The sequence below is a fragment of the Prionailurus viverrinus genome, chromosome A2 (assembly GCF_022837055.1).
Source record: "Prionailurus viverrinus isolate Anna chromosome A2, UM_Priviv_1.0, whole genome shotgun sequence".
NCBI classification, from domain to species: Eukaryota; Metazoa; Chordata; class Mammalia; order Carnivora; family Felidae; genus Prionailurus; species Prionailurus viverrinus.
The window spans coordinates 1164202-1215226 of record NC_062562.1 but is presented as its reverse complement, the minus strand read 5'-3'; the positions used below and the strand labels follow the sequence as shown (position 1 = coordinate 1215226).

Sequence of the window (51025 nt, the reverse complement as noted above, 5' to 3'; positions counted from 1 at the left end):
CTGCGCGGTGGATGCACCCGAGGGGCGTGCGCGTGCGCGCTGGACACGGTCGTCTGTGGGTGTGCGCGCGCGCGGTGGACGCATTGTGTTTCCGCGTTCGCTATTTCACGTACACTTAAGTTGTTCACATTAGCATTTCGTTGCCTTTTTCATCCTGTTCTTCCTCCCCTTACAATATATTCTTAACAAGCAGCCGGAAAATGGTTCAAACATTGAGTGGACTCCTGTCCCTCCCCTGCTCAAACTTTTCCCCCCCCCCGGCCCTCCCGCCGATGCAAAGCCAAAGTCTTCGGGTGGCTTCCGAAAGTGCTGCAGGGCCTTTACCGGATTACAATCCCTTCTGATTAATCCCCGACTGAGTCCCTTTACTCAGCCCCACAGACCTTCCTGCCATTCCTCACAGACGACCACAGGACTTTTGCACCGGCTGTCTGCCCACCTGGAACAGTCTTCTCCGTGACCGTGTTGTGACTCATTCCCTCTAGTACTTCCGGGTCTTAGCTCCAGGTCACCTCTTCGGAGAGGCCTTCCCTGACCCCCACCTACATGAAACCGCACCCTACCTCCGCCCAAGGCGCTTCCCAGTCCTCTTACCGTGTTTTCTTTTGTTTCACACCGCTTTTCGCCGCTGGACAGCCGTATATTAGTTTGGAAACCAGGAGGCGAGGATCATTGGAAACCATTCCAGAAGCCCTTACGATGGATGCTTCTTGCCTGGAGCAGCCTCTGCCAGGATCCATCACCTTGTACCCCGAGCACTCCCCGCATTTGCCAGTGGGCTCTTAGTATTCTACCATAAGCCAGAGCCTTCCTTTTCCCCTGTGAATCTGTTTATTTCAGAGCCCCATTTTTAAAATGGCTTATCTATTCATTATTCTCTGTAATTATTTCGATGGTCCCATGGTCTGAGATTTGGCCAGACTTCAAGCTGGTTTCTGTACTTTGGTGACATGCCCCATCTTTGTTCTGAGTGCCTCCTGGCTTTCAGGTATAACTAGATGGCCCAGGCTCCTGCCCCTCTCCTGCCCCAGCACTGGGATCATCCTTGCAAACAGGCAGATTTCTGAGCCCAAGCACAGAGGGAGAGGGAGTGGAAATTAGGGGCTCCTAGGAGACTGGGCCTCTTTTTAAAAAGCTTCCTGCTAGGGGCGCCTGGGTGGCTCAGTTGGTTGAGCGTCTGACTTCGGTTCTGGTCATCATCTCACGGTCGGTGAGTTCGAGCCCCGCGTTGGGCTCTGTGCTGACAGCTCAGAGCCTGGAGCCTGCTTCCGATTCTGTGTCTCCCTCTCTCTCTGACCCCCCCCCCCCATTCATGCTCTGTCTCTGTCTCAAAAATAAATAAACATTAAAACAATAAAAATAAATTTAAAAAGCTTCCTGCTGGAATAGGGTGGCCTGAGAGTGAGGTGGGTATGCGTATAAAAAGGACACAGGAGGGGCGCCTGGGTGGCGCAGTCGGTTAAGCGTCCGACTTCAGCCAGGTCACAATCTCTCGGTCCGTGAGTTCGAGCCCCGCGTCGGGCTCTGGGCTGATGGATCAGAGCCTGGAGCCTGTTTCCGATTCTGTGTCTCCCTCTCTCTCTGCCCCTCCCCCGTTCATGCTCTGTCTCTCTCTGTCCCAAAAATAAATAAACGTTGAAAAAAAAAATTAAAAAAAAAAAAGGACACAGGATATCCTTGTGCTGTTACAAATGTTCTGTATCTTGGCTGTGGCTACATGAACCTACCCACGTGATACACACACGCATGCGCGCGCGCGCGCACACACACGTGAAAGGGAATGTCTGCCTGAGATGAACGGACTGTATCAATGTCAATATCCATTGCACTCCAGTTTTGCAAAATGTTGCCACTAGACAAAGGCGAAGGAAATGTAAACTGGGGTCTCTCTGTATATTTCTTTTTTTTTTTTAATTTTTTTTTCAACGTTTTTATTTATTTTTGGGACAGAGAGAGACAGAGCATGAACAGGGGAGGGGCAGAGAGAGAGGGAGACACAGAATCGGAAGCAGGCTCCAGGCTCCGAGCCATCAGCCCAGAGCCCGACGCGGGGCTTGAACTCACGGACCGCGAGATCGTGACCTGAGCTGAAGTCGGACGCTCAACCGACTGCGCCACCCAGGCGCCCCTACTCTCCGTATATTTCTTACAACTGCCAGTGAATCCGCCATTCTTTCAATAAAAATTTCCATTAAAAAAGAGACCTACTGCTAGGAACATAAGAGAATAGCATCACAATGGGAATGCCAGGAACATGAGAGGCCATGGAAAGAAAATGGAAGGATCTCGTATCGCTCAATGAAGGAGCTCCTGTGCTGTCGTCCAATGTCCAATCAGTTTTACGGAAAAGATGTGAGGATAAAATTGGGAATGAAAAACAAAAATTGGACACCTTCTGGATGACTCAGGGAAATGGCGTTGTGTAGGACCCACTGTTTTCAACTGCACGTAAGCTATTCTACAATTCTGGAAGGAGTAATAAGACCAGTTATATTCTCGGCAAATGCAGCAATGAAACCAGAGCTGTAGCCGAAAGAACGAAAGGAAATGGTTGCAAACAATTAAAATCGCTCGCTCTTTACTCCCTGATCATTAGCTGGCTTTCTATATACAGGATAGTCCAGAACAGGGAACTACTTTTGGGTAAATTTCCATTTTGATGTCATTTCAAACTTACGGAAAAGTTGCAAGAATAGTACCAAGATTTCGTGTATATGTGTGTGTACGTGTGTGCATGTGTGTGCACATGTATGTGTGTGTTGTGTACGTGTGTGTACATGTATGTATGTGCATACACATATACAGATTATGTATATTTCTCCTCTTTTTTTTTTTTTTACAATTTTATTTTTTTTTGGGACAGAGAGAGACAGAGCATGAACGGGGGAGGGGCAGAGAGAGAGAGGGAGACACAGAATCGGAAACAGGCTCCAGGCTCTGAGCCATCAGCCCAGAGCCCGACGCGGGGCTCGAACTCACGGACCGCGAGATCGTGACCTGGCTGAAGTCGGACGCTTAACCGACTGCGCCACCCAGGCGCCCCATGTATATTTCTCCTCTTAACTCTGAGAGTGAATTGTGGTCTGTGCCCCTTTGCTCCCAAAATACTTCAGTGAATGAGGAGGTTTTGAGGGTGAAAGAGGCACTCTTGTGGTCACACTCCACTCCACTGGAAGAATTCCATATATATTCTAGAAATAACCACTTTGTCAGTATGTTTTGCAAATATTTTCTCTTGTCACTTGCCTCCTGGTTTGCTTTAAAGTGGCTTTCAGGGGCGCCCGGGTGGCTTAGTCAGTTAAGCACCTGACTTCGGCTCAGGTCATGATCTCGTGGTCCAGAAGGTCAAGCCCCGCATCTGGCTCTGTGCTGACAGCTCAGAGCCTGGCGCCTGCTTCGGATTCTGTGTCTCCCTCTCTCGCTGCCCCTGCCCCGCTCATGCTCTCTCTCTCTCTCTCTCTCTCTCTCTCTCTCTCTCTCTCACAAAAATGAATAAACGTTAAAAATTTTTAAAAAGTCTCTCAAAGAGCAAGTATTTAAACTTTTCACAACTCACTTAACCTTTTCTTTGTGTTTCTCACATTTTGCATCCTAAGAAATCTTTGCCTGACCCAAGGTCATGAAGATTGTTCTCCTGTGTTCTTCCAGATGTTGAGAGTTGCAGCTCCTGCACTTAGGTCCACCACTGACTCACAACTGATTTGTGTACACTATGTTATGATGAACTTATTGATTCTGAATAGACAGGTATGTCCTTAAAAGGAATGCCTGAGGGGCGCCTGGGTGGCTCAATGGGTTGAGCAGCCGACTTGGGCTCAAGTCATGATCTCGCAGTTGGTGAGTTCCAGCTCCACATCAGGCTCACTACTGTCAGCACAGAGCCTAATTTAGATCCCCTGTCTCCCCTCTCTCTGCCTCTCCCCCGCTTGTGCTCGTTAGAAAAGGAAAACCTGCAAGAATTTTCAGTTTGCCTTAAATTGAGCCTGTTCATTTAACGAAATTGTAGCCAGCTGTCCCAGCACATCTGGGCTTCTCCGGGTCCCTGAGATAGCAGCTCACAGCCAGCAGCTGCTCACAGAGTCCCCAGGCCTGCCCCAGCCCTTTCTCAGGCACCCTGGGCCAGCTCCCCACCCCCCAGAAGCGCCCTGCCTAGAACGTGGAAAGTCTGGGGCTGGTTTCCAGAAGGGGGAGTGGGGAATTTGGGGAGCGTGGGGGCAGGGTAGGGGCTTCCTTGGGAATGATGGGTCTCAAACAGCTGTGCAGGGCCTGGAGGACGCAGCAGAAAGGACGGGTGCTCGCCATCACTCCCCATCTACACTGGGCTATATTATATTTATTATATATATATCATTTATTAACATGGTTAATTTTTTTGCCCCTCCCAGCTGCAATCTAAGAAGGATGAGGGCAAGAATTTTTGTGTCCGTTTACTGCCGTATACCCCAGTGCAGAGAACAGACTCCGGGATATAAAAGTTGCCCAGTGAGTATGTACGGAAGGAATCCACACGCACTTTTCCTGAGCCCACCCAGTGCAACAAACAGAAGAGTCACAAATGTGAAAATGTGAACTAGGTCGCCATCGAGTGGCCAAGACAGGATACTACACCCATCAGGAAGGGGGAAAAAAAAAAAAACAAAACACATGTCGAGAAATGCCCAAAATAGGACCCCATTTCTGGAAGAAATAAGAGACATTCCAGGGAGAATCATTCCAATATGGGACTATCTTTTCACAGGAGTGTTTGGCAGGTGGAAAGTGTTGTGGAAATGCTAACGTAACGGGGCGCAGGGAGAGAGCTCGGCAGCCACGCCCCCAGCCGCACCCCGGGCCTCTTCCTGCCCCTAGCCACGCCCCAGGGCGGATCCAGTCTCAACTACGCCCACACTACCATGTGACTTCAGATCCGCCCCAGGGCGGATCCGGAGACTGGGCCCAATCGCGTTCCAAAGGGCGGGGAGACTAGTGCCTCTCTGCTCACCGATTGGAGGACGCGGCTAGCCCCTCCCGCCGTCGAGACTCCACCAATCCCGAGCCCCAGGCTTGCCTCCTTTTCCGCTCCAGGCAGCCCCGGAAGCGGAAGCGATGATTCGGCCGTGGGCGGCAGCGGCGGTACCTGTCCCGGGATGCTAGTCTTTTCTGGGCGTGGTTTTTTGTGTGTCCACTGCAGGACACTGCGTGTGCTCCCCGCCGGGGCAGAGGCGGGGGGGCGGTGTCGGGGCTGGGGCTGGGGCAGGGGGCGGGGCCCAGCACGGGCGGAGGCCGCGGGGACGGGGCTGGGCTTCCGAGGTCTGGACTGGGTGGGGTCTTCCGACCCTTTGGACCTTGGGGTCCGGGCCGAACCCACGCAAGGTGGGTGGGAGTGGTTGCAACATAAATGCAGCCTGGTTCCCACGGGGTCAGAACAAAGCAGGGCCGCGTGCAAGTGGTCAGCGCCGCGTCTGGAACGCGAAGTGGACCCCGGTCCTGTTTCCTTGGGAACCGCAAAGATGGGAGAAGCGGGAGGTGGTTGTGTCCGGAAGCCCCTTATCCGAGCCTCCGCACCGGTGCTGGACATGGAGCCTGATTCTCGAGTGTCAGATGTTCCAGGCAAGACAGGAATGTTTTCTTCTTCACCGAATGGACAGAGCTTGCAGCGAGTTAGAAAATGGGAATGGCTCAAAAGGGGTTTGTTTTGACCCTTGACGCTGCAGGGAGGAAATGCTTCCTGTTAGTTTTGCTGCTGGCTTTGCTGCCCCTGTCCTCCCGGCCTGATGAATGTCAGGGCAAGTACTTACTTCCTCAGCTGATTTTTAGTATCTCTCACGTCCAGTGCACCGAGACTTTCTGCCCAGCAGGGCGCCGGCCTTGGGCTGCAATCCTGGCCCCATGGCCTTAATCAATTCTCTGGGGATATTACACAATTGGCGGAGCCTTTCAGAGCCTCAGTTTCCACATCTGTAAAATGAGAGTATGTAACCGGACCTGCATTTTGGGGAAGTAATGACTGCCGTGTAAAGTGTGGATTGTTAACGCGCGCTCATCGTTTTGGTCCTCATTCTCAATATTAAAGCATTGGGTGGGGGGGGGGGCGGTGATGCTGCTCGCCCCACGTGTTTAATAGTGCCGCCTTGAAATGCTCTGCTTATGGGAGAAGAGTGCCTGGCATAGAGTAGACGTTTACCAGGCGTGTATCGTTGTTAACGTTAACGTTATTTTGTGACTGATGAATTTTCATGGAGAGATGGTTTATCCAGATCCAGGTTATTCCCTTAATCGCAACGAAGCAGGTAGACCATTTGTATGTTTGCCCTTTCACGAAGTAATTTAAACAGAAGCACAAAAGTAATATGTAATTTTAACAGGTACCCGTATCTGCTGCAAATATTTGTACAGAAAAACAGTACACAAAAAATAAAAACAGTACAGCTATCCTCTCTCCCCAGAGGGAGCCGTTTCTAATTTGACATGTAACCTTGTCGTCCAGGTTTATATGGGGTTTTGTTTTGTTTTTCAACGTGTGTGTCTGTGCCCTTAGACAATACACGGAAATATTTTGTGTGTGATTTTAAAAGCTGCCATAATGGAGTCCTGCGCACGTTCATTGTCAGCCTTGCGTCTAGAACTTCAACGCGAGTTTTCAGATTTAGTGTGGATTATACATCAAGGTTTCTCAAACTCAGGACCTCCCTGGCCCCCACCCACCAGATGCCAGTAATAGACCTGCTTTTGACACCCACATTGCCTCCAGGCATCGCCAGTGTCGCCCTGGAGGGCAAAAATCGCACTTGGTCGAGCACCAGCTGTATGCGAAGCTGAAATTAGTTCCTTAGACCTGCCTGGTGTATACAGGACTTACTGAACTGTTTTGTTGGTGGCGTTTTAGTCTGTTTTTTTTTTTTTTTCTTTTTACTTTTATACACACTGCCCTTCCTTGCTCCTGAATCCTGCGGGCAGCTGCGGGAGCCGTCCAGGAGAAGAACTGCCCAGTGTGGCGACTCCACTTTCGGGGAGCTCCATGTTTGCAAATTTCAGTTCCTGTGGGACACCTCTATGACTTGTGCAGCTGTGTGAGCGTATTCTCCTTGAGAAAATTGGGCAAAGTATGGCCCCCCAAAATTATACCCTGAAAAGTGGGTCTCCTTTCACACCAATCTCCTAACCACTTGGTTGAGCCCCTTGAAAGCCCCCCGAAACCTCCAATCGCTTGTATGGATCGTCCTGTCTCTGCCCGTACAAATGTGTTTTCTTTAAGCCCCAGGAGACAATTAGTGTGTACCTTTCAAATTGTGATAAAAACTGCCCGATTGTCCTTGGAGCGGCCTGCAGGGCCTGAGAAGAGCCGTTTTTACCCAGTTTGGCCAATACTTGAAAGCACCATCACTCTCAAGTTCATGGTCACCTGGAAGGGTTGAGTCAGCCATCACCTGTATGGCTGTTCAAATTATTCACCAGGCTTCTGTCTTTTTTTTTTTTTTAATGTTTATTTATTTTAAAAAGTTTTTTTTTTTAATGTTTATTTTCGAGAGAGAGAGAGAGAGAGAGCATGAACAGGGGAGCAGAGAGACAGGGAGACACAGAATCGGCAGCAAGCCCCAGGCTGTCAGCACAGAGCCCGACGCAGGGCTTGAACCCACGAACTGTGAGATGATGACCTGAGCCGAAGTCCGATGCCCAACTAGCTGAGCCCCCACGGCGCCCCGGCTTCTGTCTTTTTAGAAGCTGCCTTCCGTGACAAGACTCTCCGGCCAGGTTTCACAGACCTCCCTTTTGTCAAGAAGATTTGATTCTTCGGTCACTTTTATGCAGGTTTCCCCCCTGTCACTTCTCAGAATTAATTCTTGCAATTCCATGTTCCCTACGAGCTGTGATTTCTGTGCTGGTTTTCCTTTCAGCGTGTGCTGTCCCATGTGGTAGCTACATGTGGCCGTTCCCAAAACTTGTATTTTTATTTAAAGAGTTTAGTGTGCATTTTTTTTTTTTTTGGCATCACTTTACTGAAAGAGAAAGTGTAAAAGGCAATGGCCTTTAGTACCCACCGAGCTGCACGACCGTTGCCACAATTTTAGAATATTTTCATCACCTCCAAACGGAATAAAAGTCCATACCCTTCTTTTTACCATGTCTCCCTAATCTCCCACCCCAGCCCTAAGCAACCGCTGATGTATTTTCTGTCTATACATGTCTCTCTTTGGGTATTTTGTATGAAGAGAATCATACGATTTGTGGCCTTTTTTAATGTTCGTTTATTTTTGAGAGGGGGAAAGGGCAGAGAGAGAGGGAGGCACAGACTCTGAAGCAGGCGCCAGGCTCCGAGCTGTCAGCACAGAGCCGGACACGGGGCTCGAACTCACGGACCGCGGGATCATGACCTGAGCCGAAGTCGCTGCTTAACCGACTGAGCCACCCAGGCGCCCCAAGCCAATAAGATCTTTAAAGTGTACTCAGACGGGCACCCGGGTGGCTCAGTCGGTTAGTTGTCTGATTCTTGATTTTGGCTTGGGTCATGATCTTATGGTTCGTGAGTTCGAGCTCCACATCGGGCTCTGTGCCGACAGCGTGGCGTCTGCTTGGGATTCTGTCTCCCTCTCTCTGCCCCTCCCCTGCTTACTCTCTGTCTCAAAATAAATAAAAGTAAACGTTAAAAAAATTTACTCAGATAAAGTGTGTGTGTGTGTGTGTGTGTGTGTGTGTGTGTGTTTTAACAATACCTAGGAGTAGAATTGCTGGGTCATACGGAAACTCTGTTTAATCATTTGAGTGACTACCAGACTTTTCCACAGCAGCTATACTGTTTCACACTCCCACGAACAGTGAATGAAGATTCTGAATTCTCCACATCATCGCCGATACTGTTCCTGCCTGTCTTTTTGATTCTAACCATCCTAGTGGCTGTGAAGTGATATCTCGTGGTGTTTTTTTAGATTAAAAAAAAAATTTTTTTTTTAAGTGTATTTGTTTTTGAGAGACAGAAAGACCCAGGGGCCCCCAGACATGGAGGGATCTTGAATGCATCTCCCTCAGTGAAAGAAGCCAGCCCAAAACGCAAGTGCTACATAATTCCAACTCTACGACGTTCTGGAAAAGGCAAAGCTGTGGACAGTACACAGATGGGTGGTTGTGGGGGTTCGTGGGAAGGAGGGGATGCACAAACGGGGAGACAGGGATGGGGGGGCAGTGAAACTACTCTGACACAAGGACGGACACATGTGATTATTCATCTGTCCAGACCCATGGAGTACATACAGCACTAATATCAACCCTAATGCCAACTGTGGACTCTAATTAATAATCTACCAATATTGGCTCATCCCCTGTAACAAACGTTCCAAGAATGCAAGATGTTAATAAATAGAAGAAAGGCCGGTAGGGCATATGGGAAAACTACTTTCTGCTCAAATTTTCTATAAATCTAGAACCACTTCTAAAAAAATAAAATCTACCCGGGGTGGGGGGTGGGGGCGGGGGCTGGGTGGCTCAGGCAGTTCAGCATTCGATTCTTGATCGCGGCTCAGGTCATGATCCCAGGATGGTGGGATCGAACCCTGCCTCAGGCTCTGCACCGGTAGCGTGCAGCCTGCGTGGGCTTCTCTCTCTCAAAATAAATAAACATTAAAAACATAAAACAAGGGCCGCCTGGGGGGCTCAGTCCGTTAAGCATTCGACTTTGGCTCAGGTCATGATCTCACCTTCCCCGGTTGGAGCCCTGCCTCTGGCTCTGGGCCGACAGCTCAGAACCTGGGGGCCTGCTTGGGACTCTGTGTCTCTCTCTCTCTCTGCCCCTCCCCTGCTCACGCTCTGTGTCTCTTTCTCAAAAATAAACATTTTTAAAAATTAAAAAAAAAAAAAAAAAGACTCCTCTATGTCTTTCCCCGCGCGATACTTTCTTGCCCTTTGGTGCCGGATAACGTCCCCTTGTCTGATTGCCCCACGCTCCGCGAATCCATTTCTCCAGAAAGACATCTTGATTGTTCCCGGTTTGGGCAATTAGGGACAAAGCTGCCACACGCATCCACGCGCAGGTCCTTGTGTTCTGGAAGCTCCCTGAGCCTACGGTCGGTTCTGTGAGAAGCCGCTCCGGGACTCGAGCGAGTGTGGCTGTGGCCCGTTTTGCGACGGCGCCAGGGGTGAGTGCGCGCTCCTGCTGGGTCCCCGACACCTGCTGCTGGGTCCCCGGGTGGGGGCGTTCCAACAGGCGTGTGCGGCTTTAGCTCGCGTCCCCGACCGCACGCGAAAGGGGGCATCCGTCCGCGTGCTTCTTTGCCATCTCTGCACCTTTGGCGAGGAGTCTCCTCGGATCCGTGGCCCGTTTTTAATTGGGCTCTTATTTTATTGTTGAGCTTTAAAGATTCTTTGTGCATTTTCAGGGCACGTTCTTTATGAGCGTACAGGTTTCGCAGGCGCGTTCTCCAGCCTTTGGGCCGCCTGGTTCCCCCGGCCACCCAGACCCGAAGGCTTCATTAACGTGAGCGAAGTCAGCGCTCCCTCGCGTGGACCCGGGGGAGCCGCTGGGTGGGGGGGTGGGCTCGCACCAGGGGGCGCTCCGAAGTGGTCAGGGCCGCTCGTGGTCTGTGTGTGCCAGGAGGAGGGGTCGGCACAGCTGGAGGGGAAACGGAGGCAGCCGAGGGTTTGGGTTTGAGACCCACCGGGGGTGAGCACGGGTGAAGGCCGAGGGCAAGGGCCACCGGCTCGCACGGTGCCGAGCCAGAGGGACAGAGCCCGTCCCGGATCTGGGTCTGAGATCAGGGTGTGGCAGGGCCGTGCTCCCTCTGCAGGCTCTAGGGGTCCTCCCTGCCCCCCTGCTGCCGGCCGCGGCTGCCTCAGGCCTTGGCCTTTCTCTCCGTGCGTCCCCTTCTAGTTTTCCCCATCTGTGAGGACTCCAGCCGCTTACTCTCCAGTATGATCTCATCCTAACTGGTCAAGTGTGCAGAGACCCTGTTTCCAAGTAAGGTCACAGGCTCAGGTACTGGAGGGTTAGGAGTCAAACAGATCTTTTTGGGGGGGACACATTTCACACAGTGCAGCAGAAACCCCTGCGGGTGACGCCAGGGTGGCGCAGGGCCTCGGGGAGTTGGGGACAAGGTCGGGCAGTGAGGACGTGCCTGGAGGACAGAACGCTGGGTCCTCCCTGTCCGGGACTTTGGGACCCTGGATGTTGCAGGTTTGAGGGTGGGAGTCGGGGGGGGGGGGGGTGAGGCAGAGGAGAGCATGTGACAAAGACCAGGGAGGAAGTAGGTGATGGCCGCTGGGTGGGTGGGGGGCACCCGAGGAGAGCAGCACAAACGGGGAGGGCGAGCCTTTGGGGAAGGAGGGGGACAAAGCCTCCTGCTCGTGGAGGGACTGGGCAGCAGCCACCGTCCTCACTGCAAACAGGCCCGAGCGAGACCTGAGATAGGAGAAGTTCTCGGGGAACAGAGGCTGCAGGGCAGGGGCGGCTGTGGGAGGGCGGCTGGGGGGGGCCTCCCGGTCTTGCTGGAGTTCTCCCCCTTCTTCCCTTTGTTCTCCCGTCTGGCCACATTTCCACATTCATTGAGGGTTCCTGGGCCCAGTGCCCACGTGTGTGCGGGGGACTGGCCCCCACCCGTAAGCCCAAACAATCCTCAGACACCAGCTGGGGCCACGGCCTCTTCCTTACGTTCCGTTAATTTACACAGAACTCAGAGAAACTCACTTCCCTATTTATGTATGTATGTACGTATATTTACTTTTTTTTATTAAAAATTTTTTTTTTCAACGTTTATTTATTTTTGGGACAGAGAGAGACAGAGCATGAACAGGGGAGGGGCAGGGAGAGAGGGAGACACAGAATCGGAAACAGGCTCCAGGCTCTGAGCCATCAGCCCAGAGCCCGACGCGGGGCTCGAACTCCCGGACCGCGAGATCGTGACCTGGCTGAAGTCGGACGCTTAACCGACTGCGCCACCCAGGCGCCCCATATATTTACTTTTGAGAGAGAGAGAGAGAGCACGCATGCAGGGGAGGGGCAGAGAGAGGGGGAGACACAGAATCGGAAGCAGGCTCCAGGCTCTGAGCTGTCAGCACAGAGCCCCATGCAGGACTCGAACCCGCGATGAGATTTATTCTACTCTCTGGTCCTTTAGTGCAGTGTTTGCACAACTTTAAACTCCATCGTTTTTCCCCATTGCCTTCTCTTTTCTCCTCAAATTAAAAAAGAAAAAAATGAACTCTATCGCTTTGATTCTTTTAAATCCACGCTTAGTATCTGCTGGGGTCTGAAAGTCTGTGTCTCCCCACACCCTTATGTTGAAACTTAACCCCCCGTGTGATGGCGTCAGGAGCTGGCGCCCCCAGGAGTGGGATTACCACTTGAGGAGAGACCCTGGGAGGCTCCCTCCCACCTCCTGCCACAATGTGATGGGCACCGAGGAACTGGGCCCTCACCAGACACCGAATCCACCAGGGCCTTGATCTTGGACTTCCAGCACCCAGAACCATGGGATAGGCCTGTTGTTTACAAGCCTGGAGTCTGTTGTTTGTTCTCTTACAGCTGCCAATAAGGACTGAGACTGTACCCATTTCTCAGATGGGGAAAATCTACCTGCCAATTTCCCACCCAGCAGCACCTGAGGCCCCGGGAGGCACAGCCTGGATTCACACGTCCCTGCTGGGCTGTGCCAGCCGCTCCTACCAGCACCACCCCCGCCCCCCATCTTGAGTCAAAATCATAGTTTCCCCCTTTGCAGGACTTACTGGCTGAACTGTGACCCCCGGGACCTCAGAAAGCGGCCTTACTTGGAGAAAGGGTCTTTGAGGAGGTGATTAAGGTTAAGGCGAGGCTGTTGGTGTGGGCTGTAATCCAGTCTGGCCAGTGTCCTCATAAGAAAAAGAGATCAGGGTACGCCGTGGCTCTCGGGCACGCGTGCACAGACGGGGACCACGTGAAGAGACGCCAAGAGGCGTGACTGCAAGCCCCAGGGGAAGCCTCCGGAAAACCAGGCCTGCCCGCACCTTGACCTCAGATTCCCGGCCTCCAGAGCCGTGACGGGACGTGTCTGTTGTTTCAGCTGCTCTGCCCCTGGTATTTTGTTTTGGTGGTGGAAACGGACTAATTGCATCGGCTTATTATGAAAATGTACTGAGCCCTCCCGCGCCCGTGGCCTCGTCACCGCTGCTCCGCCGTGGTGTCTAATCATTACCAAGGCTGTGCCCTGTTTCCGAGGGGGAGTGGCTTTCACATTAAACCTACTTCCCTGGGATGGGGAAGGAGCCGAGGCCGGTGTCCGGCTGATGGCCGCTGATCGGTGTTAGTGGTTCAGACAGGACTCCAGAAACCACGCTTCCCAGAGGGGCCATGGGCCGATCAGCCCAGCAGTGAGCCGGCTGTGACCTCGCCAGGTGGCAGCTGCTGATTGGAACCTTGGTGAGCCCCCGGTCCCGGTGATGCCGGCTGGTGGGCACCATCTCATCACATGATGGGGCATGCCGCGTGGTCAAGACAGAGGCCGGCCGGACGAAGGCCCGGGCACCAGCCGGCTGGTGTCTGAGATGGGGAGGGAGTTTTCTGGGGAGGCGGTTCCGGAACCCCATTCTTGAGTTCATTTGCCACCCTGGCCCGGCCAACAGCCAGATCTCTCTGAGCTGGTTTCTAATATTCAAAATGGGGATGTTGCTGGCCTTCCTGTGGGGCGTGCAGGCTCTGAGAGGATTCGTGTCCATGAGGGAGGGAGCTGTGTGAAATCCGTTCGTGCTAAGCAGGCTTCCCTGGGTTGGACCTGGACGGTGGCGGGGGGGGGGGGGAACCAGGGAGCAGTTCCCCACTAGTATTTGTTATTGAACATATCGTGTTGTTTTGGGCCAGTGGTTTATTGCATGTTCAATGGTGAGTAGTGGATATTGTTGCATGTCTGGTAGGGCCATATTGGTTTTTGGTCCAAACCAGAGTTCTTCTCCCACCTTTTTTTTTTTATTTTTAAGTTTATTTATTTATTTTGAGAGGCAGAGCATGAGGAAGGGAGGATCAGGGAGAGGGGGAGAGAGAATCCCAAGCAGACTCCATACTGTCAGCGCAGAGCCCGACGTGGGGCTCGAACTCACGAACCGTGAGATCAGTGACCTGAAGAGTCAGACGCTTAACCAACTGAGCCCCCTGCCCCCCGCCAGGTGCCCCAAGTTCTCCCTCTTCATTGCAGTCACAGTGATTAGATTTCCAATAATGTTTTCGCATTTCTGGGGCCCATTTGGGGGGCACCGCTGGTCAATTTCTCCATGTTACTATTTGGGAGAACATCCCTTTGAACTATGACGGAAGTTTGCCTCTTGGTTTCCTTGAGCTGCGTTTCATTTTTGTGTGTGCGTTTTAGAAATGTCAGTGAGGTGGTTTCTGTTGGCTTCCGGGGAGTCAAATCTGGAACCAGGACCCTTCATGATGCCGGAGCAGTCAGTTCAAGCACGGCATCTAATCAATTTGGGACAGGGGAGCCATTTTATCTATCTATCTGTCTATCTATCTATTGCTTGCTTGCAAGTGAGTGAGTGGGGGGCAGAGAAAGAGGGAGAGAGGGAGAAGCAGGGCTTGAGCTCACCCAAGGCGGGGCTCGAACTCATGAACTGGGAGATCCTGAGCTGAGCTGAACTCAGATGCTTAACCAACTGAGCCACCCAGGTGCCCCTACCATTTTCAACTTTTTTTTTTTTAAATTTATTTTTGGGACAGAGAGAGACAGAGCATGAACGGGGGAGGGGCAGAGAGAGAGGGAGACACAGAATCGGAAACAGGTTCCAGGCTCCGAGCCGTCAGCCCAGAGCCTGACGTGGGGCTCGAACTCACGGACCGCGAGATCGTGACCTGGCTGAAGTCGGACGCTTAACCGACTGCGCCATCCAGGCGCCCCAACCCCCTACCATTTTCAATGCGTAAATAGGAACCATCAGTAAACCATGGAAGCTCAGTGAGAGGCACTTCCTGTCCCTTCGCACGGGGAGTCGGAAGGTGCTGTGTCCGTGCTCAGCAGTCACGAGGGGCTTCACGTGGGTCCACGTGTCATGCTCATTCCCGGATCAGACGCCCTACCTATCGATCATTTTGTCCTTTCAAGGCCAAAAGGCGTAACAGGTGGATTCGGGCTTCCTGGGAAGAGGTCTGAGAAGGGGAGCAGAGACCGAAACCATCTACATGTCATCAGAGAGCAGAGCCTTCAGCAATTTTCCATCATCCAGACCAGCTTTGGAGATTCAAGCAAAGCAAGAAAGCCTGTGCCTTCCTGGGCGTGAGTGCCCTGGCGTGTTTCTGTTCCTTTCAAATGCAAGCAGAGTTAACTGCGTTCATCCTCACAAACTGCGATACGAAAAATGCACTGTGCAGTTTCATTTCCTTGAAAATTTGCTCTCAGTGGGAAAGGATGTCAGCGTGTGGGAGTTGGGAACAGCAGGTGCCAGTGATCACCGTGTCCTGGACGGTCCTCCGGCGTCTGGGCACCGGGTTTTCTCACAGGTAAAAGAGGGGTATTACACGGACGGGTGCAGGTATGCTGGGATCATAAGCCTCAGGCTGGTAATCTTTTATGGGCGTGATGCCTTTAAGGGCTTCTTTATTTAAAGGGAATTAATTCCTGGCAGCGCTCTGAGGGATTTATATGAATCTTCATGGCAGGTACACTGTGGCCTCTGCCAATATCAATTGAGGATTTTGCTCAGAAAGAGGATGGCAGGTGATCCAATCGAGACAAATGATCAGTGTCCCCAGATGCCACTCTAGTGTGTCAGAGATGAAGTAGATAAAAGATGTCCAAGGATCATTTCATGCCCCTGGTTAATCTGATTACTAGTGTCAAATTTTAATTTTTTTTTAATGTTTATTTATTTTTGAGACAGAGAGAGACAGAGCATGAACGGGGGAGGGTCAGAGACAGAAGCAGACACAGAATCGGAAACAGGCTCCAGGCTCCGAGCTGTCAGCACAGAGCCCGACGCGGGCCTCGAACTCATGGACCGTGAGATCATGTCCTGAGCTGAGGTCGGACGCTCAACCGACTGAGCCACCCAGGAGCCCCATTACTGTCAAATTTTAGAATTATGTCCCCCTTTTGGAGGAAAGAAATCTGTCATGATCCTGTTCTAAGAAATCTCAGCCTAATACGTGACTAGAGGAGGAGGAAGGAAAGAGACATAGACAAAAGGAATAGGCTGACAGACAGGAATCTGTTGCGATATTTTAGAGGCCCCATGCTATTGGAACTATTTTGGTCCTTCCAGGCGGGGGCTGCATTACAGCAGGGGGCTGGGCACCATGGGTGTAGTTCCAGGGTCCACAAGGACAGAGAGAGATTCATTCCCGGTGTGAAGAGTGGTTTCTCTGAGCTGCTTACCAGAGAGGACTTGGGAATTGGAAGGACTCTAGAAAGGCCAGCTGGAAGGACGCAGGTTTGCCGAGTGCTTACATTTGTGACCTTTTTTTTTTTTTTTAATGACTTTGGCTCTTTGCAATAGCAGAATAGGAGATACTAGGATAACAGCAGAAACTAGGAGATAACTCATTTTGTTTAGAGTTTTGGAGTTGAAAATTAAGAAATTAGCATTCTTAGATGACTCATCTATGGCGCAAGCAAGCTGGTTTGCAGATTAACTAAATCTGCAGTGGACACAGGTTCCCACTGAGGTCCTTTCAACTAAAGAAAAAGATACCAGTTGAGCTCCTTAATAAACATAGATTTGAACACTACCCGGCTGGCCTCGGTGTCTACGGAAAGGCCAGAATTCCCTTTGATGACAATTTGGAGTTGCTCGTAATAATCGTGAGCAGGTTCTGGGCAAGCCTGGGCTTTGTTCCCACCAGCAGGCTTAGGAGAAGCTACTTTCATTTCTTGGAGATTTCCAGCAAGTGTTCTAACGTTTGTCCAATTTAGGAGTTCGAGTATTTAAATCCATTTCGGGGAGTGTCTGGTGGGCCTGCCTCATCCTGTGTGTAGCCTGGCCCTCACCAACACGCTTGTGGACTAGTTGATATCAGTCTGAGAAACCAGGTTGGTAAGTTTGAAGAACTATTGTTAAATCCTTCACCAAACCTCTGGTGATCTTGAGTCACTTTAGGAAATGCTTTATGGCTTAGAATTTGGCCTTCGTCCAGGGAAGACAAGATTCATGTTTGTTTGGTTTTTTTCTAATGTTTATTTATTTTTGAGAGAGAGCATGCACAGGCAGGGGAGGGACAAAGAGAGAGAGGGAGACACAGAATCCGAAGCAGGCTCCAGGCTCCGAGCTGTCAGCACAGAGCCTGACACGGGGCTGGAACTTGTAAACCACAAGATCATGACCTGAGCTGGAGTCAGACACTTAACTGACTGAGCCACCAGGCGCCCCACAATGTTTTCCACTTTCTCTCCCTCTCGTGCATTGAATCCACTCTGTGCTGAGGGCACAGTGGTGACCAAGAATCGTCTCATCCATTCTTGTGGACAGAGTCAGCTGGTCCAAGGGAATAAACAGACATCACATACCTTGCCATGTGAGACACCATCTGTTTTTTCTTTTCTTTTTTTAACGTTGATTTATTTCGGGGAGGGGAGGGGCAGAGAGAATTCCAAACAGGCTGCACCCTGTCAGCGCAGAGCCAGACCTGGGGCTCGATTCCTCACACCCTGAGCCCATGACCTGAGTTGAAATAGAGTCAGATGTTCGACTGACTGAGCCACCTAGACACCCCGAGACACTATCTGTTTTAATCATCTCCCTTTGACCCATTGGTGAGTGAGGGACCCCCACCTCAAGGTTACGGGGACAACCAACACATGACACGCAACACTGAGCAGATGTGACCCCAGGAGGTTTATCGGTCAGATGGCTCACAGCCTGGGGGAGGACACCACAGGCCACCCAGGGCCACTCAGGGGGCACACTCAGGGACAGAGTGAGGCACAGGGGCTGCGGGAGGCAGGCTTTGCAGGGATGCGGGGCGGTGGTGGTCCTGGTCCTGGGGGAGGACGTGATTGTCTTGTTGGACTGATTTCGAGGCTGCGGGGGTTGGGGGGGGGTTAGTGACAGCCATGGCCGGCCCCCCGTAGGGAGGCTTTGGGGGCCTTTATCGGTGGGAGCAGAGTTGAGGGCTGGGGGACTTGTGCTCAGGCCATTCAAGGCCCGATTTTACCGCACGAAGGCAGAACATAATATTGAGCCCTAATCTGGGGCCCGACACCCCACCATCCTAGGATATAAACTTCCACATTGCACTGAGAACCACCGACTCATTTTGTTCCTTAAATAACTGCTTTATTAAGCTACAAATCACATATCATGTATTCCACCCACTCAACGTGTAGTTTCTAGCACATTCACACGGTGTGCGTACAACCATCGCCACAATCAATTCCAGAACATTCCATCACACCAAAAGGAAGCCCTGTTCCCATCAGCCATCACCTTTGCCCCCTTCCCAGCCCCCACGAAACCCCTTCCTGTCCGTGGATGGGCCTGTTCTGGACGTTTCACACACGTGGACTCACAGCCCGTGTGGCCTCTGGTGTCTGGTTTCCTCTCTGAGCGGCGTGGGTTCGGGGCCCATGGGCGGGGAGGCCGGTGTGGGCGCCTCGCTCCTGCTCCGGCTGAGGGACGTGCACGTGCGCGGTGGACACTGTCCTCTGCGGCCGTGCGCGTGCGCGGTGGATGCACCTGATGGATGTGTGCGTGCGCGGTGGACACGTTCATCTGTGGACGTGCGCCTGCGTGGAGGGAGAGCCTGCATTTGTCCCTCCATTGATCTTCAGCTTGTGGATTACACTGCAATTAACACAGATGTGCAAGCATCTGTTTGAACACCGGTGTCCAGATCCTGTGGGTATATACCAATGAGTGGAATTCCTGGGTCACATGGTCATTTTATGTTTAACTTTTTTTTTTTTAATTTTTTTAACATTTTATTTTATTTTTGAGACAGAGCATGAACGGGGGAGGGTCAGAGAGAGAGGGAGACACAGAATCTGAAACAGGCTCCAGGCTCTGAGCGGTCAGCACAGAGCCCGACGCGGGGCTTGAACCCACGGACAGTGAGATCGTGACCTGAGCTGAAGTCGGACGCTTAACCGACTGAGCCACCCAGGCGCCCCTGTGTTTAACTTTTTGAGGCACCACCAAACATTTCCAAAGCGGCTGCACTGTTTTTGTTCCCACCAGCCGTGCACAAGAACCCCCAATTTCTCCACATCCTCACCAATCATTTGTGCATTTTCGCTTTCTATATTTTCTAAAACTTTATTTACTTTGAAGGGGGAAGGGACAGAAAAAGAGCGCGCGAGAGAATCCCGAGCAGGCTCCTCACTGATAGTGCAGAGCCTGATGCAGGGCTCCAACTCATGACCCATGAGATCGTGACCGGCGCCCCTTTTTTGTATTCTGATGCTGTCACATCTGGGGCCTCACTGACCCTGGAGGGACGGCCCCACAGAGGCTGCCAATGGCTAGAGACAGGAAACAGCTTGCCCACAGCACACCTTTTATATGCAAATCAGCCAATTCAGAGTCCATCTCCCCGTCCCCTCCTCTATGGGGCTTTCACTCTCAGACCACTGTCCCCCTGCCCTAATCACCCCAGGGCCGGGTACCAAGCAGGAAGGGGTAGCCTCTACACCCCAGAGTAGCTGCACTCAAGCTAGCCTGTCCCCAGCCTGCATCCCTGCCTCACCTATTTCCGCCCAATGGAACCACAATAAACATTTGGCTACATTTCCCCCTTTATCCCTCTCCTCATGGTGTTTGGTGTTTCTTCTCCGAGTGGGCCTGTGTGGCACAGAGTGGCATGCCCTCTCTTCTGGGGCTGTCAATAACAGATTACCTTTCCATTACAACGTTGTGTGGCGGCGGACGTGAGCAGACGGCGTGGTGATGGTTTCTCGGGGTTCATGGCTATTAAATCTTAGGTAATACAATGTCCTATGTCAATTGTGCCTCAAACGGCCTTTTCAGTGCCCTTCGTCTCCTAACCTGCTGGCCTCATCAGACCTGAACAATAATAAAACCTACATTCCAAAACAGCCAGGACTGATTTTCTTTTTTTTTTTAAATAAGCTCTATGCCCAACATCAGGCCTGAACCCACGACCCTGAGATCACGAGTCGCCAGCTCTAATGACTGAGCCAGCCAGGCGCCCCCAGAAGAGACAGAATTAAACCAAACCCTGCTTAGTCATAAATAATAGATGGCGAATTGATGAAGAGCAGCGGCGTGATTCAGGGTAGTGATTATATCCAGTGGCTGAAGGGTGATGAGTCAGGTGGTGGGCACCCCAAGATATGAGTAGCTGCCCAGTTTGTTCATGAATGTGGGTGCCCAGGCTATAAAACATTTATTATTTGTTCCTTCAAGTTCACATAATTTTTTGCTTAAAATTGTTTTTAATTTAATTTTAGAGAGAGCATGAGTGGGGAAGAGGGACAGAGAGAGAGAGAGAGAGAGAGGGAATGAGACAGAGAGAGACAGAGAATCCTAAGCAGGCTCCACGCTCGGTGCAGAGCCTGAGTGGGGCTCAATCCCACGACTCTGGGATCATGACCTGGGTCGAAATCAAGAGTCAAGATGCTCAACCGACTGAACTACCCAGGCAGCCCTAGTTAAAATGATTAAACTTAACATTAAAATATTTAGTGCGTTTTTTTCCTCAGTCCAGTGTACTTCACAATACCAATCTAAATAATTTTTAAAGCATGAAATAATACACAGTTTTCAAATATTTATTTTACCACATGATGTGACCATCTCCCATTTTTTTTTAAATGTTTATTTATTTTTGGGAGACAGAGAGAGAGAGAGAGAGAGAGAGAGAGAGAGAGGCAGTGTCAGCAGGGGAGGGGCAGAGAGAGAGGGAGACACAGAATCTAAGCAGCTCCAGGCTCCGAGCTGTCAGCACAGAGACAGACGGAACTCATGAACCGTGAGATCATGACCTGAGCCAGAGTCAGACGCTTAACAGACTGAGTCACTGAGGCGCCCCTGACCATCCCCCAGCTTTGATTTCACTCTTAGTTTGGAAGAGGTTCTCAAGCCTTTCATACCGGGTGCTTTGAAATTTAGTTGGTTTACAGGCAAATGGAACTGAGAGTAAGAGCTTTCATTCTCCGTGTTGAAAATGAGGAAACAGATGGCTCCCTCCTTTTTTTCTTACAGCATTTTCTTTAGAGAACTTGTGTTTATAAACCCCTTCTCCTTTGAAATGTACGTAAACCTCTGTAAAAGCTAAGGAAAGCGTTCGCCTGCTTTACCACCGGGACTCTTTCCTGGGAGCTCACTTTGAAATGAAATCAGCAAAAGAGAGAGCGGTCTCTCCATGGGGGCTTCTCTCACTTGCAAAACTACCGACCCGACCGTCACAAAGAGAGGCTTGTTTTTCCTTTGCACAAAGCCAAGTAACTAATACGGACGGTCACCGAGTCACCAGGTGGGTGGAGGATGCATGATTGTATGACAAAGGCTGTTGGGATTGGCCACGGGAGGACTGGTTATCACTTATCCTGAGAACGTGTATGGAATGGCTTGACTGTGCTTGGCTGCGTAACGGGGAGAGATTTCTTTGTCTTTCCAGGTTCTCAAGAGGATTGCCCGAGATGCAGGTCACATTCTGGCTTAGTGCTGACTCAGAAATAAAACTGTTCTCCTGGTCTCTTTCTCTTCAGTCTTTGTGACAGGTTTCCTGGGTTGGCAGGAGGTTTGGTTTTCAGTTATATTTTCCCAACAGAGAGCAGTATTTGAGTAGCAAAAGTTTGGAAATAAACCCGGTGTCCAGGGCGGAGACCAACACGGGGTCTGAACTCGTGACCCGGAGATCAACACCTGAGCTGAGATCAAGAGTTGGACGCTTAATCCGCTGAGCCTCCCAGGTGCCCTGCGTGGGATTTATTTCTAATTGAACCAAAACATCAAATTCTATTGCCGTATATATATGTTCCTTTTTTATGTAACAAAGAAAGCAAGATAGGTATATGAAATTGTTACTTTTTGCATAAATACTGACCAGATGTACAGGAAATGAATTGCTGAAGGACATGCTACCAGAGAGTCTTAGAAGGATTTCTGAATCCCAGGCTGGATTTTTTTATATGTGGCATTTGTTTATTATTAATCCATACCAAGAAAGAAATGTTTAGTTTGTAAGTCAAAAGGGATTTATTTTTAATTTGGAAGTCACTTTTCTACATAGGAGATTATTCTCAAATATGTTCCTCTTCTTTAAAAAAAATGTTTAGTGTTTCTTTATTTTTGAGACAGAGAGCGGGGGAGGGGCAGTGAGGAGGACAGGGGATCCGAAGCAGGCTCTGTGTTGACAACAGGGAGCCCGATGTGGGGCTCAAACTCATGAACCTCAAACTCAGGACCCGAACTGAGGTTGGACACTTAACTGACTGAGCCACCCAGGCGCCCCTATGTTCCTCTTCTTTTTTTATTTAAAAAAAATTTTTTTAACATTTATTTTTGAGACAGAGCGAGACAGAGCATGAACGGGGGAGGGGCAGAGAGAGAGGGAGACACAGAATCGGAAACAGGCTCCAGGCTCCGAGCTGTCAGCACAGAGCCCGACGCGGGGCTCGAACTCATGGACCATGAGATCATGACCTGAGTGGAAGTCGGACACTTAACCGACTGAGCCACCCAGGCGCCCCTATGTTCCTCTTCTTAAAAAAGAAACAGCAGATCTCAAATGGAGTCACTGGTGCTAAGTCCCACATCAGCACCGGGAGATTTAATACTTAATCTAATTGCGGTTTTGGCCTCTCTTGAGGAACGTGAACTTCACCTGTCAGTCTGGAATTGCTGGTCAGCACCAGTGAGATAACCTGCCTGATACACACACTTTCCACCAAAGGAAGGTGACCTTGCCTGAAACAATCCAGCCTTTGCTAGAAACTTCTTTTCCCCACCCCTTCTTCTTAAGAAAGGCTTCTATTTTGTGTGGTTCCTCAGAGCTCCTTTGTAGATGAGATGTAGTCTGATTCATGAATCGTGAAATAAAGCCAAATTACATATTCAGATGTGCTGAGATGAATTTTATTTCTTAACACCCTGAACACTCCTTTTTATGAAAGTGAATAATACCTTTTTGCAAAACAGAGAAAATTAATTTTTATAATTACGTTTGTAAGTAACAGGGTCAATGATGCTGGAGTTTACACTTCTCTACCCAACGCTGGGGGGGTTATTTTTGAAATGAGCAGTCGTATTAAATGCTGCTGATGTATTTAGTGTTTCAGGTCCAACATAAATTTATTTCAGCTTTTAATGCTTTTATTTCATTTTTTTCAGCTTTTATTACTTTTAAATCAGTTAAAATAGGAATTCAATTGCCTTCAGGATATCGTAGCCTTTAATTGTACAAAATTCGCTAGAGATCTGAAAAACATCTCCTTGCAGAGTGTGAAAGACGACTCAATGAAGAAGGTAGCCCTAAAAGAGTCACTCAAAATACAGTCGGAAGGACATTCAGGAAGCTGGGACTAGGCACGTCCCCTGTTCCAATTTTCAGAACACCGTGAACTTTTGACTTTTGTCAATTGCAATTCCACCTCCTCCTGGAACACTTCCTCCTACTGGGGACCGAAATAGAGATCATGTAATGCCTGTTAGCCAAGTAGCCAATCGTGCATTAGACAGTCAGTTTAAACTCTGCCAGCACCAATCATAATTCTTTCAAAACAACTTATGTAACCTTGTATTTTTTGCCTTTATAAGCCTGCTCTCTTGTTAGCATTTCGGAGCACACTTTGTATTTTGACTCTGGCTCTCCGGATTGCAAGCCCTAAGACCCCAAATAAACGCTTTGGGTTGCTTTACAGTCTTGTGGGCTTTTTGGCTGAAAAGAGTAAAATGCAGGTCTGAGAATTCCAACATCCCACCCCTGTGGCTGTACTGAGGGGCGAGGTTGACCGACCTCAAGTCCCAGAGGTGGGGACGGGAGAGGAGGCGGGGCCTCCTAGCGTGAAAGGTCACAGGTCAAAACCCACGGACCCTGGCTCTGCCCTTACTGTTGAGGCTCTTTGTTCTTTTTAAATATATATATTTTAAACGTTTGTTTATTTTTGAGAGAGAGAGAGAGACAGAGCTTGAGCAGGGTAGGGAGAGAGAGTGGCAGACACAGAATCTGAAGCAGGCTCCAGGCTCCGAGCTGTCAACACTGGGCCCGACAAGGTACTCGAACTCACGAACAGCCAGATCATGACCTGAGCCCAAGTCGGAGGTTGAATCCACGGAGCCACCCAGGCGCCAGGAGGATCTTTGTTCTTAAACAAAAGTCACAGATCCGCTCTTGACCTCGCCCCCGCGCCAACCCTTGACCCTAGGGCTCACCGGCCCCTCCCGCCCGTCCCCTCCTGTCCAGGCTCCCGACAACGGGCGCTCCGCAGGGAAACTGAGTCAGGATCTCACGGTCCAGGAGGAAGACGCAGGCAGGATGGGTGGCCGAGCTGCAGGCGCCGGAGGTCCAACCGCAGGGAGCGGTCTCAGCTCTAAGCCCACGCTGGCCAGACACGTGTGTCCGAACGACCTGTCACTCAGGACGCAAGGGGCAGGGTCTGGGAGGATTGTCCAATCAGGGGGGGCAGGGGCGGTGCGGAGGCGCGGAGGCACTGTGGGTGGGCAACCGCAGGCCCGGTCTCTGAGGGGGCGGGGTCCGGAAGACGGACCAATCAGGATGCATGGTCCCGTAGCGCCGTCCAATCAGGACGGGGGGCGGGCGCGCTCCAGAGGCGAGTCCCTCGCTGCCCTGCTGCCCTGCGTCGGAGCGCACCTGCCTCGCGCGGCGTCTAGCTCGGTCTCGCGGTCGGTGTCGTACAGCCGTTTGCCTGGACGCCGGGACGGTCCGGAGCGGGCTGCGAGATGGTGAGTGCGCGGGTTTGGGCGGAGCCCCGAGGGGCTGGTTCGAACCGGCCGGAACCGGCTGGAGGGGGCCCCGGCCCAGGTGGCACCGCCCCTGGGGGTCCTAATCCGAGCCTGTGCCCTCGGCCGGGAGTGGGGCTGCAGCGTCCTGCCCTTTCCTCCTCTTCCCGGTCCCCACCCGGGTCGTCCTTGGGCGGGGGTCCGAAGCGAGGGTGGGAGGACCCCAGCGCCGGCGATCAAGGGCTCGGGGGCAAGTGGGGGTGGCTGAGGTGGAAGACCCCCGCCCCCCCACCTGACAGATAAAATCAAATCCACACTTGGTTAAGGAGACTTTGTTCTTGCTAAAAAACAAAATTCAGCTGAGTAATTGGCTTTATTCAATGATTCATGAATCGGGCAGCATGCCATCTCGCGGATACAAGGGAGCTCGGAGGAGCTGCACAAAATGAAAGGCTCACAGGCAGGAGGAGTGGGGACAGGAAGTTCTATTAGACAAAAAGTGGACGGATGGTGGGAGGTCACCTTTCCTTCCGGGAGGGCAGGGGTCTAGCAGCCCGGCGACCTCACTAGTGCTGACCAGGTCGTTCCTGATTGACTGGTTTAAGATTCCATTTCTGGGAGAGGCCGAAACTGCAGTTAAGTTAACTCTTGGTCTGGTGACAAGGAGCTTAGTATGAGGGACTCCATTTTGGCTCTGTTGTCTTGTTTTTAACATTCCGAAGACCGCTGCAGAGGACACTGGGTTCGGAGACTCCCCCCACCCCCCACCCCCAGCACCTCCAATACTCAGAAACGGGCTTTCTGTATGATGAGCAGTGACCGAAAGGTGTCTGGACAGGAACGGGCTCCCTGTGCTCGGAGGTTTCTTTGCTCAGGTGGGCAACTCAGTGCTTGTTCTGACCAGGTGCCGATGGGGAGGCAATGTCAGGGGCCTGTGGGGAGGACAGTGGCCTGGATAGACTTTGGGTAGGAAAGGGGCGGTGGCCGACAGTTGGTCAGACCAGTGGCAAATGAAGAATCCGAATTGAGGAGGAGAGACAGGTATTGAGAAGAATGATTGCAAAGGCGGGGAGGGAGGGGACTGTTGCACTAGAGGCAGGGGCTGGGCAGGGGGTTGGGGGGCTGTTGCATTAGGGGCAAGGGCTGGGCGGGGGGGAGCTGGGGGGGCTGTTGCATTATGGACAGGGGCTACGTCGACAGGGAGGACACTGTGAGCAGAAGGCATCTGAGTGACTCGAGTCGTGTAACAGGAAGGAGAGGAGGAAAGAGACCAGGCAAGTGCAGGTGTGGTGCTGACGTTGGGGTTCCCTGAGGCCAGCCTGACCCCTGTCCCCCAGGAGGGGCTGTGTGTGGCTCAGGCTGAGAGCAAGCCCACGTTCAGGGGTCTGGAGGAAGGAGAGAAGCCAAAGCAAAGCGGGACCAGCCAGCATTTTGTGCCCCTTGGTCACGGGGACAAGCAGCTGAGCTGATCGCAGATGAGGCACGAAGTGTGGGTGTGGGGGGTCTGCGCGTGGCCCTGTCGTGGGTGAGCCAGGGGGACTTCCTGTCAGTCTTCTGCTCTGACGGGGGAGGGGCCCTCGTGCGGCCTGCTGTTTTCCAGACCCCGACAGGGTGGGGGAGGGAGTGCCTTTCCCTCCCACTGAGGTTTTCCTGGGAGCACAGGGCTCAGGTAGGCGTCTGCATGTCACCTGGGAGCAGGACCTGTCACCCTGTCCAGCTCAGCACGGATGGCTCTGTCCTCCGCCAGCCGCGCGTTGAGCAGGTGTAAAATGCCCGAGTTCTTTCTGCCTCCTTTCTTCCCCTTCAGGGCAGAGGGTGGTAAGTGTGTCAGGTCGTTCCTGTCCCTGCTGACCCGGGTTACTGGGGGCTTTATCCAGAGAGCGTCCCCTGGGGAAAAGTGTCTCAGGACAGAACTGTCTTTCTCCATGAGGGTTGGGGGGGGATCTGCAGGGGGCTCCACGCCTTCATGCCAGGTGGGTGGAGTCACGGATCAGAGGATTCATCCAAATGCTGGTGACGGTTCCACGCAGGGTCCAGAGGTGGAAAACTGTCTTCCTGATCTGTCCCCTGGGAATTGCCGGTGTCAGAGACGCACACAAATTCTGTGAACTGAGACGGGTTCAATTCTAACGGTACCAGGTCCCTGTTCTCTGAAAGGGATAAACCGCTTCCATTCTTGTGAAACCACGCAGGTGCCCTGGAGCCGCCCCTCCCACTGTGGCCTTGACCTCAGGGTGGAAGCCGTGATGCTGTACCTGGTTGTCCACACAGCAGCTTGGGGTCCCCGTGTCATTCGGATGACCCGGGTTGCTGGAAGCTGGGGCCTCCTCTGGGCTGGGGACCGGCCACCCCCAAAGCTGGGCCTGGTGGGAGGCGAGGGAAGGTGTGGTGGGGTCTCGCTCACCTGCAGGTGGCCTCCAGCCCCCGGGATCAGTGGGGACCAGTGGGGAAGGGGCTGGGGCTGCCCTGGGTGTCTCCCGAGGACCGGTGTTGGCATCGTCCAAGGGGTTGTGGGGTTAAGTGGGATCTGTGGAAACAGGAAGTCTGTGCAGGTCAGACTGAGGGAAGTCTCCTCGGGGTCAAGTGCCGTTGGAAGGGTCATGAACACAGAGCATGTAGGGTTCAGATCCTAAACTGGGAGGGTTTCCTCTCTGGTGAGAATTGTGGCCCCAGAGGAGGGGGTGCAGGGCGTGTGGAGCTCAGAGTCCAGTCCCCAGGGGTCTCTGGTCCCCTCCTTCCATCCCAGAGGACCGGTGTCAGCAGGGAGAGCTTGGCGCTCATGGGGGGACTGGGTGTCACTCTCTGCACTGGGGTGTCATGTGTGGTGTGGGTGCCGTGGGTGACCAACCTGAGCGGCTCCTGCTCTGGTGCTCGGCCTGTTGTTCCTGGAGAGGCTCTCGCTGCCCTGGGAATCCAGTGTGGGTGACATTTAGGACTTTTGTCCCTTGGCCATACCTCTTTGTGCTGGCAGCTTTCCGTGTCGTCACCCCCCAGCAGGCGTCACTCGACCTGATCTCTGTTGCGGTGCGAGAGGGGAATGTCAGCAGTGCCACCGGTGATGTGGCTGCCCAGGGCTCGTCTGTGTCTCTCGGGCGGGTGCTTGCGGCTCAGTGTGTCCGGTGAAGCCCTCCGTCCTGGGATGGTGGGTCGTGGGGTCTCCAGTTCATGTTTTCCTTTTGTGGGCTTTGCTGCTGCCGGCAGTGTGGTCTTGTCTCCAGGGTAAGTGCCTCGTAAGTCCTTTGCGCTGGGGGGACATTGCATGTTGTAGCTCGTAAGTTGCACGTTAGCAGGAAACGGGGTGCGGAGTGTGAACCACGTGTCGGTTTTGGGTCCCGTCACTTGCGACTTCATGGCATCCAGCTCGAGTGTGTGACACGGGGTCTCCTGGACGTTGCACGTTGGTTTATCTGATTCCTCCAGGGCTGAGCATTTCTCACGTGTGGGTTTCCTCTTCCGTGGAAGCATTTCCAGTGTGTTGTCTCCTGTATCTCACGTGTCTGCTTCCTGATGATCTGTTTCCTTCGCGTCCTGGGGACATGTGTCTGTTTCATTTCTGCCTGCTGTGTTTTCTCCAGGTCAGGGTGTATCCTTTCTCTGGGTTGTCTGCGTGGATGGATCCTTCACGTTGTTAGTAGAGTTGAACTTCCCGGTCTTTTCCTGTGTAGATGACCATCTTTTGTTCTGTGAGAAAACTCCTCCGTTGCTCAGGTCATAATCATACGTGCTGGAACTTTCTGTGTGTTCCACTTGTTTCCACGACAGTTAAATCCACAGGACTCAGTTGCTGTCCATGACGCTGATGATTCTCTTTACCCTTTAGAAAACCAGTCTTCCCTGGCCCCGTGTGTCCCAGTGTCCCTGTCTCTGCTGCTGTCCTAGGGCACTTGCTGGGTGTATATCCACCAGCCTAAATCAGGGGCACGTATCTGTACATTCCCTTTGCCCATCAGGGTGTTTTTCTTCCTGTTAATGCCAAGTGTTCTAATAACTGATAACTTGAACATTTTTTTTTACTGTTATTTTTTAGAGAGAGTGCATGCGCAGGGGAGGGGCAGAGAGAGAGGGAGACAGAATCTGAAGCAGGCTCTGCACTGTCAGCTCAGGGCCCGATGCGGGGCTCAAACCCACAAACTGGGAGATCATGGCCTGAGCTGAAGTTAGACGGTCAACTGACTGAGCCACCCAGGTGCCCCTAATTCTGTTGACATTAAACATAAAACTGGGGCACCTGGGTGGCTTGGTCAGTTAAGCGTCCGACTTCGGCTCAGGTCATGATCTCACGGCCCGTGAGTTCGAGCCCCGCGTCGGGCTCTGTGCTGACTGCTCAGAGCCTGCAGCCTGTTTCAGATTCTGTGTCTCCCTCTCTCTCTACCCCTCCCCTGTTCATGCTCTGTCTCTCTCTGTCTCAAAAATAAATAAACGTTGAAAAAACAATTTAAAAATAAAACTGTCAGGTGATCACTCTTTTCCAACATGGACCTCTACGTGAGGGTCAAAGGGGCAGGGGCTGCTGCACTGGACGTGCTGTGATATATCAGGGTGGGAGGCTGAAGGCTCTGGAGGGTGGATGTGAGATTTCGAAGGACCAACCTCAGTGCTTTCGGACATGGTGGTTGTGTGTGTGTGTGTGTGTGTGCGCGCGTGTGTGTGCGCGCGCGTGTGTGTGTCGGGGGGTCTCTACACAGTGTGTCCATTGAGTGTCACCAGTGCCATTAGTGTGTTCAACTGAGCCTGCGTATGGGGCACGGTACTCACGACGAAGGTGTAAAACAGGCTGAACAGAACAGACCTGTTGAAGCACCTGCCTGGTAAACTGGGTTCCTGGATCCCTGTGACCTTAGAGGTGTGTTCCCCAGGTAGGGTTAGCAAGTTCTCACAGCACTGCAGTGGGGTATCTACAAGAGAAGGTTCTGTCCAGTGAGATAACATGTAAGCCATGCCTAAACCGTATTCATGTCCGTGAGAGAGGGAGCTGTGTGAAATCCGCTCGTGTTAACAGACTTCCCTGGGTTGTACGTGGACAGGTGGGACCAGGGAGTAGGCGCTTTCTGTGGATTTATGAATCTTGGGATTGAACATATTGTGTTGTTTCGGGCCAGTGGTTTCATGCATGTGTAGTGGTGAGTTTTGGCTGTTGGGGCATCTCTGGTGGGGCCAGATTGTTGTTTGGGCCAAACCAGAGTTGTCCCTTTTTATTGAAGCCACAGTTACTAGATTTCCAATATTGCTTATCCTTCACGGGGCCGGTTGTTGGGTATCTCTTAGCAATTCTCTAAAGTATTATTTGGGAAGAACATCCCTTTGGTCCAAGACAGAGGTTTGCCTCTCGGTTTTCTTGAGTTGCTTTTCATTTTTTTGTGTTCGAGTTTGTTTTTGCTTGGAAAAAAATATCAGCAAAAATGGCTTCTGTTGGCCTCCAGGGAGTCAAATCTGGAGCCAGGACCCTTCGTAATGCCAGAGAAGTCAGTTCAAGTAGGGCATCTCATCAAATTGGGACAGAGGAGCCATTTTTAATTGGTTCCCATGTGGGTAAGGACATCTTGTCTCTATAATAGTCCAAGGTCATGAGCTCCCTTACAGGCATGGCGCCTGGCCTTATAAACATTTCTGGTTTTACCCTTGGCGAAGGTACAAGGCCAGAGGAAGGGCCAGTTGTTCAGCATGTCGAGCCGAAGTAGCCCAAAGGTAAAGTGCTGCTCAGTGACCTCAAGGGACTTGCAGTCACATCCCCAGCACGATATTTGCCATTTTCAATTTGTAAATAAGAGTCGTCAGTAAAGCATGGAACCTGTGCGTCAGTGAGAGGCGCTCCCTGTTGGCACGGGGAGTCGGAAGGTGCCGTGTCCGTGCTAAGCAGTCACAAGGGGTTTCACGTGGGTCCAGGATCAGGCGCCCTACGTATCGATCCTGAGTTTGAGCAACCTGCAATATGTCTTTAGAGACATTTTGTCCTTTCAAGGCCAAAAGGTGTAACAGGTGGATTCGGGCTTCCTGGGAAGAGGTCTGAGAAGGGGAGCAGAGACCGAAACCATCTACATGTCATCAGAGAGCAGAGCCTTCAGCAATTTTCCATCATCCAGACCAGCTTTGGAGATTCAAGCAAAGCAAGAAAGCCTGTGCCTCCCTGGGCGTGAGTGCCCTGGTGTGTTTCTGTTCCTTTCAAATCAAAGCGGACACATTGGTCATCCCTACTGGAATATGAAAATGCACTGCATAGGGTAGTTATGTCAAAAAGCTGCTTTCCGTGGGAATGGATGTCAGTAGTGTTGGAGGTTGGGAATGATGGCGTGCCAAGGGTTAAATAAAAGATGTTCAGGGGTGCCTGAGTGGCGCAGTCGGTTAAGCGTCCGACTTCAGCTCAGGTCACGATCTCGCGGTCCGGGAGTTCGAGCCCCGTGTCGGGCTCTGGGCTGATGGCTCAGAGCCTAGAGCCTGTTTCCGATTCTGTGTCTCCCTCTCTCTCTGCCCCTCCCCCGTTCATGCTCTGTCTCTCTCTGTCCCAAAAATAAATAAACGTTAAAAAAAAAAAAAAAAAAAGATGTTCAGGGGCGTGTGGGTGGCTCAGTCGTTTGAGTGGTTGAGCATCTAACATCAGCTCAGGTTATGATCTTGCCGTTTGTGAGTTCGAGCCCCGCGTTGGGCTCTGTGCTGACAGCTCAGAGCTTGGGGCCTGCTTCGGATTCTGTGTCTCCCTCTCTCTGCTCCTCCCCTGTCCAAAAAAAAAAAAAGATGTTCAAGGGGCATTTCATCCCCTGGTTAGGTATTTTGAGTACCTTCATCTAGTTCTAGAATTACTTTCCCTTTGTGGGAGAATGAAATTCCAGCGTGATCCCTTCTGAGGATCCGTGCAGTGAATGACTAGAGGTGGAGGAACTAACGTGAAAATGGTGTGTCTGTCACACGGGACTAGACACAAGGGGGCGGGTTCAGAGGCAGGAACCTGTGCAGGTTCATTAGCGACCCCACTGTTGGAGCCCCGTGAGCTCTCTGCGGCGGGACCTGCTTCACAGTGTAGGTCCCGTGTCAGGCGGCACAGAGAGAGTCCCTCCCCTTCTGGAGAGTGGTTTCTCCAAGCTGATCAAGAGGGAATTTGGGTCCTTAGAGCCCAGCCGTTGGGCATGAGGAGGGCTTGGGAGGGGCCGGGAGGAGGGCTCCCACCTGGAGCATTCAGGCTGCTGAGAACCTTCCCCCACATGTCCTGGATGTTGGCAATAATAGTGCAAACTAGGAGGTATTTGGTGGTTTTTTTTTTAAATGTTTGTTTATTTTTAGAGACACAGAGTGTGAGTGGGGGAGGGCAGAGAGAGGGAGACACAGAATCTGAAACAGGCTCCAGGCTCTGAGCTGTCAGCCCGGAATCTGACGCGGGGCTCAAACCCACAAACCATGAAATCATGACTTGAGCTGAAGCTGGATGCTCAACCAACTGAGCCACCCAGGCGCCCCTTATAGAAGAAGGCTTCAGTTGCCCGAGGTGAAAATGAAGAATTTTAGCTCTCTTTCTTTCACGTGGGGTTGTCAGTGGCCTAGTTTGTCAAAATAACTAAGTATGCAGGGGAGGAGGTTTCCCAGCCCATCCTGGTGCTTTTAACTAAAAAGAAAGATTCCAGTCCAGCCCATTAAATGCTGCCTGGTGGATTCCACATGTGAAGAAAGACCAGAAGTCTGAAATAAACAACTCGGGCAACGACAGATGTTGGCGAAGATGCGGAGGAAGAGGAACCCTTTTGCGCTGCTGGTGGGAATGCAAACTGGTGCGGCCATTCTGGGAAACAGTATGGAGGTTCCTCAAAGTTAAAAATAGCACTGCCCTATGATCCAACAATTGCACTACTAGGTATTTATCCAGGGGATACAGGTGTGCTGTTTCAAAGGGGCACATGCACCCCCGTGTTGATAGCAGCACTATCGACAAGAGCCAAAGTATGGAAAGAGCCCAAATGTCCATCGGTGGACAGATGGATAAAGATGTGGTATATATGCACAATGGAGTATTAGACGGCAATCAAAAAGAATGAAATCTTGCCATTTGCAACTACCTGGATGGAACTGGAGAGTATTATGCTAAGCGAAATTAATCAGAGAAAGACAAGTATCATATGACTTCACTCCTATGAGGAATGAAAGATACAAAACAGATGAACATAAGGGAAAGGAAGCAAAGATAATATAAAAACAAGGAAGGGGACAAAACATTAGAGGCTCTTAAATACAGAGAGCAGACTGAGGGTTGCTGGGGCAGTAGTGGGTGGGCGGGATGGGCTAAATGGACGAGGGGCATTAGGGAGGACACTTGTTGGGATGAGCACTGGGTGATATACGTAGGGGATGAATCACTGGAATCTGCTCTGGAAATCATTATAGCACTATATGGTAACTAACTTGGGTGTAAATTTAAAAATAAAATTAATTAAATTAAAAAAAAATTTTTTTTTTCAACGTTTATTTTATTTTTGGGACAGAGAGAGACAGAGCGTGAACGGGGGAGGGGCAGAGAGAGAGGGAGACACAGAATCGGAAACAGGCTCCAGGCTCTGAGCCATCAGCCCAGAGCCTGACGCGGGGCTCGAACTCACGGACCGCGAGATCGTGACCTGGCTGAAGTCGGACGCTTAACCGACTGCGCCACCCAGGCGCCCCTAAAATTAATTAATTAAAAAAAAAAAAAAAGACCAGTTGGAGTCCGTTGTAATAGCCACATACAGATTCATCAGGCTTTTGAGTGGAAACCTGAATTTTGTGTTCGTCTAGTCTTCGGAAAAGCTACTGTTGGGGCACCTGGCTGGTTCGCTTGTTGGAGTGTGTGACTCTTGATCTCAGAGCTGTAGGTTCAAGCCCCCACATTGGGTGTAGAGACTACTTGCAAATAAAAAAAACTTAAAAAAAAAAAAAAAAGGTACCTTAATTGCTTGGCGGGGATTTCCAGCCAGTGTCATAAGCATCTTTCCAGAAATGGGTGTCTGTCTCTCTCGGGTTAGTTTCATCCCATGTGTGGCCTGGGCCCCAGCAACACGCATGTGGACTAATTGATCTAAATCTGGGAAACCATGTTGGTGAGTTGAATAGCTGTGTTATGTTCTTCAGCGAGCTTATGGGCATTCCCGGGCACTTCTGGAAACTTCTGCCTTAGTCCAGGGAACATGAGAAACATGGGGTTTCAAATCTTGAGATGCTTTACCTTAAAGAGGCTGGGTTAACAGGTTGAGGTAAGGAGGGATCAAGGGCAGGTTCAGAAGAAAAGGGAAGTTCAGAGCATGTCGAGGGAAGTGGTTGGAGGCAGGTCCTGGGTGTAGAGTGAAGCCAGGGCAGGAGAGAAAGACCCTTCGGAAGCCATTTGTCATATTTCAGTTGTTTGCCTTGGTTCAATTTAAATAGTCTTTTGCAAAGAGGTACACTTAGATCCTGAAAATATTTGCAAGTCTCGAGGTACTGAATAAAATCTGTATCAAATTCAGTTTGCTGGATTCATGACTTCCTAATTTTTTTCTTTTCCTTTTCTCTTTTCTTTTCCTTCCTTGTCTTTCCTTTTCTTTTCCTTTCTTTTCTTCTTTCCTACCTTCTTAATTTTTAATTTTTTTCCCTAACGATATTCAATAAAACAAGTTTGGGGAGATCGAAAGTTCCCCATAAAGGCCCTTGTAGTTCTAAATTACATTTTTCAGTTGCTCATTTTGTTAGAAATGCACAAGGACGCACCATGGTTTTTAAACCTAAGATTGGCCAGGGTCCCAGTTGGGTCCCCCCTCCATGCGCTTTGATAACTGGAATCCATTTCTTGGCAGTTTTCTCTAGACCAGAAAAAAAGTTTATAGACACTGGTCTCTACAGGAGTAGCCTTGTTCCAGAAGAAATCAGACGAAGGGCCAGCGCATTTCCAACAGGCATGGTTCCAAGAGGAACAGTCCAGTTCTGGAAAGCAGTCGGAACAAAAAAGAGTTCTCTGAGAAAGGACAAGCCCCTAAAACAGGTTCCGAATAATCCCCCGAGAGCACAGACACAGGAGAGCGCAGACCCAGGGAGTGGGGCTCTGATCCCAGCACAAAACTTAACCTCCGCTTCAGGGTTGGGGAGAAAACAGAGAGCTCATTGGGCTCTGTGGGACCTGCACCTGTTTGCTCGCCAGCCTGGAGTGGTTGGGGTCTTCTCTGGGATCACTAACGTTAACCTTAACAATGAAACCGTCAGGGGTGCCTTGGTGGCTCAGTCTGTTGAACTCAGATCGTGATCTCGTGGTTCAAGGGTTTGGCACCCTGTTGGGCTCTGTGCTGACAGCCCAGAGCCTGGAACCTGCTTTGGATTCTGTGTCTCCCTCTCCCCCCTCCCCTGCGTATACTCTCTCTCTCTCTCAAAAAAAAAAAAAAAAAATTAAAAAAATTAAAACTGCCAGTTATTTTTCAGCGAAAATGGGATTACCTGGGAATAGCAGAGAATTATAATTTGGGACACGCCAGCCCCAGCAAAACCACAGGCAAGTCTGGAGAAGAAACGGAAGAACAAAGGGAGGAACGCTCATTTCTAGAGGAGAGGGGACATTGGGAGGGGCTGTGGGAAACTAAACAACGATTGGAGCAAACTACGGAATCCAGGTGTAGTGGCTTCTCATTGGCTGGACTGTGATTGTCTCTCATTGGCTGGACTGTTGCCAGGGCAGGAAAACCCTTCCTTCCTACTCCTGGGACAGTAATGTACCTCACGTAGACTTGCAAAGCCCTGTTCTTGATGGTGAGGTTTAGGGCTTGAGAGCTTCCCCTGCTGGTTTCCCCACTCAATTCTAAACAGAGTTTTCTCATGTTTTCATATTCACGTACCTTAAAAACTGATTTCTATGGGGCAAAATCCCACCAGTTCTGTAACATATCTCCCCTATTCTGAGAAATTTGTGTTACATTTCAATATGAGAAATAGTGTCCTTTGGGGCGCCTGACTGGCTCAGTCAGTAGAGCATGTGACTCTTGATCTTCGGGTTGTAAGTTGGAGTTGCACGTTGGACAGAGAGAGGACTTAAAACAAAATCTTAAGTTCTTTTTTTTTTTTTTAATTTTTTTTAACGCTTATTTATTTTTGAGACAGAGAGAGACAGAGCATGAACAGGGGAGGGTCAGAAAGAGAGGGAGACACAGAATCCGAAACAGGCTCCAGGCTCCGAGCGGTCAGCACAGAGCCCGACGCGGGGCTCGAACTCACGGACCGTGAGATCATGACCCGAGCTGAAGTTGGACGCTTAACCGACTGAGCCACCCAGGCGCCCCCAAAATCTTAAGTTCAAAGAGAACAGAAATAAATCCCATAACAAAGTCACAAACAAATCTGATTGCAGATTTAATGGGATTTTTTTTTAAATTTTTTTTTTCAACGTTTATTTATTTTTGGGACAGAGAGAGACAGAGCATGAACGGGGGAGGGGCAGAGAGAGAGAGGGAGACACAGAATCGGAAACAGGCTCCAGGCTCCGAGCCATCAGCCCAGAGCCCGACGCGGGGCTCGAACTCCCGGACCGCGAGATCGTGACCTGAGCTGAAGTCGGACGCTTAACCGACTGCGCCACCCAGGCGCCCCTGAGATTTTTTTTTTTTTTAAATCTCTTGATGTTTGGGGAGAGTTGATATTATGGTCTCATTTTGGAAGACACACAGCATCTCTTCATTTATTTCATTGTGTCGTGGTGTCACTGAATGGCGTTTTGTAGGTTTTCCATTAAGTTACTTTACATGCTTCATGAGACATATTTTAGGACTTAAGGAAAATTAGTTTAATAGCAGTTATAAAGGCTAATGTTAGAAAGTCTTTTTAACACTTAATTTTCAACTGCTCGCTTCTAGTGACTCATTGTATCCTGAGATTCGTTTTTATGAGTTTGCCTCCTGCAAACTAAAAATCCGTTTCTGTGATAATCTTTCTATTCTTTTCGGGCACCAGCTACACACTCATTTGAGTTAGGAGTAAAGGAAAAAATGTGTTTCGGTTACAATATTCTCCTTAGGTGAAACTACATTGTTAGTTTGCTCTCTAAACGATTATAAAACATCAAGCGTGTACTGCGCTTGAGCAGTAGAGAGATTTCTACGTCTGTCATTACCGGTAGCTCAGGGTGAGAAGCACATTTGGATGCTTGAGAAGACTCAGACAAGAAATAAGACTTGAAATGTGGTTTCATGTTAATCCATTTAGAAAACCTCACTTATCTAACAGCTAAAAGTGCAGAGGAGGAGATAAAGAGGGATTTATTAAACTCTTTGTCTCCAACCATGCAAAGTAACCTGTGAAGGCACCTTTCGTTCCCATCCTGGTACATGCAGCGGGGACAGGTTTTAAATGGGAACCAGCCCTTCTCCTCAAATGCATTTGACAGATTTTTTTTTTTTTTTTAATGTTTGATTTTTGAGAGAGAGAGGATGAGGGGCAGAGAGAGGGGGAGACAGAGGATCCGAAGCAGGCTCCGCACTGACAGCAGAAAGCCTGAACGTGGGGATCCAACCCATGAACAGCGAGATCATGACCTGAGCCGAAATCAAGAGTCGGACACTTAACCGACTGAGCCCCCCCGGCCGCCCCCACCAATTCCTTGTTTTCGGTTGCAGCGCTGGCTGAGCCCTCACAGGTCAGCAACTTGTTCCCGATCTCCCATTTCACCACCAAATAGGGAGTCGGCTCTAGGTTTAGTGTGGGCACCATGGTTTTCTGACGGTGCATGTTTCCATGTGGTTTGTAAGCCAGTCGTCACTCATGTGTGATGACATGAGGCAGGCGTGTCCTCAGCCCGTATGGATTGGAAGCCTGTGGTTTGTTTGTCTTTTTTTCCATTAGTAGCATAAGTTGTACTTCTTGAAGAATCAGTGTTTAATCCGTGTTGCATTTCTGGAATAAAATAGCCTTGGTTTTGCTGTCAAATGTTATTTCTACATTTATGTATAAGGTTTCCTTCTAAAAAGACTTCAGTCTTGGGCGCCTGGGAGGCTCAGTTGGCTAAGCCTCTGACTTCAGCTCAGGTCATGATCTTGCGGTTCACGAGTTCGAGCCCCGCGTCGGGCTCTGTGCTGCCAGCTCGGAGCCTGGAACCTGCTTCGGATTTTGTGTCTCCCTCTCTCTCTGCTCCTACCCCGCTCGCACTCTCTCTTAAAAATAAAAAAAATAAACACTAAAAAAGAATTAAGAAAAAAGCATTAGCCTGTATGCATGTTGCGTTTTAATACTATTTAAATTATTCTTTTCCTGTGTTGGTAATGCCCTGTGATTCCTTTCTACGGTCGGGAATCACAAATGTTAAAATACTTGGTGCTCGGCTCACGCAGTGTTTGAGGTTTGCATTTAGAGTGTGGGGGGTAGTTGAATCTACGGAATTCATTTCTTTAATGACCAAGGACGTCCTCAGATGCTCTGTTCCCTTGCATCATCTCAGGTATGTTACCAGTTGGTACACATTCGTTCCTTTTCTTCTGTTCTAAAACACCTGTAGTATCTCCTCAATCTGCTTAATCTCCGAAACTGTCATTTTGTTTCTTTTTCATACCTCCTTTAATTTGCCCGATTTCTATTGTTTTTGACTACAAATGCCAAAAGATGAAGAAGGATATATTTTTAGCTTCTATGACTTTTTAAAAACAGCTTTCATGGAGGTGTAGGTTCCGTACCATGAAGATTATCTGCTTAAAGTAGAAATTCGGTGGCATTTATTGCAGTTACAGAACTGTTCAACCATTCTCACTTTCTCATTTTAAAACATTTTAATCATTCCATAAAGATAATTTTCATCAGTGGGCGGTCATCCCCATTCTAGTGTATCCCTACCCTGGGTTCTAGACAATTTCTTAATCTTTCTCTCTATTGATTTGCTGAGTCTGTACATTTCCGTATAAATGATATCCTGCTCTGTGTCGTCGTTGTGAAGTTTGTTAGTGTTCTCGAGGTTCATTTTGATTTTGTGAATCAGTACCTGGATCAGTACTTCGTTGTGCGCATTTCTGAATAATATCCCATTGTTTGAATACACAGTGGTCAGTTTGAAATGGGTTGTTAACCTTCAAAGTAAAACTGTCATTAATTTTACCAGCAAAAATGGGTTCATCCTGGAATAGGTGAGAATTGCAACTCGGAAAAGCAGGCTACAACGAGACCAAAGGCAAGCCAGAGAGCAGAGGAGAAGGGAGGCTCTTTTATAGAGGAAACTGGGAATTTGGCAGGGGGACGTTGTAAACAAAAAGTCCATTGGAGCAAGCTGGATGCGGAAGTATTGCGGCTTCTCATTGGCTGGGCTGTGACACTCTCATTGGCTGGGCCGTGACTCTCTCATTGGCTGGGCCGTGACTCTCTCATTGGCTGGGCCGTCACCACACCGGGAAATAATCTTCCTCCTGTTGCTCTAGTAAAGTGATACCCACTTGTAACCGCAGGGTCCTCCTCTTGTTGTTGGGTCTGCAGTTGACCATGAGTGGTAGGGTGTCAGAACTCCACCTGCTGGCCTCCTGACTCCATTCTTAACAAGGTTTCCCTGTATTAATTCTCACAATTTCCCCTTTTGATAGAGACCCTTTCTTAAATGCATCATTAAGAGTCAGTTTTCCATATTTAGTGGTTTTGTTCCTTGGTGCCACGAAGGATCTTTCCTGATCGTCATGTCCCACGTCATAGGGAAACCACATAGCAGTTGGAAACTCGTTCAGGTGACATTTGAGTAACAAGAAAGATTAGAGGGGAGCAGTGTCAGGCACTTCTCATCTCCAGTCCCTATTTATGAAGATAGTAAGCATTGGAGATTATCTCCTCATGGGTACGTCACTTTTATAACGTTTTGGCACGTAACAACTGGGAAGGCAGAGTGACGTGGGCATTCCAAATTGTATGATGGTTCTGAACCAGGACCCTAGATCTGAAAGTAGCTAATCGAATATTGGCAGTTTTCAGACTCAGGGAAAAATTAAAAAAAAAAAAAAAATTTTAACATTAATTCATTTTTGAGAGACAGAGTACAAGTGGGGTAGGTACAGAGACAGAGAGAGAGACACAGAATCCGAAGCCGGCTCTGGGCTCTGAGCTGTCAGCACAGACCCCAATGCGGGGCTTGAACTCAATGAACCGTGAGATCATGACCTGAGCCGAAGTCGGACGCTTAACTGAGCCACCCAGGCACCTCCAAATTTTTTATTCTATTGATAAAAACTGGGAGTCATGTATTCCTCCTGGAATTTGCATACAGTAGGAACTGGGTCGGTAGTTTATGGGGGTTAGGAAGCACAGGGTACCGAGGGTTAACAATGGCATATGTTGCTCAGAGGTTCCAGACAAACCTCCATCTTCAGCCGTTGGGTTTTCACACCAGTAAAAACAGGCCATTACAGGGATTAGTGTAGAGGATGATGGGCCTCTGAGGCTTGTAATGTTCTATTATGGGCCTGGTGCCTTAAAGAGCTTTTTTCTTTTAATAAAAATTTTTTTTTAATGTTTATTTATCTTGAAAGAGAGAGAGGGAACATGTGCACACAGGGGAGGGGGGTGGGGAGGGGTAGAGAGAGAAGGAGAGAGAGAATCCCAAGCAGGCTCCACGCTGTCAGGGTGAAGTCCAACGTGGAGGGCAAACTCGCGAACTGTGAGATCATGACCTCAGCTGAAATCGAGTCGGGCGCTTAACCAGTGGAGCCACCCAGGCGCCCCAAGAGTTTCTTTATTTATAGGTATTGATTAATTGCAAGGAGGTCCTTTGAGAGATCTATTTTCATCTTGATGGGAGATACACTGTGGATTCTGCCAATATCGCTTAAGGATTTTGCCCAGGAAGAGGAGGGTAGGGAATCCAACAGAGACAAATGATCAGTGACCCCAGGTCCATTACAGTGCGTCAGAGATAGAGCGGATAAAAGATGTGGAACGGCCACGAATTTCCTTTGGTTGGCTATTTCGATTACTGTTTTCAGATTCTGGAATTATTTCCACTGTCGAATAGGGGTGTAGGAACTATCTCTCAAAGGGTCTAGACAAAGGGGAGTGGGTTCAGAGACAGGAACCTGTTAACGTTCACTAGAGATGCTGCCTCCCCCCTGCCCCCCCATTGGAACTGTTTTAGGCCTTCCAGGCAGAGGCTACTTTACAGCAAGGGGTTGGGCACCGAGAATGTAGCTCTCCGGTCAACAAGGACAGAGATTCATTCCCGATGTGGAGAATGGTTTCTCTGAGCTGCTTATGAGGGAGGACTGGGAAGAGTCCCTGTGGTTCCCTAGAGCCCCGTCACTGGGGATGAGGAAGGAGGACGTTGGAAAGGCCGGCTGGAGGGATGCAGGTATGGGAGCACTTAAACTGGTAGCAAGTGGTCTTTTTTCCAGTGTCCTGGCCCTTTGCAAGAATAGGAGAACCTAGTTAGTTTCTGGTTTTATTTAGGAACCTGCATTGCCAGAATGGAAAATCAAGAATTTTAGTGGTTTTGGGGCACCTGGGTGGCTTCGTTGGTAGAGTGTGCTATTCTTGATCTCAGGGTCATGAGTTCAAACCCCACTTGGACATGGACTCTACTTCAAAAAATAAATAATGGGGCGCCTGGGTGGCTCAGTCGGTTAAGCGTCTGACTTTGGCTTAGGTCATGATCTCATGGTTCGTGGGTTCAAGCCCTGCACCAGGCTCTGTGCTGACAGCTCAGAGCCTGGAGCCTGCTTCGGATTTTGGGTCTCCCTCTCTCTCTCTGCCCCTCCCCTGCTCATGCTCACTCTCTTAAAAATAAGTAAACATTAAAAAAAAATTTAAATAATAAAAATAAACCAGTAAGTCAAAACAAAGAATTTTAGTGGTATTTTTGTAACTCATCTGGGATGTGTGTGAGCCGTTTGCCAAACTAAATCTGCAGTGGACATATTTTACCATTCTATCCCGGTCCTCTTAGTGGAAAGGGAAAGATAACTGGCTCTGCCCTTTAATAAACACAGACTTAGATGCTACCCGGGTGGATTCTGTATCTACAGGTGGACAATTTTCTTTAAAGAGAACGAGTTGATTTTAATTGTCATGAACAAGGCTGATCGTGATGCACTGTTGACCTTAAAAATAAACCCAAAAATGGCTTGTCTGGGAATAGCAGAGAATTATGATTTGGGACGTGTGAAGCCCCAGCAAAAGAACAGGAAAATCTGGAAAAGAAAGGGAGGAACACTCTTTTGTAGAGGAGAGGGGGCCGTTGGGCGGGGCTGTCCCAAACACGAAATCCTTTTGAGCAAACTGGGGTTTCCATGTGTAGGGGCTTCTCATTGGCTGGACTGTGGTTGTCTGTCATTGGCTGAGATGTGACTCTCTCACTCGCTGAGCCCTGGCTCTCTCTCATTGGCTGAGCCGTGGTTGTCTCACCTTGGCTGGGTTGTGACTGTCTCTCATTGGCTGGGCTGTGACTGTCTCTCATTGGCTGGGCTGTGACCGGCTCTCATTGGCTGGGCTGTTGCTACCCCAGGAAATAATCTTCCTTCCTCCTGCATGAGCAGTGATGCGTTACGGGTGTACAGGTGCGTCTCTCCGTCTTGTGTCTGCCCTTGGCCCTGAGCGGCAGGTTCGGGAGCTTCCCCTGTGGACTCCTGACTGCACTTCAGTCGTGTCGCCTTTACTCAGCCTGGAAGAGGTGCCCGGCTTCTGGGTGGTTTTCATCGCTGGCGATCGGGAGTCGTGCCGCGGGGAGCAGAGCGCGTGCGCACGCGTGTGTGTGATGGCGCTCGTCCTCCCGGGTCTGGGGCAGGTGGATACGAGGAGCGGACCTGCCGTGTGGGGTGGGAACGCCACGTTGCTCATTTGGGGGTCCACCAGACTCTTCCAAAGCGGCCGCCCCCGCTTACATCCGCAGCAGGATAAATGAAGGAGAATGCGCCCCGCTCACGTCCTCGCCGGCGCTTCCTGGGGCGTCTTTATAGCCAGTGTGGTGGGTGCGAAGGGGCCTCTGCTGGTAGTTCGAGGTGCGTGTCCCGCGTGACGAATGTCTAGCATCTTTTCATCGACCTGTTTTCCATTTGTATATCTTTGGAGAAGTGTCCACTCACTTTCTTTACCCATTATTTAATCATATTATTTTTCTTTATATTGTTGTCTCTTATTTCTTATGGTTGTCATTTTGGAAATGTTTGAAATATAAGACTTAACAGGTGTGTGATATGCAAACCCCGGTTACAACTACAGTTGAAGTAGAATTTCCTTTCTTCTAGGTGATATGGTTGGGTTTTTTTTTTTCCCCCCTCTCATTAAGTTTTGAGAACATAGTTTTTGCTTAAGGAATCTGTGATTTTTTTAAAAAATAATTTTTTTACTCTGTGTTTCACGAGCGTGGTGTCAACCCTTATTCCTCTAAAGTTATGAATTAGCCTTGTTTCTTTTCTCTGTTAAAGCTATCTCTGGATCTGTCCCCATCAATCCTTCAGGGACTCTTCCTTCTGGTGCCCTTTTTCCTTGAATTCTGGGCACTGGGTCAGAGGCCCTGCTTACGCCCAAGTTTCTTCAGCATCCAGAACTCGTTTTGCACACTAGGTGTGCCAGGCACCCGGGCCCTGGCCTTTGCCCATGCCCACAGTCCACCTAATCCGCGGAAAGGGTCATGTCTGCCTCTGTCGGAAGAGAGGGGACTCCACCAGGCTTCTTGACTTGTTCCTTCCAAGGCGAGAGCTCCTCACATCAAGCGGCCCTGGAATCTGAGTGTCCACAGCATCCTGACATTCTGGTTCCAGTTCTTGGAGCTGACGAGGCATAATCGTCTTTGAGCAGGCCAAACGTGTGTCCTCCGGTTTGTGTGTTGTCCGAGTGAATATTTCACTTTTCAGTCTGTACAGTACTGGTCTGCTCAGCTGTGTCTCAGTAGAAATAACCCAGTAAGTTGGGTGTGTGTAAGTCCATGTCAGCTGTTGTCTTCACCCTCTGTTGTGACTCAGGGGTCCTAGGAATGGAGTGCAGCTCCCCGCCTGTCACCCTTCATCCTCTCACACACATGGGTGATGATGGAGCTTTGCTGCAATAGAGTGTGTGGTATGTTTCAGGCCTCTGTGGTCTTTGAGGATGTGGCTGTGTACTTCACCCCGGAAGAGTGGGCTTTGTTGGATCGAGGTCAGAGGAAGCTCTACAGAGATGTGATGCTGGAGACCTGCAGGAACCTGGCCGCAGTGGGTAAGGATGGCTCCATACCTTCACTAGTCTTTTAGGGAAGAGATGTTTCTTACAATTGTCCGATTTTGCTGGGGCCGAGGAATGGGAGTACGTTGGAGAAGAGACAGACACGGTCCAAGCCTTCATGGAGCCTACCTGGAGTCACATACCTTTTCCAGGAACACAAAGTTTTGTTGCTCTTAATCAAAGTCTGAGACTCTCTAATTTTATCAGTGTGAGGATGGTCTCCAGTGTTGCTCTGGGGCAGAGAGTGCTGCTCTGTGGAAGATACACTGGTTAATACACCTGTCTCATGGTAATCATCCTGCAGTTAAACTCACACTTCGTCATCTTCGGTGACTTTGAAGACCAAATTAAACAGCCCATCTTCCAGATTGCTCGTTGCTCTTCAAATCCTCCCTCCTGCCGAGCTGTCCTCCAGGGGCAGGACCAGCAGCCACACACACCACCCACCCTCCCAATGGCAGCTGGGACAGTGCAGGCGGGCTTCACTGAGGGCCTCTGTGCCTTCGGAACAGTCCAGCAACCCTCGTTTGGACCAGGCTCTGGAGAAAAGAATGGCATTTGGAGACACCCATTAGAAACAAGACTCAGTCTTTGTTTGGGAAGGGTGATGGTTGTCATTTACCTGGCTTTCCTGTTGGACTTTTCATCCATCTTTTAATGCATGTGGTGAACCTCTTACACAGGTAGCATGTGGGTGTGTCTATCTTGCCCAGTTCCTTCTTTTCTTTAATTTTCTTTTTTCTTTTTTGTCCTTTTAATATGTATTCATTTTGAGAGAGAGAGCGTGAACATGAGTGTGGAGGGGCGGGGCAGAGAGACAGAGGGAGAGAGAATCCCCAGCAGGCTCCAGGTTCAGCAAGGCATCCCAACACGGGGCTCAATCTCAGGACCTCAAGATCATGACCTCAGCCGAAATGAAGAGTCGGACACTCAACCGACTGAGCCACCCAGGCGCCCCCTACTTTGCTTTTCTGATAATACCTATTTCCACGTTAGTCACCATCTATTTTGAAGTATTTCTAAGTGAATGGGCTTCCATTTTACACACTTTTCCCATTATTGCCAAAGCCCCAAATCACTAGGGTCCTGAGAATTTTCCTTTGGTCACCTGTCCATTCATTCTGATGAACTTCATTCACATTTGGGATCAGTATATAAATAGAAATCTGCATATGGTCTGTTTTCTTACCTTCACACATCAGATCATTCCCAAGAATTTAAATTATGCTCCCAATTCTTGCAGATTGTTGCACTCAAGTTAAAACTTGTGGATCAAGGACTCAGCTGACTATTTTGGAGAATGAACTATCCAGTGAAGAGAAAATAGTAAGATTTACAAGAAATGATCCCTGGGCTCTTTTTCGAGAAAACCCGGTGTTTCATAACATTGGTGATCAGTCCCAATCCCAGGAGAGGCGTTTGAGGTGAGTGCCTCTCCCCGTAGGAAAAAGGGGGATCTTCCCAGATTGACCGACTAACTTGGAATTAAAGAAAAAGTATAAACCTAGCCCCGTAATTGTGTAGTTGGAATTATACAATATAATATCTTCATAAATGTGATGTAGATATTGATCATCAGAAACATAATTGAGTTCAAAACGTTTATCGGGAGAACCCACATGTAAGAAATCCTGACGGCATTTCTGGGCCCTTCTCCTGAGCACGTAATTTCTTCCACTTCACAGCAGTATAGGCGGTACCACCAACATGCCCATTCCTTGAAAATGGCTACTAGTAATCCGATAATCATTAACAAACATCAATAGGTCATTAATAAAGAGATCACTTATAAGCGTCATCCCCTAACCGTGTGCCTTCCTATTTTGAACAGAAGTCCTTTGGTGGAGAGTGTCTGTGAACGTATTGAAGGAGATCAATGTGGAGAAACCCTGAACCCGATTACAAGTCTTACTGTGCATGAGGGGTGTCCCACTGGAGGCAAATCCTGTGAATGTGCTAAGTGTAGAGAAGCCTTCGCAGATGGTTCCTTCCTTGAGAAACTGCGAAGATCTCACCCAGGACTCAAACCTAGTCCTGGTGAGGAGTGTGGCCCAGCCTGCAGCTCTGTCTCGAGCCTCAGCACTCACGTGGACGCAGACCTTGTAGAGAAACCCTATGAAGGTCAGGACGCCGGGAGAGCATCGGAGACGTACGCGAAGAGTCTCAGTAGTAAAATATCTCTAGAGTGCAAGAAATGTGGAAAAGCTTTCACTTGCACGTCTTCCTTTCAGGGTCATGTGCGAGGTCCCTGTGGACAGAGGGTCCATGCGTGTGACGTGTGTGGGAAAACCTTCGTGTATCACTCCTACCTTACACGTCATGTGAGAACTCACACGGGGGAGAGACCCTATGAATGTATGGAGTGTGGGAAAACCTACAGTTGCCTCTCATATTTTCGAGAACACATGAGATCACACACTGGAGAGAAACGCTATGGATGTAAGGAGTGTGGCAAGACATTCAAGTGCCCTGCATCCCTGCAGGGACACCTGATGACGCACACTGGAGAGAGACCTTATCTGTGTCAGCAGTGTGGGAAAGCCTTCAGTTGTCCCAAATACTTTCGAAGACACGTGAGAACGCACAGTGGGGCGAAGCCCTATGAATGTACGTTATGCGAGAAAGCCTATAGTTGTTCCTTATCCCTCCGGGAGCACGTGAGGACGCACAGCGAAGAGAGGCCCTATGAGTGTAAGGAGTGTGGGAAGGCTTTCAGACACCCCCGATACTTCCAGAGGCACGTGAGGATGCACAGCGGGGTGAAACCCTATGTGTGTAAGGAGTGTGGGAAAGCGTACAGTAGTTCCACGTCGCTTCAGGAACACGTGAGGTCGCACACGGGGGAGAGACCCTTTGAATGCCAGCAGTGTGGGAAAGCCTTCACGCGTCACTCCTCCCTCCAAGGTCACGTGAGAGCACACAGCTTGGAGAAACGTTACGAGTGTACGCAGTGCGGGAAGGCCTTCCGTTGGTCCTCGTCCTTGCAGAAGCACGTGAGAACGCACCGTGAAGAGAAGCCCTACGAGTGCCAGCAGTGCGGCAAAGCCTTCTGGTATCCCGCGAACCTGCGGGCGCACGTCAAGACCCACACGGAGGAGAGGCCTTACGAGTGTCCGCACTGTGGGAAAGCCTTCAGTTGTCACTCCTCCCTGCAAGTACACGCGAGAAAGCACAACGGAGTGAAACCCTACGAGTGTAAGGAGTGTGGGAAGGCCTTCTGGTATCCCGTGAACCTGCGCGCTCACGTGAGGACGCACACGGGAGAGAGACCTTACGAGTGCCAGCAGTGTGGCAAGGCCTACAGGTGTCCCGCAAACCTGCGGGTCCACGTGAGGACGCACACGGGGGAGAGACCCTACGAATGCCAGCAGTGCGGGAAGGCCTTCAGGTATCCCGCAAACCTGCGGGCGCACGTGAGGACACACACCGGGGAGAGACCCTACGAATGTCCGCACTGCGGGAAGGCCTTCAGGTACCCCACAAACCTGCGGGCGCACGTGAAGATGCACACCGGGGAGAAACCCTGAATACACAATCACGCTGTTTTCCCTCATATCTTATTGTAAGTCCAGTCAGACACACGGGCAAGAAACGTGATGTACGAGTGTAAAGAATGTTGGAGAACCTTCAGGCATAGCACCTCATTTATTTTGTACATAAAGCGTCAGGGCTGGACGGCAGTTTTTGTTATAAATTTTCTCGTGCCTCAGAAGTGCCTCGTCTGTAATAGGGATCTCTGTTGTATTTATTTCCACTGCATGCTGCTGATATGAACACCCAAGATAAAACATTCCTGAACATCCCCAGTTTCTGTATGAAATATATTTTGCTATCTCAGACATAAAAAGACTGTACAGTTCTATAAAATGTGTCTCATTTCCACGACGATGTCTTCTGGACCCAGGGCTGATCAGTGGTCTGTACTTATATCTCGTCCTCTGGTGCAGAGACTAGAATTCCCCGACTCCGCCCTGCCCCTCCTCGCGGTCTTTATTATTGAAAGTTGTGTCTCCACGTGTGCTGTTGCTGCCGTGTGCCCACCTGTGTTCTCCATGACGTTAGTAAACGTGCAAGGATACTGGAGGAGGACAGTCTCCTCTGATTGTGTTTGTAGTTTGACCTTCGCTCATCGCCTTTGGTCTCGGTTGTTCATCAGTCATGACCTGTTGAGTTATGAAGAGTAACTGTTGGGGGTGCCCGGGTGGCTCAGTGGGTTAAGCGCCCCACTCTTGATTTCAACTCAGGTTATGAGCTTGCGGTTCGTGGGATTGAGCCCCGTGTCAGGCTCTGCGCTGATAGCGCGCTCTCTCTCTTTCTCTCTCTCTCTCTCAAAATAAATACATAAACTTAAAAAAGAAGAGAAACCTTGTGGCTTGAAGTGGAAAGCTAGTGTCCGGCTGGTTCTGCTGAGTTTCGTCGTGAGCCTTGTGAGGCGGGAGGCCGTCTGTCCCAGAGTCCTCCTCTGTGTGGCTCTGAGAGGAAGGCCCTGAGAAGAGAAGCTGTGTGGGGCTTGGAGAGCAGCAGTGAGGAACCGTGATTCTCCATCCTTCCGTGCCGCCAGGGGACAGACGCGTGGGGACCCAGGTGGGCCCGAGTCACGGCGTGTCGTCCTGGCTTCTGGTCTGCCGTCTGGAACAGCCCCCATGTAAGAAAAGTTTGACATTAGTTCTTGTTAGCATGTTCCAGAGACTTCCACGAGCTGTCCCGTGGCAGACCCTCTTGGCTTCCCGGTCCCCACGGATCCTTACGTTGCCCTGTGACTCTTTGTGTCCATGAGGCTGTCTCTTCAGGCTGTCGTGCTTAGCGAGCTCTCTTATCCTGTGATCCCTTCATCTCCATGCTTTTTCTTTACATGATTTCTGTGGTAAGCATCTTGTCCCTCTCAGGGTAGGTCTGTGTCCTGCCTCCCTACCCCCTGACAGATCGAATGCTGTAGCCACGGATGCAGGAAACCTCTGTCCCTGGTTGCATTGTGGAGAGGCTGTGCTGACCCTGCCTTTCTTCTTTCTGGATGTTTCCATGATTGGAATTAGCACCTGTGAGTGTATTTGGCAGTTTGTGGGAGTTTTGCCCTATAGCTAGCTGACTGCTAAGAGAGAAACCCAGTATGTTTAATGACTGTCTGTTGTTATGTGTGATTTCCCGCTGTTTAATTCTGTCATTTTTAATATGTGATTCAAAACAATGTGCGTTTTTTTGTTTTTTGGTTTTTTTTTGGTCAAACATGGTTTTCTACATTGCTTCATAGAAGTCTCATTACCAAGGTTTTCAAATCTATTGCATAATTTTTTTTAACGTTTATTCATTTTTGAGAGAGAAAGAGAGTGAGTGGAGAAGGGGCAGAGAGAGAGGGAGACACAGAACCTGAAGCAGGCTCCAGGCCCTGAGCTGTCAGCACAGAGCCCGACATGGGGCTTGAACTCACAAACCGTGAGATCTTGATCTGAGCCGAAGTTGGATGCTTAACCGACTGAGCCACCCCGGCACTCCACATCTGTTGCACGCTTTAAGATTATATGTTTGGGGCGCCTGGGTGGCTCAGTCGGTTAAGCGGCCGACTTTGGCTCAGGTCATGATCTCGCAGTCCGTGAGTTCGAGCCCCGTGTCGGGCTCTGTGCTGACAGTTCAGAGCCTGGAGCCTGTTTCAGATTCTGTGTCTCCCTCTCTCTGACCCTCCCCTGTTCATGCTCTGTCTCTCTCTGTCTCAAAAATAAATAAACGTTAAAAAAAATTCAAAAAAAAAAGATTATATGTTTTATGTTTCACAACTGAGAAATTATTTTAAAATATCCCATTCTAGAAGATTAACTTCTCGTGTTAGTTTTTTGAAATATATATTCTTAGTTGATAGTACTAAGTACGTAAACATTATGACATTTTCCTTCTGGTTTGTATTTCTTTAATTCCTCTACAGCTGTCATGATTTTCTCAGTAAAATGACTTACTCATGGGGTGCCTGGGTGGCTCAGTCAGTTGAACATCCGACTTTGACTCACGTCATGATCCCACAGTTTTTGGGTTCGAGCCCTGCATCAGGCTCTGTGTTGACAGCTGAAAGCCTGGAACCTGCTTCAGAATCTGTGTCTCCCTCTCTCTCTGCCCCTCTGCTCGGTCTCTCTCTCTCTCTCTCTCTCTCAAAAATAAATAAACATTAAAAAAAATTAAAAAAAAATTTTTTTAACGTTTATTTTTTGAGACAGAGAGAGACAGCGCATGAACGGGGGAGGGGCAGAGAGAGAGGGAGACACAGAATCGGAAGCAGGCTCCAGGCTCTGAGCCATCAGCCCAGAGCCCGACGCGGGGCTCGAACTCACGGAGCGCGAGATCGTGACCTGAGCTGAAGTCGGACGCTTAACCGACTGAGCCACCCAGGCGCCCCTAAAAAAATTTTTTTTAAGTGACTTAACTCCTAATGGGTGAAAATCCAAATATTGCTTATGTAGTGGCCTCCTCCCAGAGTCATGGTCTTGCAGCTCAAGAGTGTGGGAGGGGAGCCAAACACATTCATCTTCCCTACTTGTCTGTCAACAACTAGAAAAAACAGCGTTGTTGCTGTTGTGAGTCTTAGTTGTGCTGGGAATCCGTTATTACGCGGAGCTCCAGGCAGAACTGCCTTGAGGAAACTAACGGTTTCTGGAAATGCTGCTTCCCAGTGTGTGCTGTCCACATTCCTTAGAGGTGTAATGGAAAACTGACCCCAGAATGGAAACGTGTCCTTCCTCCCTTACTCCTTCCTTGCTGGGAATTGTGCTGAACAGGACGCTTCTAACTGTGACAGATGTGTAATTGGTTCGTAATGCTTCACCCAGTGGTGTCTCCTTGTATTATTCCCAGTGGAAGAAGAATAGTCCACTTATGCTTTTGTTGATCTGCCCCAGTTGACACAGAGACGGCAACTGATCTGGCGTGGTGGGAGTCTGGTTGTATTTTGGGTGGGGCTGGTTGGGCTTCACGTCTGAGATGATGTGTAAGGGGAGCGGTTCCACGGGGACTTGGGGGAAGGAAATGGCAAAGGAAATGTACAGGAAGTTGGTAGTGTCAATGGAAAATAAAGATACCTGTGTCTTCAGAGAGTAATACTTATGTGTAGTCATTCCAGCCGATGTCGGAATGGGCTTTCCTCTCT

The 51025-nt window shown here is 50.0% G+C and overlaps 1 protein-coding gene and 1 long non-coding RNA gene across 3 annotated transcripts; one reads left to right on the top strand and one right to left on the bottom strand.

Moving 5' to 3' along the window:
- Positions 1–24660: 24660 nt before the first annotated feature.
- LOC125156583 (zinc finger protein 77-like) lies at positions 24661–49235 on the top strand. Of its 2 annotated transcripts, none has more exons than XM_047842741.1 (4): positions 24661–24789; positions 43767–43893; positions 45143–45323; positions 45731–49235. In XM_047842741.1, exons 1-4 carry the CDS (start codon positions 24787–24789, stop codon positions 47424–47426), a joined length of 2007 nt encoding a protein of 668 aa, XP_047698697.1. In that variant the 5' UTR covers positions 24661–24786; the 3' UTR covers positions 47427–49235. The 2 variants fall into 2 exon arrangements, with proteins under 2 accessions (XP_047698697.1, XP_047698701.1); XM_047842745.1 differs by lacking the exon at positions 24661–24789 and adding an exon at positions 25031–25661.
- Positions 26702–27830, bottom strand: LOC125156602 (uncharacterized). Its single transcript, XR_007148698.1, has 3 exons — positions 27742–27830; positions 27191–27313; positions 26702–26895 (listed from the first exon to the last, which is right to left on the bottom strand). It is a non-coding gene; the product is annotated as an uncharacterized LOC125156602 (long non-coding RNA).
- Positions 49236–51025: the final 1790 nt, after the last annotated feature.

Bases quoted from the DNA above. Each gene is read 5' to 3' on its own strand.
- LOC125156583 (XM_047842741.1), top strand. The intron at 43,894-45,142 runs GTAAGGATGGCT...CAATTCTTGCAG, and splicing joins CAGGAACCTGGCCGCAGTGG to ATTGTTGCACTCAAGTTAAA. The intron at 45,324-45,730 runs GTGAGTGCCTCT...TATTTTGAACAG, and splicing joins TCCCAGGAGAGGCGTTTGAG to AAGTCCTTTGGTGGAGAGTG.